This window comes from Lathyrus oleraceus, chromosome 1 (genome assembly GCF_024323335.1).
Source record: "Lathyrus oleraceus cultivar Zhongwan6 chromosome 1, CAAS_Psat_ZW6_1.0, whole genome shotgun sequence".
In the NCBI taxonomy this organism is placed as follows: domain Eukaryota; kingdom Viridiplantae; phylum Streptophyta; class Magnoliopsida; order Fabales; family Fabaceae; genus Lathyrus; species Lathyrus oleraceus.
In genome coordinates this window covers 41,736,899-41,808,987 of record NC_066579.1, presented here as the reverse complement: position 1 = coordinate 41,808,987, position 72,089 = coordinate 41,736,899, and the positions used below count along the sequence as shown (strand labels likewise).

Here is a 72,089-nt window from a genome sequence, read left to right as displayed (position 1 = left end):
TGAAGAGTAACCATGCGCAAGTCATTTAAATCTTGTCCAAATGAGGTGATTTTGGACTTTTTAGAAAGATGACATTAAGGGGAACAACTTTCATGTTGAACACGTTTCCATTTGAAGCTTGGATCATGATGAATTTTGAGGTGGAAGTTTGAGAAATCAAACATAATTGAAATTTTTCTAAGTACCAAGTCAAATATCCACTTCTTCCACCTTGAATAACTTTTGCTATGAGCTTCAAATGGAAAACTTTCCTTCATCAAAGTTGTAGCTCTTTTAATACTCTTCAATTTGGTCATAAATTTGACCTCATTTAGATTTTTCATGAAGGAGCTATGCATTTTAGAAGTTGAGTAAAATTGTTTGTTCAATGGTAATGACCCAAAATGACCTATAATGTTTCCTCTTGGCACATGCCCTTGCAAAATGACCTATAATGTTTCACCATAAAAAATGACTTTCCAAGAAAAACTAGATCTTTATGTCAACATGAAAGTTGTTTGTAGTGTCATAAATAGTAACCTTTCTCTTGGAATCATTTTCATATGACAAAAAGTGTAGGAGATGCGGTCTAGGGAACCCTAGTTTTGACCAGTTGACTTCCTCTGGTCAACCACCTTGAACCTACTTGGAAACGTGAAGTTCTCTTGATCTTTAGGACTCATGGAGGATAATATGTGTATAAGATGATGTTATATGAAGTATCCCTTGAAATATTTGATCAAATGTTGAAGAAACTTGTTGAGGAAGTCACATAAGATACCCAGATGAATTAAGGCTTCCAAGGCAAACAAGCTTAAACTCTTGATGATTTCTTGATCCAAATTATAAATGAAGAACATGGGGAGCCATATAGGATTTAGAAATTATGTTTAATCAATTGTTAGATTAGATTTAGTTTCTTAATTTTCTAAAATTAATTCATGATTGATTAACCATGCCATGATTAGGTTTTAGTCACTAGATTTTGGTTATTTCATTTTGTGGATTTTGTGTGGATTAATATGGTTGATGGTTGATTTTACCATGATTTTCCCATTCGTTTAATTTTCATTCGATTGGACTTTTGTATGTTCACATCCACTAGAATTCCAATTGTATTTTAGATTGTCAATTTCCCGTTTAGGTAGATTTTAGACTTTTAGAATTAATATTCACTTTAATTGTCCATTTAATCGATTTCATGGGTTTATGATCATATTGTAAATTGAAAATCCCATTTCAATTTAGGTGATGAATACTTTGTATGTCTAATTTTATTTGCCATGATCATAGGATAGATCCTTGATTACTTTTCATTGATTAATCCATTACCTTTTGAATCGATCCTAACCATTGTATGTACTTACATATCGTTGCATCATTTTTACTCATTCAACTTTATCTCATGCTAATTCGTTTGTTACCTTGTGTTGCCACATATGACTTGGAGATGCAAGATTACTCTTAGCTAGCCATGCTCCTAACCATTTCATTTTCGTTCAATAACTTTGTATTGTTTGAAGTACCATGTCACTTGTATGCCTTAGGCATGGTACATTAGTTTAGTAGTTTATAACTTGTATTTTCCTTTCATTCCCTTTCCATTGTATTGTGTGGATCCATCCCCCCATTGTGGGATAAATGTTCCCCCTCCCCTTAATCATGTAATAGCTTAGATTTATTGATTCCTAGTTAGTTTACTATGCATGTTAATAACCAAGATAAAATACAAAACGATAAACAAAGCATTTCGAAAGAAACAAAAGGTACTTGATTCAATGTCAAGTTGTTTTTCAAATAAATTCACACCATTGCAACGTGAATACTTGATCCAACATCAATCATTCTCCATCCACTCCATATTCTATTCATATCTCTTCTTTATTCTCTTCTGAATCTCATTCTATCTCTCACCTCCATTCTTCACTCACTATTTTCATAATAAATTCAAACGCTTGATTCAACGTCAAGTTTCTTTTTTTCAAAACCACTTTCATAACAAATTGGAATGCCAAATGGGGTTTACGTGTTTGTACACAACATTCGAGTAATTGGGTTGTCGGTCGTACCTAGCCTGAGGACCCGACACTTGACTTTCCCCCTTAAAACATTTAATGATTCAAACAAGTTAGATCTAGGTGTTATAAGGATGAAAAATAATAGTTAGGACTTCATTGTTCTCTCAATTCCCAAGTACTTTGATCGTTGACCGTACTTAGTCTAGGGTTGAATACTTGTCGCCCTCTAAGTTCCAATGATTTAGACTTACCAAACTCCTTTCATAATCAAATCTCTTTTTTGGATGAAAAAGAGTGGTTAGGACAACCTTGTCCCCTCAACTCCCGAGTTATTGGACCGTTGACTGTATCTAGCCAAGGGTCTAATGCTTGTCTCCATGCATAAAATCGACCCTAACAAATCAAATCATTTTGCCTTAGTGCGCTCTTCAAAACCTTTCAATAAGGACGTGTTACTTCTGTTCTACCGTGAACGAAACTTAAGCCTCCATGTGCGAGCAAGTAATGTTTAATTGCTAGAGTGAGAACCAAGCGTATCCACTTTACCGCAAACAAGCAAATACTTTTCGCTCCCATGGTAGAGTATACAAGCAAGTGAACAGTAGCACACGATCGTCAATATTGTTCAGTAAAAACAAACAAACAAATAATCCATTTTTGAGCCGAACTATGAAGCTCTAACTTCTCTATTGCGCGTATGGGGATACGTAGGCACGAGAGCCCAAATCCTTGGTGAGCACACTAACTTAAAACTTATTCTCTCCCCACATTATTCTTTCATCTCATTCCCGAAAGTAAGCAACTTACAGATAAATAAACATCCCTACACATTTGATACGAGCAAGTGGTTCCCATGGAGTACCATGGATGTGAGGGGTGCTAATACCTTCCCCTTGCATAACCGACTTCCGAATCCGCTCTTGGTTGCGAGACCGTTTCTCTCATTTGGGGTTTTATCTCCATTTTCCCTTTCCTTTGGAATAAATAAAATCCGGTGGCGACTCTGTATTTTTTTTGGCGCTTCACACACACTACCTACAAAAGAAACAAAGCTATACATAGACATATTTTTGGTATTTTGGTTAGTAAGCAAAGAAAAACAAAGTATCATACAATCAAATGTGTTTGGTGATCTCTCCCAATGCAAACCCAATGAATAATGGGTAAGGAGGATGCCAAGGTGTGATCCCAAAGCCAATGCATATGATGAGATAGCATGAGGGATCTTAGGGCCAAAATTGGGGTCTTACAATGTGGAAGCTAAAACGCACATTTGAGGTGTTTCATACTTGTATGGACAAAGAAACACATTTTTTCATATTTGATACACGTAAGAGAAAGTTGATATGTGTATGGGCAGACAATTCTGAATTCGCCTTTGGCGACTTTCACAAAATTTGTTGTCTTTGATGTTAGCTTTCATTTTCCATCGGTCCCACATCATTCCGAGTTACGACGCTCTAGTTATGATCAAAATACCACACATTTATCATGATGTGAAACATGCTGAAAAATAGACTTTATGAAATTTTCTGAAAATTCACCGCGTTTCTTTTCTGGCCTTTTATTTGACTTCCTCCAACCTACAAAACACATTAACCTTCCAAGAAAGATAAAAAATACCATAAATAGTTAAAAACACATAAAAATACAAAAATTAAAGAAACAAATATATAAACCACTCAATCTTTATGGAAAATGCAAATAACACACATACTTTCACATGTTAAAATGATAATAACTATAGCAAAAATGGTGACTGATTACAATCCCAAACTTATTTTGTTACTTGTCCTCAAGCAACTTTAAGACTATCTACTCATACCAACTCAGATAAAGTTAATTTTTTTTTGAAAATACCATACATCTATGATCTTTTGTGGTTCTCTTTTACCATGACCTTAAGCTTTTCATGTTTACTGTGGTCGATTGATATTCCATATTTTCACTTGATGGTATTGTTTCACCCGTCACCTCATTTCACACTCTCATCAAATCTCTCAGGTGTTTATGGGTTTTCACTCAAAATTCACAGTATGCAACATTGTACCATATGTTTGACTAAATTCTAACTAGATGGCAAGATGCACGATACACACACTTTTTGAGGTCTTGTAGGTTGTAATGAGGTTGGGGCTCCGGTAGGATATATCTGAAGAGTAAGTTAAGACTTGGAGTAAGGAGTATTATTCTCATTGACAATGTCTCATTAAAAAACTAACGGGGGATATTTCTTTCAACTGAGTTCTCTTTGGATTTTGATTTTCACTTTTCTTTGAGTACTTTGTTATTTTTTTCTCTTTTTTTTCAAGTTTGTTGATTTCCAACTCACTTCTTTTTCTTTTTTTATATAAAATTTGTACTCATTTTCATTTGATTCTCTCAATTGCTAATTGATACCCCAAACTTATTGGTTGTTATTCCAACAACAACCTCAAACTTAAATTCAACACATCTTTGAGACGTAATGCTTATACTCCAAGTAGGGTAGGGAAATGATTAGAATAAGGGTTACATGTAGGGTTAAAAACAAACAAAAGGGAAATTGGCTCAACGGGGTTATGCAAGGTATCAAATAATTAAAAAAGGGACAACTTAAAGGCTTAGGACTAAAACAAACAACGTGCCTCAGTGTGTGTCATAACGCAAATGTCATCAGAAAGGAAAGTACATAAGTTCTAATAATAGATACATACTGGAATTCTCTCTCATGATGGACCAATGTGTTTGGATTTTTCTTTCCTCGCCGTGTTGGATAAATATGACAGTCTACACAATACCTCTTGTTGGATGGGGCTTCTCAACCAGTTACGGTAAACTTGTTCAACCTTAAGTATAACTTAATTAAACCAATCAGATCATTCAGAAGTATATAAAAAATAGTTTGGTGAGTTAGCATGCATAGAGGAGACACACACACACACATTCAATCTGGGTACTTTTTCACACAACCACTAAAGTTATAATTATCATATTATTAGATAAAAGTAAACAACTGGAAAGTAAATCAACTGAGAGCAAAACGAACTGAAAAGTCAATATAAAATTAAAGACTATAAAAAAGTTATGAATACCTCCCTTGGATTATCTTCCAAGCAACGCTCGTTTACCGTCATTAGCTTGACGCCTCATTCCATATTAGGGTGACATATATGACATAAAGAAAACATCATCTTTTTTCTTTCTTTTGTTTGGTAGCAGTCCCATGAACTTCAGATATTGATGACATTGATTCCTAATCATTTTAAATTTGATTTTAGTAAACAAGGCTTAAATGACATCCAATATTTTGTTAATTTCTTGCATTTCATCTGCCTTGTTGTTAAAATAGTTTTTAGGGATACTCTTTTGTTGAATATTTTCTTTTTGGATATGAACATATTCACAAATTGTTAAATTTGGACTTTTATCAATAACTATATCATCTTCAAGTTGCCTTATTTATCATTTCCCATATTTCCTTTCTACCTCAAATTCTTTTATTTTTAATGCATCTTTTTCATCTGATGTCATACATTTTTCTTCTTCTTTCACATATTCTTCTTCCAACCTTAACTCTCGCTAAATAAACCTATCTGGATAAAAGTTAGCTTCCTTACATTCATTCATAAGAATTCTTACCTCCCTCTTATATGCTTTGAAAATTTTAGTAGCCTCTTCCAAAGTGATTCCCGAATCAGGCGACCAATATGCAGGAGATACATGTGGCAATATATCAAAATAATACATGACTACAAAACTCATACACTTTATTAGTAACAGAGTATAGAAGAATTCATGAAGGAGCGATAATCATACTTTTTTTTATAATAATAAAATTAAAACTAAAATTTTATCGCAGAGCAATAAAATTTCAACTAAAAATAAAACTGTAAACTCTCTAATCTTTGGCAGTCCCTGGCAACGGTGCTAAAAACTTGATCGATAAATTAGTAAGTGTACTAATATGTCAGTATAGTAATAATGGGAAATCCCCAAGTATCAATCTCAAGGACTGCATGATGATATAGAGTTCGAGTTTCAATTCAGTTAAACAAAAGCAATTAGGGGTTTTGTTTGGATTTTAATTCAAAAGAGAAAATAACAGCAAATTAAATAGAGTAGAAAATACTATGAGTATAGCATACTAGGAATGGGTGTTTGAGCCTGAATTATTAATAATCATAAATTGACCTTATAACGACTTATTTTTATCCCTACTGATTACCGACTCTCAAGTATGTTTGCTCATAAGTCCTTAGTGAGCAATCCTTTAATCATTCAAATTAATCCCTATGTCCATAGTAAATTACATATGAAATTAAGGAATTGAAAATGAAGAACAACACAATTTTTATAGGATATCCCTAGTCTTAGGTGATATCTACTATAAAATACTTGAATCAAGTGTTACTGTGAAAGTTCTTCCTAACATGTAACCGTAAATCAATTCTCAATTTGACCAAAAGGGAAAGCATTACAAGGTTCAATTTATAACAATCAACAAATTCAAGAACAGGGACGCCCCTAGCATTGGAGGATTTAGCTACTCATAATAATAAAAATAAAAATTAACATTTGAATCTGGCCAAACATTAGAGAAAGAGGAAGATAAAGAGTCTTCAATGGCGAAAATCCTTTGAAGATGATGCTCCACCTTGATCTACTGCATTCTTCAACTTCTAATTCCCGTTTTGCCGTCAAAATCAAGTCTCACTTTAAAAAAAATCACTTTCTGGCCTTAAATACTCGAAATTGGGCTCTCTTTTTTGCGATTCTTGACGCGCATACGCGTATGGGGGTGCCATACGAGTATGGGGCAGCTAAAACATGCATTTGAGGTTATCATATGCATATAGGGGGCAGGCCATGCGTGTTTGGGGAAGACCATACGCGTATGCGCAGAGAAACACATTTTTTTAGATCTGATACGCATATGATCGAATAGATATGCGTATGGGTAGACAATTTTGAGCTAGCATTTGATGTATGCATGAAAGTTCTAACACTTGTTATTAAGTTTCATTTTCCGCTAGTTTCACGTCATTCCGAGTTACGACACTCTAGATATGATCAAAATACCATACATCTATCATGATGTGAAATATGCTGAAAAATAAACTTTGTGAATCTTTATGAAAATTCGTCGCGTTCCTTTTCTGACCATTTATTTGACTTCCTCCAACCTACAAAACACGTCAAACTTCCCAAAAAGATCAAAAATACCAGAAATAACTAAAACACATAAAAATACAAAAATTAAAGAAACTGACATATAAACCACTCAATCTTATGAAAATGAAAATAACATGCCTACTTTCACCTGTTAAAATGATTATAACTACAACAGAAATGATGATTGATCAGAATCCCAAACTTATCTTGTTGCATGTCCTCAAGCAACTTTTAATATTATCTACTCATGCCAACTCAGATAAAATTGATTTTTTTGAAACTACCATACCTATATGATCTTGTTTGGTTCTCTTTTACCATTACCTTAAGCTTTTCATGTTTACTGTGGTCGATTGATCTTCCATATTTTCACTTAATGATATTGATTCACCTGTCACCTCATTGAACACTCTCACCAAATCTCTCAGGTGTTTATGTGTTTTCACTCAAGATTCACAGTATGCAACATTATACCATATGCTTGACTAAATTCTAACTAGATGGCAAGATGCGCGATACACACACTTTTTGAGGTCTTGTAGGTTATGATGGGGTCAGGGCTCGGGTATGATATATTTTAAGAGTATGTTAAGACTTGGAGTAAGGAGTATTATTCTCGTTGGCAATGTCTAATTAAAAAAACTAATGAGGGGTATTTCTTTCAACGAAGTTCTCTTTGCCTTTTGATTTTCACTTTTCTTTGAGTACTTTGTTATTTTTTTCTCTTTTTTTCTTCAAGTTTGTTGATTTCCAACTCACTTATTTTTTAAACGAAATTTTGTACTCATATTTATTTGATTCCCTCAATTGCTTATTGATACTCCAAATTTATTGGTTGTTATTCCAAGAACAACCCCAAACCTAAATTAAACACATCTTTTAGACATAATGTTTCTACTCAAAGTAGGATAGGGAAATGATTAGGCTAAAGGTTACATATAGGGTTAAAAATAAAAAAAATTAAAATTGGGTCAATGGGGTTATCCAAGGGGTAAAATAATAAAAAAGGGAGGTCTAAAAGGCTCAGAGCTAAAACAAACGATGTGCCTCAGTGTGTGTCATCGTGTAAATGTCATCACAAAAGAAAGTATACAAGTTCTGAATAATAGATACATACCGAAATTCTTCTCATGATGGACCAATGTGTTTGTATTTTTCTGTCCTCACCGTGTTGGATAGAGATGACAACTTACACGATACCTCTTGTTGGATGGAGTTTCTCCACCAGTTACGATAAACCTTTTCGACCTTCAGTATAACTCAATTAAACCAATCAGATCATTCAAAAGTGTATATAAAAAATATAGTTTGGTGAATTAGCATGTATAGAGGACACACACACGCACATTCAATCTGGGACACAACCACTAAAGATATAATTGTTATATTACTAGATGAAAGTAAATAACTAGAAATAAAACAACTGAAAGCAAACATAACTGAAAAAACAATATTAAATTAAAGACTATAAAAAAAACTTAAATACCTCCCTTCGGTTGCCTCCCAAGCAGCACTTGTTTACCATCATTAGCTTGACGCCTCATTCCATGTTACAGTGGCATATATGCCATAAAGAAAATGTTATCTTTTTTCTTTCTTTTGTTTGGTAGCAATCCCATGAACTCCGGATATTGATGACGATGCTTCTGAATCATTTTCAGTTTGATTTTAGTGAACAAGACATGAATGATATCCAATACTTTGTTAATTTCTTGTCTTTCATCTGCCTTGTTAAAATAGTTTTTACGGATACTCTTTTGTTGAAGATTTTCATTTTGGATATCCACATCTTCACAAATTGTTAAATTTGGACTTTCATCAAGAATTAGATCATCTTCAAGTTGCCTTCTTTATCCTTCCCCGTATTTCTTGTTTACCTCAAATTCTTCTAATCTTAATGCATCTTTTTCATCTGATGTCATACAATTTTCTTCTTCTTTCACATATTCTTCTTCCAATTTTAACTCTTGCCAAATAAACCTATTTGGATAAAAGTTAGCTTCCTTACATTCATTCGTAAGAATTCTTACCTGCCTCTTATATGCTTTGAAAATTTTAATCGCCTCTTCCAAAGTGATTCATGAATTAGGAAACCAACATGCTGAAGATACATGCGGTAATGTCTCAAAACAATCCATGACTACAAAACTCAGACATTTGATTACTAGCAAAGTAAAGAATAATTCATGAAGCAACAATAATCCAACTTTTTTTATAATAATAAAATAAAATTCAACTTAAAATTAAATTAAAACTAAAATTTTATCGTTGAGAAATAAAGTTTCAACTAAAAATAAAATTGTAAACTCTATAATCTTTGGCAGTCCCTAACAACGGTGCCCAAAACTTGATCAGCAAAATAGCAAGTATACTAATCTGTCAATATAGTAATAATTGTAAATCCCAAAGTATCTATCTCAATGACTGCGTGAAGATATAGAATTCGAGTTTTAATTCATTTAAACAAAAGCAATTAGGGATTTTGTTTGAGTTTTAATTCAAAAGAGAAAATAACATCAAATTAAATAGAGTTGAAAATACTATGAGTAGAGCATACTAGGAATGTGTGTTTTAACCTGAATTATTAGCAACAATAAATTGACCTTGTAACGACTTATTTTATTCCTACTGATTACCGGTTCTCATATATGTTTGATCCTAAGTGCTTAGTGAGCAATCATTTAATCATTCAAATTAATTCATATGTCCATAGTAAATTACATATGAAATTAAGCAATTAAAAATCAAGAAGAGTGTGATTTATATAGGTAGGGTATCCCTAGTCCTAGATGATATCTACTAGAAAATATTTGAATCAAGCATTATTGTGAAAGTTCTTCCTAACAGATAACCGTAAATCAATTCTCAATTTGACCGAAAGAGAAAGCATTAAACTCAGATAAAAGTAAATTATAATAATATGAAATATAGTTCATTACAAGGTTCAATTCATAACAATCAACAAATTCAAGAACAGTGACACCTCCTATCATTGGGGGATTTAGCTACTCATAATAATAACAACAAAAACAAAAACAAACATTTGAATCTGGTCAAACATTACAGAAAGAGGAAGATGGAGAGTCGTTAATGGCGAAAATCCCTTGAAGATGATGCTCCACCTTGATCTACCTCATTTTCAGCTTCTAATTCGTGTTTTGCTGTCAAAAATCAAGTCTCACCCTAAAAACAATCACTTTCTGGCCTTAAATACTCGAAATTGGGCTCTTTTTTTTTTTGCGATTTTGGGCGCTCATACGCATATGGGGGGTGCCATACGCGTATGTGGCAGCTAAAAAATGCATTTGAGGTATTTCAAATGCGTATAAGGGGTATAGTGGGCAGGCCATACGCGTATGCGCAAAGAAACACATTTTTCCAGATCTGACACGTGTATGAGCAAGTAGATACACATATGAGCAGAAAATCTCAAACTAACCTTTGTTGTCTTCATGAATCTTCTAGCCCTTGATTTTAGATTTCATTTTTCGACGGTCCCACGTCATTCCGAGTTACGAAGCTCTAGATATGATCAAAATACCACACATCTATCATGATGTAAAACATGATAAAAAATAGACTCTGTGAATCTTTCTGAAAATTCGTTGCATTCCTTTTCCGGTCATTTACTTGACTTCCTCCAACTTACAAAACACATTAAACTTCCCAAAAAGATCAAAAATACTATAAACAATTAAAACACATAAAAATACAAAAATTAAAGAAACTGGCATATAAACCACTCAATCTTAATGGAAAATGCAAAGAACATGCATACTTTCACCTGTTAAAATGATAATAACTATAGCAGAAATTATGACTGATCACAATCTCAAACTTATCGTGTTGCTTGTCCTCAAGCAACTTTAAGACTATCTGCTCATGCCAACTCATATAATTTTAAATTTTTTTAAAATACCATTCCTCTATGATCTTATATGGTTCTCTTTTAACATGACCTTAAGTTTTTCATATTTAGCGTCGCCGATTGATCTTCCACAGTTTCACTTGATGGTATTGTTTCACTTGTCATCTTATTTCACATTCTCACCAAATCTCTCAGATGTTTATGTCTTTTCACTCAAAGTTCACAGTATGTAATATTATACCATATGATTGACTAAATTCTAACTAGATGAGAAGATGCACAATACACACACTTTTTGAGGTCTTGTAGATTGTAATGGGGTTGGGGCTCGGGTAGGATATATTTGAAGAGTAGTTTAAGACTTTGAGTAAAGAATATTATTCTCATTGACAATGTATAATTAAAAAAACTAATTGGGGATATTTCTTTCAACTGAGTTCGCTTTGGATTTGATTTTCACTTTATTTGAGTACTTTGTTATTTTTTTTATCTCTTTTTTCAAGTTTGTTAATTTTCAACTTACTTGGTTTTCTTTTTTTTTCAAATTTGTACTCATATTCATTTGATTCCCTCAATTGCAACAACTCCTAAATTAAATTCAACACATCTATGAGACTTAATGCTTGTACTTTAAGTAGGGTAGGGAAATGATTAGGCTAAGGGTTAGACATTGGGTTTAAAACAAACAAAAGGGAAATTGGCTCAACGGGGTTACGCAAGGGATGATATCATTAAAAAGGGATGGTTGAAAAACTCAAGGCTAAAACAAACAACGTATCTCAGTGTGTGTCATCATGTAAATGTCATTAGAAAAGAACATACACAAGTTCTGAATAGTAGATACATACCAGAATTCTCTCTCATGATGAACCAATGTGTTTGACTTTTTCTGCCCTCACCATGTTGGATAGAGATGACAACCTACACAATACCTCTTGTTGGATGTGGCTTCTCAACCAATTACAGTAAACCTGCTCAACCTTCAATATAGCTCAATTAAACCAATCATATCATTTAAGATTATGTTAAAAAAGGTTCGGTGAGTTAGCATGCATAGAGGGGACAAACACACATTCAATTTGGATACTATTTCACACAACAACTAAAGTTATAATTATTATATTACTAGATGAAAGTAAACAACTAGAAAATAAACCAACTGAAAACAAATAAAACTAAAAAACCAATATAAAATTAAAGACTATATAAAAATTATGAACACCTCCCTTGGGTTACCTCCTAAGCAGCGCTCGTTTACCCTCTTTAGCTTGACGTCTCATTCCATGTTAGGGTGACATATATGACATAAAAAACACATCATATTTTTTCTTTATTTTGTTTGGTAGCAATCCCACGAACTTCAGATATTGATGATGCTGCTTCCGAATCATTTTCAATTTGATTTTAGTGAACAAGGCATAAATGACATCCAATACTTTGTCAATTTCTTGTCTTTCATTTGCCTTGTTGTTAAAATAGTTTTCAGAGATATTCTTTTGTTGAAGATTTTATTTTTGATATTGATCGGTAAATTAACAAGTGTACTAATATGCCAATATAGTAATAATTGGAAATCTTAAAGTATCAATCTCAAGGATTGTGTGATGATATAGAGTTCGAGTTTCAATTCAGTTAAACAAAAGCAATTAAGGGTTTTGTTTGGTTTTTAATTCAAAAGAGAAAATAATATCAAATTAAATAGAGTATAAAATACTATGAATAGAGCATACTAGGAATGGATGTTTGAACCTGAATTATTAGCAATTATAAATTGACCTTATAACGACTTATTTTATGCCAACTGATTACTGGTTCTCAAGTATGTTTGCTCCTAAGTCCTTAGTGAGCAATCCCTTAATCATTAAATTTAATCCCTATGTCCATAGTGAAATATATATGAAATTAAGCAATTAAATATCAAGAACAATAAGGTTTATATAGAGTATCCCTGGTCCTATGTGATATTTACTCTAAAATACTTGAATCAAGCGTTATTGTGAAAGTCCTTCTTAACAGGTAACCGTAAATCAATTCTCAATTTAACCGAAAGAGAAAGCATTAAAGCTCAGATAAAAGTAAATTAGAATAGTATTAAATTTAGTTCATTACAAGGTTCAATTCATAACAATCAACAAATTCAAGAATAGGGACACCCCCTAGCATTGGGGGATTTAGCTACTCATAATAATAAAAATAAAAATAAACATTTGAATCTGGTAAAACATTAAAGAAAGAGGAAAATGATGTTCCACCTTAATCTACTACATTTTTCACTAGGGTTACAAAACTGGCGAATCAAATCAAGGCATGTGGAAAAGTGTTGACATCAAGATCAGTTGTTGCAAAGATCTTGAGGTCATTGGCTCCAAAATTCGATCTTGTGGTATTGGCCATAGAAGAATAGAAAGACTTGTCAACATTGACAAAGTAAGAGCTTTAAGGGACGCTTGAATCTAATGAACAAAGAATATCTGAAAGAGTTGCAAGCAAGTTGAAGAGTGGTGTGGATTTGTAGGCGCAATCAACAAGAGAAAAGAAAGGAAAAGGAAAATGGTTCAACAACAAAGGTAAAGGAGGCTACAACAATTCTAGTGGTAGAGGAAACTAACAAGAAGGAAATTCTTCGAATCCAAGAAGACCCTCATACCAAAGCAACCACAGAGGTGGTGTTGCAAGTAGAGAAAGAGGTGGTGGATGAAAACCTGATAAAAGTCACATTGAATGTTTCAATTGTCAGAATTATGGTCATTACTCTAGTGATTATCCTGAAAAACAAAATAATCAAGAAAATGATGCAAAGATGGCAAAGCATGAAGGAGAAGAGATGTTGTTGATGGTTACAACAAGAGATGAAGAAATAGTCAAGGATCAATGATACTTGGACTCAGAATGCTTATCACACATGAATGGTAGGAAAAATTGGTTTGTCAACATAAAATCCTCAATGAAGAACATGGTGAAATTTTCAAATGAAAATACTCTAGCAGCTAAAGGTATTGATGATGTTCCGAAAAGAAGAAATATGGTTTTAGGATTATGAGAAATCGACATTCCAAATGAAGTGTGTGAGGAATTGGTGCGAGAAAAGAAACACAAGAACAACTTCAACAAGGATGCAGGAAGAAAGTCGAAGGAAATTCTTGAAATCATATACTTTGATGTGTGTGGTCCTATCCAGGTGGATTCGATTTGAGGTAATAAATACTTTGTCACATTCATAGATTATTTTAGTCAAAAACTATGGACTTAGCTAATCAAGAAGAAAAGTTAAGTGATTGAGATATTTGCCAAGTTTAAGTCTATGGTAGAAAGACAAAGTGGTTGAAAGCTCAAGATTCTGAGGATTGGTGGTGGTGGAGAATATGTGCCGAAACACTTCAACATAATATGTGAGAAAGAAGGGATTATGCATGAGGTGGTTCCACCCTACACTTCACAACAAAATGGGTATGGTGAGAAGTATGTTGAAAGGCAACCATTTACCCAAAGAATTATGGAGAGAAGTTGTGTCGACTGCAACATGCATTTTGAACAGATGTCTGACAAAACGTTAGAAGGAATCACACTAGAAGAATATTGGTCTGGTGTCAAGCCTAGCTTAAGTCATCGAAAAATATTTGGATCTATAACACATAGGCATGTGCTTGATCAATTGAGAAGAAAACTTGATGACAATTCGAGTCAAATGATTCTAATATGATATCATTCGACTGGTGGATACAAGTTATTCGACCCAGTGAACAAGCAAGTAGTAATCAACAGAGATGTGATCATAGACGAGCTTAAGGAACAAGATCAGAATGAAACTGTAAATAAGAATTCAGTGAGAATATTATGTGAAGAACCAACAAGTGAAGTCAAAAGATAAGTTCGACAAGAAGAAATCAGAGGTCAAGCAAGCACAAGCAGACCTCAAAGAACAAGACACATGTCTATAAGGTTGCATGAATGTGTAATTAGATTATATTATATGGTCAATGATGAAGGCGGGCTTGTACACTATGCTTTCTATGCAAATGTAAAATTGGTCAATGCAGCTGAGGCGTTGAAGGATTCGAAGTGGATGAAAGCGATGAATGAGGAACTGAAGTCCATTAAAGTCAACAACACTTGGTCACTTGTCTTATTGCCTCAAGGCGAGAAGGCAATCAATGTGAAGTAGGTATAGAAGGTGAAGTTAAATCCCAAAGGAGAAGTAACTCGGCACAAGGCAATACTTATGGTGAAAGGATTTCTTCAGAAAGAAGGAATCGACTTTGTCAAAGTTTTTGCACTTGTTGCTAGGATCAAAACAATCGAGTTGGTTCTTGGTCTTACAAACATGAACAACTGACATATGTGTCAGATGGATGTGAAATGTGCATTCTTGAATGTACCCTTAGATGAAGAAGTTTATGTTACACAACCATTTGAGTTTGTAATACAAGGCCAAGAAAGAAAAGTATACAGGCTGCATAAAACCATGTATGGACTCAAACAAGCTCCAAGAGCTTGGAATAAGAAGATAGATAGTTTCCTAAGGGGGGGAATTTGTGAAGTACACAACTAAGCATTGAGTATATGTAAGAAGATGAAAAAGTGAATTGCTTATATTGTGTCTCTATGTTAATGACTTGTTAATAATAGGTAGTTGCAAGAAAGAGATCGAAGATTTCAAAGGTGATCTTAGCAATGAGTTCGAAATATCTGATCTAGGCAACATTTCATACTTCCTTGGTATCGAATTTTACAAGAGTAGTAAAGGCCTGATGATGGCATCAAAGAAGATATGCAAATGAAATACTCAAAAAAATCTAAGATGGAAGACTACAATGCAACTTCGACACCTGCTGAACTAAGACTGCAACTGTCAAAAAACTCAGATGAAGATGATGTCGACCCAACACAGTACAAAAGACTTATTGGGTCATCAAGATACATTTGTCACACAAGGCCTGATCTAGCATACATTGTAGATATGGTGAGTAGATTCACACAGAAGTTAAAGGCATCACTTCTAGTAGCGACGGAGAGAATACTAAGGTATCTCAAAGGATCTCTCGACTATAGCATTTTGTTTCCTACATCTGATGAAGGAAAATAATACAAACTAGTGGGTTACACCGACTCAAGTTGGTGTAGTGATGTCGAGGATAGAAAATCCATAGCTGGTTATGTGTTAATGCCAGGTGGTGCACCAATTTCTTAGAGCTCAAGAAAAGAACTAGTAGTAGTATTGTCGTTGTGTGAAGCATAGTACATAGCTACTTCCCTCTGTGCATGTCAAGCAATGTGGATGGTGAATTTGATCAAGAAATTACAGGAAATAATCATGGAGCAATTACCATAAAGATCGACAACATGCCTATTATCAATTTAGAAAAGAATCTGATAACACATAGAGATATCCAGGATTCATCGATCTGTTGTTGCGATCCACATCATTTGATGAGATTGTGTGCATTGATATAAGACTACTTATTGACGCCATAGATAAAGGTTATCTTTGATAAATCTCTTCAGAGAATTGAAGCGAGAAACACGATTCCATAACCGTTCAAGAAGTTGGTTGTTGTGAAAGATAACCACGTGGATGGAGTGAGATCCACCATGGATCAAACTACCAAGCTAATACCATATTAGAATAGAAAGAATGATAATATAAAATTTGATTTACAGTTACGTTAACTGTTTTTCATTAGTTCCAAAACGGTTTCAAAAGTGCACATTGATTTACTGCCAAAACTATATAGTACAACTATATTAACTGATTTACAATTTGATTTACTGCCTCCTCCTGACCATTCTCAATCAGTGAATATCTAACTTTATAAACTAGTTATTCAGTTTATAAAATAAAGTGCAGATAATCATCTTATAGGCTAAGGTAGAAACCATACCTAACCTCACACCATACACCCAATTAAGGAACGAATCTTAAGATCCCTTTCAAAAAAAAAAAGAGAAATACAACTTTTTTTCCTACTTTCTCCGGTGAAAAGAATTTAAAAAAATAAAATAAAAAATAATTTATTTACTTCCGTGTTAAGTCACTGAAAGAAAAGGACTTGTTTTATAACATATTCTAGAATCTTCTTAAAATTCAAATCATAACAACCAAAACTCACAAAAATACTCTTCTGAGTCACAAAAATGGCGCAAAAAAACGGTTCAAATCGTAACCACCTAGTAGCAACATTCTTCATTATCTTGTTCACTGTAATCTCGAGTTCCTCTGCTTGGGTTGGTGTAAACTGGGGAACCATGACAACACACCAGCTTCCACCAACCAAAGTTGTGAAGATGCTTATGCAAAACGGGTTCCGAAAATTGAAGCTGTTTGATGCTGATGATACCATTATGGCAGCTCTTATGGGTTCCAATATCGAAGTTATGGTGGCGATTCCGAATGTTATGTTGGATAGGATTAGTAACAATCCTAAAGCTGCTGATGCTTGGGTTTATCAGAATGTTACCGTTTACTTGTTCCCCGGTGGTGTCAATATCAAGTTCGGTACTCTTTCTACTTTGCAATTTCTATTTTGATATTTAGGATATATTTGATTATGCGGGGAAAAAAATTGATTTTGAATTAATTGATCGTGTAAAATTGATTTCAGTTAAAAATAAATTGAGTGTAAAGTGGTTTATATTTAGATAAATTTATGAAAAAGTAATTTGAACATTCAATTTCAATGTAAAAATCACTTTTAAACTTAGAAGTTATAAATTTTAGCTTTAAACAAAATTAATTCTAAAGATAGAATCAATTCTACTTTAGAAAAATCAAACACCTAAAAATCACTCCAAAATCAATTTTATACCACTAGAATTGCTTTTGCCTCTTCGAAAAGTCAAACCAAACGTCCACTTATTGTATTAGCGGAGGTTTGATTATGCTGTTTGACTGAATTGATTTTATAGAATTGATTTTGTGGGTGTTGAATGTAAAGTTATTTATGTTTAGATTCATTTTTGAAGAAGTGACTTATTGATAAATTTTAGTGTAAAAATAAGTTACAAATCTTAATTTCAAGTATAATCAATTCTACTTAAGAACAACCAAACATTTCAAAACTAATTATACTCATCCAGAATCAATTTTGAGTGTTTCAAACGTGAAATCATGCATATACTTAATCAGTTGATTTGTTGTCAGGATATCCATCCTAGCGGTGATTTTATGATTTAGGGTTTAGGATTTGATTATATGTCGAGATGTGTAATTATAAAGTTATAGCCTTGATTTGTTGAATGTTTAAGGGCAAACTTTGACTGTAGTGTTCCTCACTCTGCATGTCTATCATTGCAGGTATGTTGCTGTGGGTAATGAGCCATTCCTTAAAGCATACAAAGGTGCATATCTAAATAAAACCCTTCCAGCTCTCGAGAATATACAGACTTCACTCAACAATGCAGGATTGGGATCAAAGGTAAAAGTCACTGTTCCATTCAATGCTGACATTTACTATTCACCAGACACAAATCCAGTGCCCTCAGCAGGTGATTTTAGGCCTGAAATGAGAGACATTACAATTGAAATAATCCAATTCCTCTATTCAAACAATTCAACTTTCACAGTTAATATCTACCCTTTCCTTAGCCTTTATGGAAGTGATAGTTTCCCATTTGATTTTGCATTTTTTGATGGAGAAAACAAATCTCTTAGAGATGGAAAAGCAGTTTATAACAATGTGTTTGATGCAAATCTTGATACCCTTATGTGGGCTCTAGAAAAATCAGGTTATCCTGACTTGCATGTTACGGTTGGGGAAGTTGGGTGGCCAACTGATGGTGATAAGAATGCTAATGCCACAAATGCGAAAAGGTTCAACCAAGGTTTCATTCAACATGCTCTTAGTGGAAACGGTACACCTAAAAGAAAAGGTATGATAGACTTTTATCTATTCAGTCTCATTGATGAGAATGCGAAAAGTATTGCTCCTGGTAACTTTGAGAGACATTGGGGGATTTTTGAGTTTGATGGAAAACCAAAGTATGAATTAGACATAAGAGGTAAACATAAGGAAAAGGGTCTTGTTGCTGTTGAAGGTGTTAAGTACCTTCAAAAGAGGTGGTGTGTTTTGGATCCAGAAGCTTCTGATTTGGATGATTTGGCTAAAAGTATTGACTATGCTTGTAGCCAATCTGATTGTACAGCACTTGGCTATGGCTCTAGTTGTAATGATCTAAGTCTTCAAGGGAATGCTTCTTATGCTTTCAATATGTATTATCAAGTTAATAATCAGATGGATTGGGACTGTGATTTCACTGGTTTGGCTATGGTTACGCGCGAGGATCCTTCAGAGAATGGCTGCCAATTCCCTTTGATGGTCGCTAGCAGTTCGCGGGCAGGGCTTTCGCAGATGCTGATGAGAGCAATGGAGATATGTCTTTTTGCTATGATTTTCCTATAGCTAACAGATTTAGGAAGCTATAGAATACTGAGAAGTTTATTGTGACAGATTCACTTTTTCTGTTAGGAATCCTGTGGTAACAACTAAATAGTTTTGGACATTTTTCTGTTACTTTTTTCTGTATATGTCAATTCATATGGGTAAGGATTGAAGCATCAGCTTACCAACTGCTGCATTTAATGTAACAGTTAGCTTCTATGATCAAATATACTATACTCACAGCCATCAAATTGTAGTGATCGAAAATTAGCTGTGCCTCTGTCTGTTATTCTAATCGATTAAAGCATTTGGCCAAATCTATTGTAGTAGTCTTTAAAACTCAATTCTAGCATCTGGTAAAACTTAGTAATTGATTATACGCTACTCCAATGATTTTAAATTCCAAAACGAAAAATGAACATCACAAACACAACACTCTATATTGATATAAAAACAACTAATAAGCTTTTAATGAATTTATGGCAATGACTATGTTTATCCTACCTATGTTAGCTATTTGTTTGTATTTTGTTTGGAGTTCCACATTGTTTAGGTTTTTGGATTGTTGAATAAATAAATGTGTGACAGCATTCTCACTGTTTGAGCTAATTTTTTGGGATGAGATTAGAGGCTAAATTAGATAAAAACATATTCGATCCTAGTCTCACCTTGATGTTTTCATTGCTCTAAGAAAACTATATACCGACTTTGATGTTTCCATAGCTCTAATTTTGCATTTTGTTCAAACTTTGATGTTTCCATAGCTCTAATTTAGCTCTAATTTTGCATTTTGTTCAAACTTGTCATCTTCTTTTGATGCTTTTACCTCTCATTTATGTAGTATTGAGATTCTGAAGAATGTATAGAAAGCTCTAAAAGTTTCAAAGTGGAAGGTGTAAGTGTGTGTTTACATAAAAATACAACTCTGATGGATCTATCGAAAGGTACAAAGTTCAATTGGTTGCCAAATAATTTACTCAAACTGATGGCATAGATTAGTCAGAGACTTTTACTCTTGTTGCAAAACTCAACACAGTCAGAATTCTCTTATGTATTACTACTAATTTGGATTGGGCCCTCCATCAATTAGATATAAAAAAAAATCTTTCTGAATGGTGATTTAGAGAAAGAAATGTATATGGATTGTTCTCAGGGGCTTCGAAGACAAATTTAGGTAACAAGTGTTTAAACTAAAGAAGTCTTTGTATGGAGTAAAACAGTCCTCAGGAGTTTGGTTTTAAAATTTTACTTTGTCAGTGAAGAAACATGAGTACACCCAAGAACAATAAGATCATATCTTATTCACAAAGTCATATCAAAATAGAATGTTAATCGTTCTAATTGTCTACGTTGATGATATTGTTCTTACAGGTGATGATGTGACAGAAATGGAAAGATTAAAGAAAAACTTATAAAAATAATTTGAAATCAAAGACAAGCTTCTTGGCTTGCCTTGCATCACTTTTTGTCTTGCCTCTTATCTTTGGATCCTAGAAAATGTTTCCCGAAAGGATGGCAATGCACTTTTTCCTAGAATCCTAGCACTAACATCATTAAGCTCCTTATTTAAACTTATAAGAAAAATAAAAACACGATCATTTTCCTACTTCTTGATGAACTGAACTATATCTTCAATTTATTTCTGCTCAAGCACACAAGCAAGAGACTTATATGCTCAAATACACAAGCAAAAGACTTCCACTGCTCAAGCACGCAAGTAAGAGACTTCTATGCTCAAGCACACAAGCAAGAGACTTCAAATTCTCAAACACTAAGTAAGAGACTTCTAACAATCTACCTAACAGATAAAAGATTATTTGAGGTAATACACTTGATATACAATCAGAAGTGTGGACAAAATACAATACAAGAAGACTCTTTAAGACTTACGGATTTCTAGAATATACAAAGGTAAGAAATTCTAAGTTAAACTTGTGCTTAGTTTTGACAGAGTAACAGCTCTTTGAATGTCAATTGGTTCACTGTCATTCTTCAAGTCTTCATCTTCTTAAATAGAGAAGGAAAATAGTCGTTGAAGATCTGCACAAGAGAGTCTTTGAGAAGCTTGAACAAAGATGTTGAGATGTTTCATCAAATGATTAATATCGTTGAAAGCTTGTTTGAAATTCCTTTGCTACAAGAGGAATTATCAGATACATCCCAGTCGAATCTAGAAAAAGCTTAGGTTTTCACGTGATCAAAAGAAGATAGAGTAGGCTTAGAGTCTGACAGTGGCCTATCAGAGTCACCTTGATCTTTATGCTTTGACTATTCTTTAGGGTTCTGATCAGCAGAGGCATACTTCTTCAAAGTCTGGTCTTCATAGGCTGACTTCTTTAGACTCTGATCTTCAGATGTTGATTTCTGATTCTTTAGATTGTGATCTTTAAGCTTCTATTTAGACGTTCATAGTCATAACTAATACTTAATTTGTTCCTGAAATTTTAGCATATGGTCCTACACACTTGAACAAATATTAGTATACCCAATGTTCTTTAAATATTTTGTTATCAAAATCTAAGGGATGCGGTACAAATCAATTTTGTTCCAACAACCTCTCTGATTCAAAAAAAACATTTTCGGACGCACCCTTGGAGTCTCACCAAAACCTGCCATAACTGAGTCTCACCCCATATTTTCTTTTATAAAATTTATACAGGAGATGCTCTCTGGAACTACTCCATGTACACCTTATGCATTCTTCACTAAAGCTCCCTTTTTTTGACATAAATTGATTCGAGATGCATCCTTGTATTCACATCAGATAGAATTCGGAGATGCATTTTCGTGTGCACACCAGACAGTATATATTGACTTTGTGTTAGAGATGCACTGATGAAATTGACGATGTATTATAGTTAATATATCATATTCAATTTTATATAAATTAAATCATACAACCGATATGATGAAAAGAACATATATAAATTAATAAACCTGGAGTACTCAATGAAGTCAAAATAAAATACAACCGATAATAATGCTCCTAATACAAATATTATATATTGCGTATGACGGACTCGTGCCCCCTGTTCCTACACTGTCTATCATTTTTTTGGTCTTTCACATACAATCTTCAGCTAACTTAGAGTACAGGTAGACCAAACAAACGACTTCATCCCCCCCCCCCCCCCTTCAGTCCCAATTTTACTCATGGATCCACTCCAAGTCAACGAAGCATCGTGTAACACCCCTTCTAAATACCCCAAAATATTCAATTAAAATATATAACATATCAAATCAGAGTAATTATGCCCCGAAGGGTGTCACACAATCATTTCACCACAATTATCAAAATGTCCTGTCATGCTCATTTATTAAATCAAAATAAGGTTCTTTTGCATAATTCGCAGCGGAATAAAATCTAGCATCAAGGTAAAGCATATAACACGATACATGTAAATCATTCAACAACCAATATCAATTAATTAAAACATCCCCTCCCGATGTTACATCTATCAGAGCATGACCCGCTAAAGACGACATTAGACTCCAAAGAATAGCTTCTACTCAACTCACTGCTTGTTACCTGAAAAATAGCTGTAAGGGTGAGTTCCTCAATCAATGTAATAGGCATTATACAACATTATGTAATGTTAAGTAAATAACGCAACGATTCACCCTAACCAGACTACACCCTCAATAACGGCAGTGTTAACTCCAACATCATACTCAACAATAATATATATCATATGTATAATTTTCAAACCATATTCAACATCACAACACAACACAACGATTTACTCACTAATTCCTCACAATGGGAATTAGCTACAGCCCCACAGGCTATGCCATGCATTCACTATGCAATGAGACTCCATGAAATGCGGTACCGACTCTTCTTGAACATACAGTTCAAGCTCACCGATCCCTCCGGATACGGCTACTAAGCTCACTAGTCCCACTCATTGAGATCTAATGACTCACTCACTAATTCCTCACAATGGAAATTAGCTACAGCCCCGAAGGCTAGACTATGCAAGCTAATCATCTAGCATGCAAACATCAACAACAATTACCACAACAATTCACTCACTAATTCCTCACAATGGGAATTAGCTACAGCCCCGAAGGCTATGCTATACACGCTAATCACCTAGCAATGCAGCATCAACAATAATTCACAACGGACATAAGCTTACACTCTAAGCCATACAACAGTCCATTCACAACACAGGCAATATATATACATTCACATCATTAGGCATGCCATCATACATCAATCAACACATCATTATCATGTAAGTCAATTAAACACCGTATTAGCACTCTCTACTAATACCTATACGGCTCACAACAGCAGAATACAATCCCTATTACATCACGTGCCAACATAGGCCAGCTCTCAATTATGTACACAACATTAACATATCCATCTTTCCACTCTGCAACATACGATATCCAGTTTCGATGATGACAAAACCATTATGCACGTCCATGAACAAAGAATGAAGGCTTTTGAGTCGACTATAGGGGTCAGCTCAAAGCTCGCGGTCGGCGCAAAGGCTCGGCTCAACTGGAGGGAGTCAGCGCAAACACCCCTTGCGTCGACGCATGGGGTCGACGCTTAAGTCACGGGTCGGCGAAAAATTGCCTTGCGTCGACGCATACAGTCGGCGCTTGCCCCACGGGTCAGCGCACGCCGACTCTATGGTCGACCGTTCGCGCGCAAACTCAGATTTTTCTGAGTTATTCCAAGTTCCGTCAGCTTAATGCATATCAGGTTTTCCGGCCGCTCCCGCATCTAAAACCCTTTCTACAAAAACCCAATTTGTCTCATAAATTGGTAGTACCGATTCAAGTTTTTAATTGGGATCCGTGCCATAGTCTAACATTTACGACTCGCACAACTATCGATTCAATTTACAGTTTTTAACACAGTTTATCCAACATCAATTTCAGCATATACAGTCCCAATTAGGGTTAAATCGACGGCTTATCACTACCCATTACATATTATCCCATAATTCCCATTAATCGACGATAAACCCCCCTTACCTGAGATAATCCGGCAATTCTTTGAGTTCAAGCTCTTCCTCTTCTCCAACTTTATTCCTCTTGCTCTGCCTCTTCCCTTTTCCTCTTCTCTGCAGTTTCTCTGTTTTCACGTGAAAACACTTCTTTACCAAATGGGATTCTCTTTCCTCATTTCACACTTATATATTTTCCAATAATAATTATTATTCCAAAATAATTAAAATAATCCAATAATAATAATCTAATTATTTAATTAAATTAATAATATACTATTAATTCAATTTAAATAATTATTTTATTTTATTGGGGTGTTACACATCGCAGGTAGACCACATTCACATAAGTGGCACTTTTGTCCACAAAAATGGGTGTGTCAACCAAATACAACATGTATGCTCTCAGAGCATATGATTTATATTGCACAACCTGCTCATCATCACCAGTGGCCTGCTCTCTATCATGCAGCTTTTGTGTATACAATCTCTCCAAGAATCGAAACCTAACACGAGCCCCTCGGATGGCTCCTAACTCCTTTAGGGTGTCCCCTAGGTCAGCTCCTAGATAGTCTACCATAATCTCGAGTGTATCATCTCTGTTAATTCTGATGAGGTCTAACAATCTCTCCCTGATCAGAAGATGTAATAGGCACAAGACATCGTCTAGTGTGATAGACATCTCATAATGTGTAAGATGAAAAGATGAAGTCTTTGAGTGTCACCTTTCTACAAACGCGAACGACATATCATGTTAACTGTAACATAATCGATCATACACAAGTCTCTCAGCCCAGATAACTGCATCACATTCTAAAACCAATGATCACTAGGTTGCGGCATATTAGTAATCTTTCATTTATGGTTGATTCATTTTAAAGCATCACGGTCCTGCAAACAAAATAAATCATCGTCATAAACATCGAATATTATAACAAACATAACAAACATATTTTTCAAATAGTGAATACAACTGAATTTTACCTTTCCGTCTCAGACATGTCTGGCAGTATGATCTGTGTATATAGGCAACATCGATAAGTCTGACGGGCCTCATCCAAACTCCTCGGATGCCTGCGGAGCCTCTGGTGCCTATGGTGTCTCGGGTGCCAGAGTAGGTGACACATGTCTCCTACGGGAAGACAAAGGCGGATATGCATGAGTATGTGACACATATCTCCTACGGAAATACAAAGACGGAAATGCATGAGCCCTAGAAGTCGGCGTCTCCACTTCAACTTAACTATAAACAACAATTACCTGCAATGACTGAGTTTTTTCCCTCCGAACCTATGCATGTTGCATAACTCTGTTGTGCCTAAGTCTATAATGTTTATAAGTAAACCACACAAGCATTATACAAATGAAAGACAGTGAGGTTAAACCAAACAATATAGACTAATAAATTTCCGAGATACATCTCCGGATTCTGGAAATCAAAACATTGGGAAATTTCGGAGATGCATCTCTGTAATGTTTTCCAACTCAGAAGAACGTCAATGACAGAAATGCAGTCTCTGTCAACATCCAAAATAATGCATTGATCATTTAAACTACCTTTCAACATATTTTTCATTTAAATAACATATCTAAACTACCTATTACATGACGTAATGTTCAATTTTTATAAATGTATATAGAAATAAAAAAAAGTATAGAAAAGTTAAAAATTTATCAAATGTGAATTTAGTTTGTTGTTGAGTGGGCTTTTTGATTGATTTGATGTTGATGGAAGAAACTTTGAAATGAGTTAAATGATTTGAGAAAATGTGAGTTGAAAGAGTTTGAGACTTGAGAGATTGAGAGTATTTTGAGTAGTGGGGAAAGAGAAAGAGTATGGCGTCTTTTGGTTAAAAAAAGTGTTCGGGGATGTATCTCTGTAACTTACACGAAAATGCATTTCTATAAAAAAAATTGTGCATAGGGTCTGATTCAAGAACGAATATATTTGAGGTACATCTAGAAATACATTTTTAAATTCTAAAGTTAACTTTGGCTTTTCACTAAACAATTCCCGATAAATTTCAGAGAGAAGGAAATGTAAAAACAAAATGTGGAAAGAGACAAAAGTGACTAATCTAAGTTGAATAGTTGACTCTAGAAGGGGATAAAATACTAATTGCACCTATTTTTTCTATCGACAAAACTCAACCTAAACATGTCAAACTACAAATTGTACTTCTGATAAAATGTTTTTTTAGTCCATAAAATATCTATTATTTATGTTTCGTCTATAATTCCTCCTAATAAAATTGATCATCCCATTTATTCTATATTTTCATAATTAGTCTCGTTGGGGATGGTAATAAGAAGGGTTTGGATATATATATATATATATATATATATATATATATATATATATATATATATATATATATATATATATATATATATATATATATATATATATATATATATATATATATATACTCGCATATATATCCGTTTATTTGAGCATTTAACTTAACACCTCCAAATTAAACTTGACACCCCATTTAAAACACTTTTACCATTATATCCCTTTGAAGAAACAATTTTTTTAAAAATTTATCTATTTTATCAAAAAAATTTAAAATGTACTAGAAACTCTCAAATTATCCATTTTTTTAATGAAAATTTCGATAAGAAATCAATATTTTCGAAAAAAATTATGAATAATACCGCAATTTACACTATCAAAAATTCAAAAACTTTAAAATTTCCGATAATATTAAAAAAAAAAAAGAATATAAACTATCAAAAAATTTATTTTAATTAAAATTTCTGATATAAAATAGAACATTTTGAATTTTCGATAAGAAGGGTTTGGATATATATATATATATATATATATATATATATATATATATATATATATATATATATATATATATATATATATATATATATATATATATATATATATATATATATATATATATATTATATATATATATATATATATATATATATATTCGCATATATATCTGTTTATTTGAACATTTAACTTAACACCTCCAAATTAAACTTGGCACCCCATTTAAAACACTTTTACCATTATATCCCTTTGAAAAAACAATTTTTTTAAAAATTTATCTATTTTATCAAAAAAAATTAAAATGTACTAGAAACTCTCAAATTATCCATTTTTTAAATGAAAATTTCGATAAGAAATCAATATTTTCGAAAAAAATCATGAATAATACCGCAATTTACACTATCAAAAATTCAAAAACTTTAAAATTTCCGATAATATTAAAAAAAAAAAGAATATAAACTATCAAAAAATTTATTTTAATTAAAATTTCTGATATAAAATAGAACATTTTGAATTTTCGATAATATTTTTAAGCTCATGCAAATTTCAGAAATTTCAGTACACCAAAAATTATAAATACTCTATCAAAAATTTAGTGTATCAAAATTTTTGATATGATTACCAAAATTTTCATACAAAAATATATTTCAAATTTTTTCAGGGACAGTTTTGAAATTATAAAACTATAGGAGATGTCAGGTTTAACTAGGGAGGTTGCAGGAAGGATTCTCCCCTTATTTTAGTGTACAATTATTTGTATCTGTACCCATGCTCATTTTATGGATTTTTACCCTACCCGTTGTAGGTAATTTTTACAAATACCACTGGAGGATAGGATGGGTACGATTGTCATCCCTAAACCTCAAAGATAAAAATGCAAGTCAACAGTAGCCAGGTGAACTTTATAAAGAAAAAACTCGTTAAAAGAATGCTACATAATAATTTACAGTTGATCGATCATTCAGAATATAAACAACACGGAGCCACAATCTCTGCCAACAAAGGCAATCAACAAAAGATAAACTCAACATTAAGAGGAATTTCCATGCATGTTTGCCCAGGGAGGAGGTATACCCCGCCGACTGCTTCAAGTGTACACAGCTGTTTATTTGAAGAAGAATGTGATGGAAATCAGCAAACAAATTGTTATAAAAGTTACTTAAAAGCAATTAAAATGCATGCAAAACACTTACCTCAACTGACCTTCAAGAATCAAAGAACTTCTCTCAATAAGATGGATGAATGGAGTTTATGAATTAATTTGTCCTTCCACGTGAGAAGATACTATAAAGCAAGAACACTTCCGTTTCGTGATTTTCCCCATTACCTCGGTGATGTAGAAGACACAACTGCAACTTGTATTACTGGATGTCCAGGAATGTTTGTCACTTCTGAACTTCCATGTAGAAGGGATGCCCTTTGGGGATTTGAAAGCATAACTTGTTGCATGTCCTTTGATAGTACATTAAAAACTGCCTGAAGGTCTCCCCTTAATTTCTGAATTGTAACCATGGAATCATCCCCTCCCTTTCCAGATTGCTGCGTCTGATAAATAGCATTTAACATAGATTAAAAGATTATGTTTTGGAAATTAGTTTCTATTTGAATTTTATCCATTTTAATCCATATAATTTTCTAAGAAGGTGCAAATTTATTTACTAAGAACAAACATGTGCTATTGATGACTAAAATATCTTGTTAACAAACAGGACAATTCACACAGCGCACTCTCCTAAAATAACTTATCCCTGCAAATGTGCAGGAAAATATATATGATAAAGTATACAGCTAAGCATCAGAAAACTATGATTCTATGAAACGTTTTCATATACTACCAGTACAATATAAATAAGCCAACCTGTCACATATCATATCTTCTTTATTGCCACAGCATGCAATCTCTAAATTTGTGCAATGTTTTCTAAAAGTCTAATAATTCTTTGCAACCTTCAAGATCTTCAACTCTCAATGCTACTGATCTTTCTACTCATATATCAACAACAATTCATATCATAGAAATCAGAAGACCTCCTTCTTTAAGATATTAATTAACATATATTTTGGCAATGGATTCTAGTACACGATTTTTGTGTTTCTACTGTATCACTTTCATAACTGGTAATCTCTATAAAACCTCGTCATCTTAGAATACCAAGTATACAAGTGTAAATCACACATGCATGTACATTTATACATCGAATACAAAATACAGTTGACAATCTTCCAGGGCTGATTCAAGTTTAAGCACAATTTTTTTAACGCCTAGGCCCTTGTTATGCTTTAACTGAACAAGATTGAGTATACTGACATTAAACTCAGGATGGCTCATTTTATGTCCTTACATAGTCCTGCCTAATTGGGTCAATAACATGCTGTGCCAAAATAGTCGTTTGATTTTCCGTGGAAGAAGCCAAGACAAAACCCAATACTAGTTTCTGATAGATCCTAGAGCTGAGATAAAGAAACTTATCATAAGTAGTTTTATAGAAAATAGATTCAGAGGAATAGACCTTTGTATTTATGAACACTTCCATACGAGGAGAACTGAGAACACTCCTGGTGCTGGTAGAATCAACGCCGCCTACAGGTGCGTCGGAAAGTATTCCCACCTTCAAATATTAAGCGTTTTAAACCAGAATACTGGGACATTTACCCAAAATCAAATGAAGAAGGGGAGATGAAACTAGAATCAGAGTCGTTGATAGCTAAGGGTTTGTTCAATCTGCTACAGCCAGTAAAACTGATCAGGGAAATCAAAGCCTAATTGAAGAGGAAAAAATTGAGAAGGAAACTGAAGGAGAGAAAATAGGGATTCTCGAGGATGAAGATTTGATGCTAAATAGGAAAAAGAGCATAAAGGGGAGTTTATCCACCAGCACATGATTGCCAAAGATAAAGGAGAACGATAATAGATTTGGTTTTGGAAGTCTATTTCAAAAGTTACCAAAGAAAAACAATAATGGAACGAAGACCAAAACAATGTGTGACCATAATAGCTAAGTGGGGTTAAGAATAGGCCAATTAACCAAATTGCAGGACACAAAAAGGGACTAAATTTTGAGTGGGTTCAGAATTATTAAATTTGGCTTAGACCAGGAATCGAACATATGGCCGGACTCGAGTACCTCTATGGATAAGTTTTACACTTAACTGTATGAACCGATATGACTTGACTGGTTTTTGAAAGAAAAAAAAAGGACAGACACACATCCAACAGACCAAACATAAGTATTTTTCGAAACTAATTATAAATTTTGGGAGAAGAGAGATATTGTTGGAGCCTAAAGAAGGAGGATATTCAGATCTTGAGACGTAGTAGACAAAAGCTGCCACAAAAAGATAAAAATTGCAAAACAGTAGTGCAATGGTGTGCTTTGGTCCAGTGAACATGGAATACAGAAAAAAGAAGATGCATTTTTCTGGTGAACTCGGAATGGAGAAGTGGGTTCCTTTGTAGAAAGAATATGGATGGGTAATATAAAAATAAGAGGAGGAGGTGAAGGAACAATGTGGCCTCAGTGCAAGAGTGGGTGTGGGAAAGCTACAAGGGAGGTTTGTTGAATTTAAATCTTCTATTAACATTTTCTTATTCTAAAGTAAAAGACATGCAGGAGAATGAAGCCTTCTATTGATTGATTCAACATGCTTCATGGGATGGAGTGGTTGGCCTGTGAGCACACACTGGGTAATGCTACAAGGAGGTTTGTTGAATTTAAATCTTTTATTAACATTTTCTAATTTTAAAGTAAAAGACAGGCAGGACAATGAAGTATTTTATTGATTGATTCAGCACGCTTCACTGGATAGAGTGGTTGGCCTCTGAGCACACATTGGGTGATGCAGATGTTTCAAGTCCCAAAATTTGAGGAAGTCAGACATTCTTGTTTGTTTTGGGAACACAACAGAAACTCTGACATCATGTAATTCATCACATAACCAAACAGATCCAACAAGAGTAAATGAAGTGGTAATTGTTTTGTCGCATAATGTACCAAAAGAAACAGTTTTACAACATCTCACCTCAGTTAAAACCCTGCGATAAGGACATTCTGGTTTACCCATTCTGTCAACTTGAGGACAATGTGAAATTCATGGGGTATAGATATGCCCATCAAAATTGGCAGGTCCATTAAGAGAAATGAGAGAATATTTTGGAATGAAGGAGAAAGGAGAATTATAAGTGTGGAGGAGGAGTGATCGGAGGGTATCAGAGAATTGGCATATGGTTATTATTGGGGGAAAACTGAGTTGAAGTGATTCCCCCTTCTCAGTACAAAGGTCTTCTCTTTTTTTTTTCGATTTACCTCTGAAGTGGGCGACTATTTTAAATAATACCTCAATTTCTTCTTCTATTCTGGTAAAATAATACCTCAATTTCTTAATATGGTATCGGAGCCTATTGATTTGCAAGCGGCTGCCAAACTATATGGGCACCAAGCTCAGTAGTGTTGGGCGCAGGTGTAATGGAAAAAATTCAAATCCCATATTTGAAAAGAGATAATACCTAGAAATAATTTATGAAGATGAGACACCCCTGACCTTACAAGTCAGTTTTGAATGGAAGAGTTAGACTTAGACCAATATTAAAACCAAATAAGTCTCTAAACTCCTAGCACTAGTAGATGCTAGCTTGCATGGCTAGTTAAACTCAGCCACAATCTCAGTTCACCTCTTTTGAACCTCCTCAGACTTGCATGGCTAGTTCTAGTCCTAAACAGTCTCAAAACTGGTACCATGATAGATGCTGCTCCCCATATTAAACCTAACCAGCAGAATATGATGAAAGAAGTTCCTATAAAGAGTCAAGAGCATGTCTTCCTAGGAAATCATCAAAGCTTAAAAAACAAACCTGTTGGTGTTGCAGTATTTTATACTCCCTCTAATGTCAAGTTTTACCTCTATAAATATTGTTTGTGCCTTCTATCACAAAGAATCTAGTTAGTGAGTCAGTTTGTTAAGGATAATGGTGTCTATTTTGAATTTCATTCTATTAATTGTTTTGTTAAACCGCCAGGTCCTACTTCAAGATTTCCTAGGCTTGGAATTCCCAATCTTCTTTCAAGTCCTCCCTGTATGGATTCAACTTCTTTCAATTCTTTTCTAAATACAGCTACTACTACATCTGCCCACTATCATTGTTCAGTTCTATACAAACTCCATTTGTAAATAATGTTGACTCTACCGTTAGTTCTTCCATGCTGTCTTTGTGGCACAATCGATTGTAGCCTTTCTGTTTCAAATGACAATGGAGTTGAATTTTGTGTAGGTAATATATGGGAAGTTTCATCATCTTCCCTCTCGCTCCTTTTCCCTCTGATACCACAAGACTTTGAGTCTCGGTTCTATTGAGAGACAATGCAAGAAACAGAGAGATATAAGTCTCTGAAATGTTCTAAAACTGAATTCTGAATTGATACTCTTGAGTAACAGGGCCCGGGCAAAGTACAAAGAGACAGTTACATGAACCAGTTAGAGCTGTCACAGCTGTAAATAACTCCAACATTCATAATATATTAGCTGCCTTTAGATTTGACCATTTGTATAACAGGATCATAAACCGTGAAAATAAATAGCAAACAATAAAATCCCAATAAATATTCTCTGTTATGCAGGACATACTACGATAAGGAAAGGCTCTGTCAACCAACTGCATAAAACCATTTGAGGATCTCAGTAGTGCAGATTACCTGTATTTCTTTGAGGAGTAGTCTCTCTATAAGATTGAAAGAATCCACAATTTCAACCTCGGAAAATTTAGAAATAAGCAGTTGTATGTCAGTTTTTATCCTTGCCTGCCTCCACAATCTATCTTGCTCTTGCTCAGCAACAGCACGCCTTCTTCGAAACCATGGCATAAAGTTGGGTCCATTCAGGAATCGCCTAATGAGGGCATTCAACCAAATCAAGTGTAGATTAGAAATTTAATTAGTAAAGAACTTCAAATTGAGTGCAAATGAAAGTACATGACAAAATTGGGAGGGGGCAAGATAATAACCTGTATAAGTCAAGCCAGTTAGATTTCATTCGCTTTAAAATAAACTTCCCTGGACCTCTTGCTGATAAACTAGCAAGAAATTCATTGGCATCAAATGTAGGTAGAGAAGGAGCTTCTGTGTAAGGAGAAGATCCTTCTGATGGTATTGTAGTTCTAAAATACGGGGAAAAGGGTGCCAAAAAATTAGTTGTGAGCTCCAAGAAATGTCTCCGTAATATTTCATTGTTCACAACAGACATTGACTCCTCAACTCTTGGTGACAACCCAGCATCTATAAGCCTGTTCAAGATAGAAGTATCTGGCTTAGTCGTAGCAGAGTAGGTACTCCAAATAGCTTCCTTATGTTCTGTCATTAGACAAAGAGGACCGTCTCTTCGCATCTTAACCGCATTCAATAAACTTGAAGGAGAGAACTTTTTTAGGGAGAGTTGTTGAAATCCAAGACCTTCAGGTCTACCAGAAATTCTGCCAGTAGAAGATCTACTCGATAGGGAAACCCGGTTTGAATTAAGAGGAGGGCTTCCAACCGAGACAATATGTGGAATATTACGGAGCGCTTTGAGAAAGAAAAGGTTTGTCACACCTAATATCACCGGTGGGAAAGCCTCACCTTCTTGAATCGAGTTTAATTGTGCAAACACAGGATCATGGATAGTAAAATAAGGCCTAAAGTCAACACTGCAAAGCAACGGCGCAACCAAACTCACAAGACTAGCAACAGCCTCACAACATTGTGGAGGCGTGGGGGCAATGATGAGCATTGGTTCACCAATAAGCAACAACTCCCATAACAACCAAAGCTGTAATAAAAGTCCACGAAACGAGCCAAAAAGATCCGAATCATGAAAAAGACCCTGCAGAACAGACTGACTGTTTGCAAGAAAAGGCACCGCCGGGGAAGCAGACTCCTCAAAAGATAGTCCACTTCCGACAGGCAAACTAAGAGCAGGCGGTAAGTTTACTTTAAGCGAGGCATTTCCGATAGGAAGATCCATCACCTGACCAGGAAGAGGAGGCGGCCATTTTGAAACATAAGCAGCAATATGCTGAAGTGCTTTCTTACCAATATCAAAAAACAAAGGACCTACAATTTGTAACAAAGGTCTAAAAACACTAGAATAAGGTCTATGAGATAAAATCACAACCGATTTTTGTTCCCCGCCGCGTTTAAGCCTCTCATCATGTCTCTGCCTGTTAAACACATAACCATACAAATACTCAGAAGATTTCAGAGAGGCATTACCATTACCAGTTGGAGGTTTAGCATTCCTGCAAATTCGGAAAAAGAAAATACAATCATGAATACTGGAGCGATTTTGATGCTGTGAAACGGAATCCGGGAAGGAACTATAAGCAATTTCAAGTTCCTCATCGTGGGAAAGAACACCATGTGGATAACACTCTTCTACAAGCTGACCTTGTTCGAGATCAAATCTAATAGCACAAAATGCAACAACCCATCGTTTCAGTGATTCTGAGTCAACACTCGGACTCAGTTCCGTTCTCACTTTAAACGAAGGAGACCTACTCATATCTCACCAGAAGCTACATAAACCGATAACAGAAAACGGAACGAAAGTAGGGTTGTGCAAGATCCAGGATTGTGTGAGGGACGAAAACGAAATTGAAATTGAAATTGAAATTGATGAAGATCTGGGGAATGAAAGGGAACGTGATTTTGGTGTTGTGTATGGATCGGAGGGATTGGAGGGGGGGATGATTTGGAGGAGTTGACAGCAAGAGTCGCTTGCTTCAATATTCAGAGAAAAAATTTGTGACAAGCGGAGGAATTGGAGGCGGTGGAATGGTGTGGGAGAAACGGGTCTCCTTCCGATTTCTGACAATACAATGAGTTGGATTTTTACACAATTATGAGAAATGATTTTGTTGGAAGAGAAAGAGCATGTAGCCTAAAATTTCTAAACTTTTTTAATGGCATATATATATATATATATATATATATATATATATATATATATATATATATATATATATATATATATATATATATATATATATATATATAATAGAATCAAATTGATTGGAGAACCGATGGTTGCGATGGATAACACGAATTTGGGCCTTGTAACGTTAGCACTCAAACGTTCAAGTCGGTATGTGAAAGAGAATAGGGAATGCAATTTGAATTTAAAATTGTATATTTGAGATTCTTCACGTGTGTCATTTACATAATGGAGCGGTTATTCTCTAGGCGTGGGGTGTGGAGAGTCGTTGGATGTATCATGGCCTTGGATCTCCTATACTTTTATTAAGGGTAGTTTTATTGGGCTATGAGCAATTTTGAGTGAATCATTGCTCCCTTTGGATCGTTGGTTAATGACTATTATGATCGGTCCGGAATAGTTTCCCCCTAATCCATTGCCCTTATATGATCGTGCAAGGGTTTGTTCTATTTGTCTCGTTCGTCGACCACTTTTTTAGCTTAAATGGAAAACCAAGATAAGACATTATTATTTTTTGAAATTTTTTGTCTTTAATGTTCTCATACTTCAAATGTCCTTCAGTAGGTTCCCTCGTTATGGCATTCGAGAACTAAAACATTTGAGTGTTTCACTGAGATGATCTAAAGCGCTAATAGGGGTTTATTCCCTTTTATTAAGTCATCATGTGATTTTCGAAAAGTTAGTTTCTCATTTCCTTAAGTCGTTCTTTCCACCATTGTTACTTGCATTTTCTACATAATTTTTCCTTTCTGTGCTAGAAGAAGGTATTGTTCATCATGAGTCAAAAATTAAAATAATATACTTATGCCTTCTAAGTTGATCATGTCTCTTCATCAACTGTTTATGTCCTCGTTCGAGAATGTGGTATTGACAAAATCTTTTTGGAAGTTCGTCCATTTTGGATTGGGTAGTCTTGAACCCTGGTGAAATGAGAGAATTTGTAGCGAGCATTGCAGGCGTGTCATCTCTTTATATGAATGTACATTCTCGATCTTGGGTATTATATTGCTTTTTAACAACTTTGAAATAGAAGTTATGAATCACTTTAATGGTTGTCTCCTCGCAGTTGCATCTTACGAGCTATGTGTATGTTAAAGTTTTCCAGCATTGGTGGAATATCAAAAGGGAAAACCTTATATGTCATTTTTCTTCCACCTCTCCAAAGTACAATGTAATCCTGCGTCACGGGCGAGTGGTCATGGTTTGGTTAATCTGGTGTCGGGTGTTCATTATTTCGGGATGTTTTTAGAGAGCTTGATGCATTTTGAAAATTGATTCTTCCTGGTTGTCCTTCTCTACAAGGAAGCTCGTGCGATTATGTGCACCATAGGAACTGGAGTGGGGGGCAGGTGTATTGGCGTGTTTCCTAATTACTAGAACAAAGTCCATTTCCTGGCGGGGAATGAATTGTACGTCTACAAGGAGGACGACCTATCTCAAGGAGATCTTTAGCTAAAGAGACGGTTGGTGGGCTTCATCAAAGAGTTGGGTTATCCCGGAGGGGTTACTGTTGGTGTAAGCCCTAGAGGCCAATATTTTTGGTACTTGTATCGAATTATTTATTAATAATAAAAGATTTTTTATTTATTATATTTGTTTAATAAAGTCCCTAGAATAGCTAGTTCGTTTAATGTATCAAGTGACTTAATCATGAGATCTCGTTGAACATATGGACACTATTCTTAAAGTATCAGTAGTCGAGCTTTGTTGTAAAGTGGGATAACATTAAAGCATTAAGACTATTATGTATATAGACTATTGATCACATCTCATGGATCATGGATAAGGAGTTATCAAGTCTTAAACATAGGTATGAATATTAAAAGTAATATTTATACTGGATTGATCCGCTATGAGAATACTATATAGAATGTTATGCAAAGTATCATAAGTTATTCTCATGGTGATAGTGGTGTATACCACCCTTCGACCTGAAACCACTATGGACCCTAGATGTAGAGTCGAGTGCCTTATTGCTGATCAAACGTTGTCCATAACTAGATGACCATAAAGACAGTTGATGGGTACTCCACGAAGCATGCTGAGGGACATGAGTGACCTAGATGGAATTTGCCCATCCTGCGTAACAGGATAAATGTCTAAGGATCCAATATTGAACTGGACAAGGATGACACGGTCTATGCCTTGTGTTCAATATAGACATAAGGGCAAAATGATAATTGTACACATAAGTATTATCACAAAAGGATTTGTCAGATCACATGACATTTTCGTGTCTTGGGTAGCAGTGATGTGTTGCTAGATACTGCTCACTATTTATTATGTTAAATACGTGATTTAATATAACTACTAATGTCGTGAGAACCTACAGGGTCACACACAAAAGGACGGATTAATGAGAGATAAAGTAAATAAGGAACATTGTAAGGTACGGTACACTTAAGTGAATTGTAGAACAATGTAAGGTACAACGCACTTAAGTAGAATACGGAATATGGTAAGGTACCACGTGCTTAATTGATTTTGGTATATCATAAGATATGGACCACATACACTTAAGTGGGTTTTTTAGCTTACAACCCACACAAATGGTTCTAAATAGAACCCTTGTGCAGAAGCATCTGTTCATATGAAATTTCATTTCTCTCTCTCTCTGTCTCACTCAAAGCCTTCATTCGTAGCAGCCAGCACTGAGATTGAAGGAATCCGTTCGTGTGGATTGAGTAGAGGCGTTGTCACCATTCAAAGTTCGTGATCACTCCTTAGATCTGCATCAAAGGTTTCAATCACCACAAGAGATAACGATTCTATCACTGATCATGCCCATTCGTAAGGATCACTAAAGGAGAAATTTTAAATTCTGTTGCGTTTTGGATCGCTATTCTCCTACAGTGGTATTAGAGCCACTTACGAAACCATGCATCTGATAGTTGTTTATTTTCTGTATTAATGCGATTAAAAGACATAACGAATCAAAGAATAAACGAGTAATTAAATTTGGCATCACGTGTGTATGATTTGGATGATTGATGTTGACTATGCTTCGGAATCCGATGTTAGTATGGTGGAGCAGTAATACATCGATCGTCCATAGGTTGCACAATTGAGATCGATCAAGTTATATATATGATACAAGTAATTATGATGCAAAATACGGTATATATGATATATTGTTTCTCTTTCGTTCATTCAAACACTTAATGATTATTTTCCTTTGAGCGATCAATGGTCATTTGCTTTGGAATCCAACGAAAGTATGGTGAAGCAATGACGTGTTGATCAATCATACTAAATTAACAATCGAGGTGTGTTTGACGGTATGAAATTGGTGCATTAGGGTTCATGACGGTACAAGGGTTGTGATGTCAAAGAGTTATGCGATTAGGGTTGTGATTGTGCAAGAGTTGTGCTTTAAAGTATCAAGTGTTGATGCGAAAATCGACGTCGATTTCAAATGAATTGTTCATTAAAATTTTGCGTCAGGGCGCTGCTCCTGCAACCTCGCAGGGGGCGTTGACCGGGCAGCGGAACCCCCGGCTAACTCTGCGTAGTGTGATCAGACACGCGAAATTTAATTTGGTTTATTTAATTAACATAATTTAAATTAATAATAATAATAATAATGTGTTTATTATTATTGTCTTGTGGTGATCGGTTATGGCCTTAGTTTTCCTTTATTTTGTTTTGGGATTTTAAAATACGACCTGCATGTCGTGCCTATCTTTTAATCTCTTAATGTAACTTCTTTTCTCATCTCACTCCCTCGTATGTAAAACGAGTTTCTTTTATGTAATATAATTTTATGAAGAAAGAGAAGAATACAATATCAAAGGAGGACAACCTTGAAGATCTTGCTTGGAGAAGCTTAGATCACTATTAGGTTAGCTTATATTCTCTCATTGGCTTGGGAGAACAATTACGCTAGGGGCCATAACCGTTTCATTTTGTATGTATGTTAATGCATGTGAGAGACGATTTACATGATAAATAAGCCGGTGAGATCAGAATTATTGCAAATTCCCTCAAATTAAATATTAAGTTTATGCTTTCCAAGTTTTAGCACTCATCAAGACTAGTATCGAATAATGTAGGTTTCGCTTACGCAAGGTGCATGTTATATATTAGTAAGGTGTGATGGAATAATTATAATATCCAATTGCTAAAACAATTGGTCTAACTTAACTAAATAAATTATAATAAGATTATATACGTTTAGAAGCAAGAGTTGGAAATGATCCATGTGATAGATTGGAATAAGGAGTTATTCACCCAACTAAAATATTCGAGAGTTGTATTATATACAATTGGAAGGAGTTCCTACCTAAATAACCTAGTTTTGTATAATCCTCCTACGCGGACTTAAAACAAAGTGAAATGTGGATCTCGACCCACTAGAAAGTCTTCTAACGGGATTTTCCGAATCAAATGGTGAGGGTTATTTGTTTTGAGTAAAATAATGGGAGCATATTTAATTAAAGACCTAATTAAATATGTTATTGATACTTATATTTTCATTATTTTCATGTAGATTACCATGACAACAAACACCTGTAACAACATTTTGCGATCAATCCTTGATAAGGAAAAATTATCTGGGACAAATTTTCTGGATTGACACCTAAATCTGAGGATTGTCCTCAAACATGATAGAAAGTTGTATGTCTTGGAGAAACCTGTTCCTGAAGAGGAACCTCCTAGTTCGGCACCTAAGGAAGAAAGAGATGCTTATAAGAAGCATGTCGATGATGCCAATGAAACTGATTGCCTCATGCTAACTGCCATGAACTCAGAGTTGCAAAAGCAACATGAGAACATGGCAGCGTTCGATATGATCGAACACCTGAAGATGCTTTATCAAGAGTAGGCAAGGTGTAGCGGGGTATTCATTACCTTTAGATTTATTGACTAAATCAAAAGTAAATCATACAATTCGAGTCTCCACCGCACTTCTATTTATCCAAAGGAAAGGTTAGAAAGCGAACAAAAACCGAGAAGTTTTATCAAATCAAAAACTAATAAAAATGTCGGAGATCTGGGTAAGGGGGTTGGTTATGCAATGGGAAGGTTTTAAGCACCTAAAACATCCTTAGTAATCTAAGGGAACCCTTTTTACAAATGTTGTATGGTAGGTTGGTATTTGTGAAAATATTTATGCAAACATGATTGGGGAGATGAGAAAAGAATATACAAATTATTTACAATTTTGTGTTTGAATGGATGAATCCATTGCCTACGTACCATCTTAAAAAGGTAGGATCAAAACCTCGTAGTTCGGGGAAAAAACCTCAAAAGAAGTTGGTGAATTGATTGGTCAAAAGCCTTAAGGTCTTTTGTTATCAAAGGGAGAAAACTCAACCCAAAACCACAAATCTACCATGTGAGGAGAGCTTCAACATGCTAGTGAGGGGTTAACCCTATAATAAGCATGGAAGACTTATAATCCAACACTAAGGATACAGGTGAGTATTATATCAACCTCTATGATAACTCAAACCTAATAGCTAATGTTTATGAAAAACTTTAACACAAATGGTCATTGGAACCATAATAAACAATTTGAGTGAGTTGGATTTACAAATGAAAAGTATTCACAAAATAAGGTCAAAGTTGACTTAAGATTCAATTCAAAATAAGTGTTATGAAAAGAGTTTGAAAAAATCAAAGGCATAGTGCCTAGGTTTCTAATTTTAAAAGTGATGTTAATGTTTGAACAAAAAGTTTGGCTTGGGTTAGAGTGGAGAGAAGAAGAGAAGGGCTAGATCCTAAACATGCAAAGATGAGGGAAGAGAAATAAAACCACATGGAGTTCCCTTCTTGAGATCATAAAGATGATCCAAGTTGCTCATTTCCTTTGGACTTAGCAAGCAATAAGCAATTAACTCAAGCAATTAAGCAAATATTAAATCAAGCTCCTAGGAATCTTCCAATTGGCTTTTGTCTCTCTTATCTTGGATGCTCATGACAATGGTCCTTCTAATTGGCTCAAGTTTAGGATCCCTATCACACAAGAACACACAAATAAAAAAGTTCCACAATGCAATAAAAAGAATGGACAAGAGTGAGTTTAGAATTAGGGTCCTTTCAATTCATCTTCAGGATTAAGCATTCTAAAGGCATGAGTCTTAGTTGCTCTTCAACATATTTAGCATTCTAAAGGCATGAGGCCTAGTTGCTCTTGAAAATACATTTAGCATAGGTAAGGTCCTAAATCTAATTCCTTTCTCCATTTGCATTGGGTTCACACAAACAAAACAAAACAAGCACAAGGCAATAGTATATACACAATAATATGCTCAAGTGAGCAAAAGGCAAATGGCATAAGCATAAACATGAGCTCAAGTGAGCAAAGGGCAAAGACAAATGAATTAATGAGCAACAAATTAAATTACATTAAAGTAAATTGCAAGAATTAAATGCTTGAATTAAAAGTTAGTGATTAGTAGTTAGTGTTGTGTGCCATAAGGAAATTTAGCGTTATGTTAAGCAATCGTAAGTGGACTAATATAGTAGTCACACCTATATGAGGCCGGTCAATAAAACCATAGGCAAACAAACACAAGTTAGAGACCATGACTAGTAAGCCAAGCTCCTACAACTTTCCATGCCAAAAGAAAAGAAGAATGACCTTGTATGGATTTAGGTTTTTTTCTTGACCAAGAAGCAACCTATCTTTAATGTAAAGCAATTCACTTGATCTTTGATCAAGATGAATTTGATTTGGATCAAAGAAGGTTAAGCCTCTCATATGTCAAGGTTAACCACCAATCATTAACTCATTGGTCAAAAAAGAAAAGAAGAAGAAGAAGATGGAAATGGAATGTACATAATTGAAATTCAAATGACATAAGCAAAACACATTGATCAAACATGAATGGAATCAACATCAATCAATGGTAAACAGAAGTGAGATGAAGCTTAGAAGTCAAGAAATAACAAAAATATTTTTGGTATTTTTGGAATTAAAATAATACTTGAAATAAAATGAACAAATAAAGGTCAAACTTCAAATCCAATTCAAATCAACTTGGAAAAGTCCAATTGGATCATCATAAGTCTAACATGGTCAAACAAGGTTTGACAAAAAATTTCATCATTTTTTGAAAACAGAAACTAATTTTAAACAATTAAAAATGGAGAAAAATAACATAATTGGACTAAAATCTCAAATCAATTAAGAAATTGATGAGAATATTTTTCATAGATCCATCATCATCCAAAGATGTTAAGAAAATATTTTTGGCATTTTTGAATATCAAGAAGTATTTTAAATGAATTAAAAACAATCAGAAATGAAATAATTCACTAAAAATATTAAATGGAATCACAAAAATAATTAAAAATTATTTTTAGAAACTAGAATTTAAGAGAAATTTTTTGCAATTGGTCCCATATTTTTGTGATTCCAAATAAAGAAGTTATGAATTTTTAAAATAAAATGGGATAAAAGAAATTAAAATGGAAATTCATAAATTGGAAAAATCAGGGAGCATCTGATCAAAGCTCATTAAATGATGTGGCTGATCAGAAGGCTATGGAGCGCGCGCTCATTGTGTTCCTTGGTCAACAGCGAAACACAATGCATTTAAAATAGTCAAAACAATCAAAGGACCAGATTATATCGTTCCAGTTGGATCCAAGGGCTATGAGGCCAGCCACGTGTGGACGGTGGTGGAAACCACCGTCTTCTCTGGTGAGAAGCCTTTTTCCGGCCACCAATTGCAGGTTTTCAAACCTCAACCGTAACATGCGATCCATACACCATTCGAAAGCTAGGGTGATGTACATCACCCCTGTGACCTTAGTTTTTGCTCAAGACTCTCATAGAAGGAGAAATCTGAGATGGAAAAACAAGGTACTCAATCTGAACTTGTTCAATTCACAAAATTAAGATCACAAATCAATTGCCTATCATATGAGGACTTCAGAGGTACCAACCAATACAAAAAATGCTCAATAATAAGGGAGATTCGAAGGAAAACAGTTGGAGAATCAACCTTTGAAGTGCAGCTTTTCAGTGCTTGATCCAATCCAATTCTTCAATGCAGCTTGATCTTGAAGTAACAAGGAAGCAAGACTAAGGAATTATAAGTCAAAGATCAACCAAGGAAGTTGAAATTTGAGCTTGAAAAATGAAGAGAAAAATCATAATTCCTTTAATGGAGGGTTGGGGATTCAGTTGTGCAGAGCTTCAGGCGCCTTTAGGTTGAGATTTGAAGTGAGCAAAACATCCTATTTATAGCCAAGGCTGATGTAATGCAATGAAATGCTCGTGCGTGCATGAGCTTGGATCCTCTATGCATGGGCCTATACAGGCGCATGTGAGGCCCAAAACCACTTGAAATTAAGTGTTGAACACAAATGAATGAAGTTTGGACGTGCATTTGGCAAGGCAATGTAGTATGCAAGAAGATTTCACATGTTATGCATAATTGAACCTAAAACTTCACCTCTTCGAAAATGCCATTTGAAAAATTGAAACATAAGCATGTAGGTAATGGTTGGAAAGGCCTTGACATAAGGAACAAATGTTATGTTGAACAAAAATCCATTTGGAGTTGGGAAAATATTGAAAACTGGCCATGAAGTTCAAAGTACAAAACATGTATATGGAAATTTTGCCAAAATGGACCAACTTCAAGCCCTTCTGTTTCAGTGATTCAAGCCTCAAATGACAAAACCTCCAACATCAAAGTTATAGATCTTTTCAAGACAATCAATTTGGACTTACATTTTGCATCATTTGGAATTTTTATGAGAAAGTTATGGGCACTTGAAGTTGGACTTTTTCAAGATTCAATGGCTTTGGTCCAAAGTGGCCTATAATGTTTTGTATTATCAAATGTGTTTCTTTTAGGATTATGAAATTTTGTCCAACATAACAATTTAAACAGACATCTCAAACTTTCCAATGCATTTGGTACCACCTCAAAATAATAAAAATTAGGGAGTTAGGTCTTTGGGAAGTTGACCCAAAATTAGGGTTTCAGTCAAAATGACCTATAATGTTTTGAAATTAATGATGACCTTCCAAGTTTCAAATGTATTTTGATGAACATGAAAGTTGTTCATATGGTTCTTAAGAACATTTTTTCTCTTGGGGTAATCTTCATTTTACAAACACATCAAAAGTTAGGTCTCAGTGGATTTCAAAATAGTCAGATGAATTGACTGATCAACTTCTCAAAGCCAAACTTTAAATTCTTATGAATGAATGATTGAGGACACTCACCTGGGCTCATATATGCATAAAATGATGAATGAAAGAACTTCCCTTGATTTTATTTTATCATAGGTTGAGGTTGCTTCATGAGCAAGGCACAATCAATGCACAGTTGAATTAGGGTTTCCTTGGGAAACAATCCTCAAGCCCTTTGGTTTATCTTGATCAAATTGGAAAATTGAGATACTTGGGAGGCATATATGATGATTGAGACCTTTGTGAACCATTGTCATGCTTGCTTTCAACTTCATCTGGCCACTTCATTGAACATAGGGGCCTCCTAGGAGCCTTGAATCACATGGCTGCTTGAGCTTCAAAACAAAAGATGTTAGTGACATATTTTTGTGCTTTTGGTTAGTAAACAAAATAAGAAAGCAATAATATACAATTCAAGCATGCTTGGTGGTCTCAAACCAACTCACACAAGTCCCAACCCTAGGGTAAAGGAGCCAAGATGCTATGATCCTTGAGGCAAATGCAAATGAGCAATGTTATGATACCATGAGGGATCTTAGGGTCAAAATTAGGGTCTTACAGATGGCTCTATTTAAGTTCATTCTAGTCGGAGATATGAAGGTTAAAATCTTCGTTTCGACGAGGTAGAATGGGCTTAAATAATAACAAAGAGACGAATTTTGGTCCTTAAGAGACCTCATGATGCAAATGTATGCATGAAAAAGTTAGTACTCTGTGGGGATATATGTCCACAAAGAAAAAAGAAATCGGGAGAAACTGAAAATCCATATGAGTAATACACTCATAAATGGGACGGAGACTCTGGGGATTTTACTGGGGATATAAAGGGGAACATGCGTGAGCAGGTCACGACTTGAAACTTGCTAGGAGACACGAAGGGATTCCATGAAAATAAATCAATGGAAAGACTCAAGCTGACGCAAAGGTGCATGTATTGGGGAATATGCTAATACAATAAACTATCCACAAAGGATACTTCAGATAAAAATCCGGACTCAGGCTGGGAATGTCCATAAAAGGACTCAGCCGAGGAAGAAACAATGAGATATTACCGGCTACTGGGTAATAAGCTCAAAGAGACATGTGATCAAATCACCGGTATAAGGGTGAAAGAGCAACACGCCCAGGGAGAAAGAATATCTAAGACCGGTATAAGGGTGAGAGATATCAATCATCCGAACATCTGAGGAAAACCTAAAAGGTATATTTCATCTCAGGAAAATCTGACTCCACAGGGGACAAAAAGTCATAATAGGGAGCAGAAAGGAAGGAACACTAGGGATACCGGTTACTGGGCATATAATAGGTGACCAACCAAGCGTGAATTAGGGAATATTTCCAAGACACTCATCATTCGAAAGGAGGGCTGAAAAAGCAGACTCGATTACAAGATGGACATTTGATTCCATGAGGACATACGAATCTTACTCTACTGAGGAAGAAAAAGACTTCGACAGAAGGGCACATGAGGTGTATTATCTATTACCGTCAGAACGTAGATAACATACTCGTATGGAAGATTATCCACAACCGGTTACTGGGTTAATACAGGATAAATCGACCGAAAAGAAAGGACATCGGGATACCAGGTACTAGGTATAAAATGATGACCAATCAAGGGGAGAAACAATCATTACCAAACAAGGGTAAATGAAAGATGACTTTCGGGGGGATAAATTGCTTAATTATAGCAATTATCCAAGAGATATATCACTGGTTACTGGGTAAAGATAACCAACAAGGAGGGGATTACATCTACCAGTTACTGGGTAGAAAACCACGGAAGAAAATACCTGTCATCGGTTAGGATGAACAAAATCAGGGATTAACTCTGCAAGGGGACAAAATGGGGTTTACAACTACCGGTTACTGGGTAGAAAACCATAGAAATAGGACTTACAACTACCGGTTACTGGGTAGAAGGCCACAACATCCGTTGGGGAGAGAATGAACAATTACTGTTTATTGAGTAATTGATTATCTGAACCACAGGGAAGTGCAGGGGGAAAAATAACAAGAGGAGTCAATCTAGGGACAAACTAGAGAGACGCAATGAAACAAGACTCAACCCGATGAGGATATAACTCAGGGGAGTAATTCCATCCCAATACATGTTTTGGGAGGAAACCGAAACCAAAAATCATCCACGAGGACATAACTCAGTGGGGAATATGGAAGGAAGGATAGACACTTTTTGCCTATGGGGCTGACTCTATATGGAGAGATCAGACACAAACATCTGCTTGGGGAAGAACATTTCACCACTAGCAGGAGATAACAAACAAAGATATATGGCAAAGAATGCAACATGAATATCTGAATGCTATAATTATGCATGTATATATGTGGTTTATGTATGATTAATGCTGACAAACAGACATATCTAACACAAACAGGTCCAAGAATCAATGGACTGACATCCGGTACAACATCTCAAAAGAGAAAGCCAAGCCCACAGGAGAAATCCAATCTGGTGGGGGCAACAAATACCAGGAAACCAATCGCCGCCGAGGATCGAGCGAAGTTGCTGCCATGGACAAAGACCACTTCTAGGGGAACAAGCAGGATCACCGGAGATCAGAGACCGTTGTTGGGAATAAGCAAAGGGTCACAATCACCAAAGCTGGGGATATTCCAGCAGTACACAGAGATACGGATAAGATCGATCAGAGAAGAACTCTACTAGGGGACCTTATCAGGGGATACGAAATTCTGTGGGGAACAACCACCAATCAGAAACACATCAAGCAACATTCACTTCTAACCATGGAAGGAGCATCTTTGCTACGGAGAAGGAGAACCGGTCACTCCACTGGGGAAGGAATCAACACATCTTCCTCGAAGTTCCAAAGCCAAACTAAGATCAGGTAGAGCCTTAGCTGGGGAAGCTAAACAGCCACTGCCAGGGCGCTCAACATGGATAAGGTCCACCGTAGAAGTAACTTTACTGGGGAAAAACCAAGGAAAGATATGAAACTCTGTGGGGAATAACCACCAAACAAAAGTTCCAATAACCATCACATTTCCTCATATTGTCGGAGAAACAATCTTTGCCGAGGAGAAGAGAAACACCGCTCCGCTGGGGATAGAAAAATAAACATTTTCATCACCCGCTCTGCTAGGAGGGAAACTATCCGAGAAGGAGGAAGTAACAACAATCAGGCTTCAATCAGGCAACTTTACTAGGGAAAAAATGTTGATGACTGAACCGGGGATAACCTGTACGCACTCAGCTGGGAATAACCTGCTGGTGACCAAACTAGGGAAGTCTAATGTGAGCAACCCTGTTGAGGATGAATGGTAGGCAAACCTGCTGGAGATCAATGTATGCGAATCAACTGGGGGATAAGCTACAAACCAACCTGTTGAAAATTCCTCTCATGCTGGAATTTCCTGCTCACTCTGCGGGAGATTTCCAATCTTGATGAGGGAAGACCAACTTCCTCGAAAAAGACAACATGTCAATTTATCAATCTATAAGGGATTTCAGGTCAATCCACATAAGGGATGACAACCATATAATTGATAAAACATAGATGCTAGATCCAGAATCACTGGGGGGCTAGAAGACCGAGACCAAACTCCAGACTCTCTGGGGACTTTGGTGGTGTATTACCTTCTTGCACTCATTGAGAAGACAACCTGAAAGATGATGAAGAGGATACCAATATGCTAGGAATATGAACAAATTCCTTACCCTTTTGGAAATCGTACTATCCTTGGGAGAGCACTGAAGACATCCCATTTATCCTTTGAGTCATTGTGAATGTTCACTTTGTTTAAAAACAGTTTATAAAACTTTATTTATTTAAAACAATGATATCTATCAATTAAAACATGCAAATATTTGTTGAACAGAAACAAATAAGAGTGCAAGGAATTGGATAAAGGTTCAAATTTATTTGATGGAATGGTAGTCTGCAAATGGGAAGACTCCATGGATCTTTACAAATTTGAAATTGGTGATATATATTGGAAAAGGGCTACATTGAACATAATGACCATTTCTCCACCAACTCTAAATCCAATGTATCTGAAGCTTCAATTGACGATGACTGAGCGAGAATCTTTGACAGAAGACGGCTGAAAACAAAGTCTTGTCAAGATGCAGTTACTTGCCAAATCCCTAATTTTTGCCTAGATTGCCCCAGGGTGAGGTACTCAATCTATATATATATATATATATATATATATATATATATATATATATATATATATATATATATATATATATATATATATATATATATTCATTTTTTTATATGTCTCTAACTTTTTCCTAGATCGCCCTTTCGGGTTTTCAATCCACCGAGACGCTCATTCTTGCCTAAGCCGCCCTTTCGGGTTTTCAACTTAGCGAGTTATTCTGTTTTTATTTTAGGCGAAGTATTTCTTGACTGCATCTGAATTCACAAGACGAGTGAAATCCTCCCCATCCATAGTTATAAGTATCAAAGCACCGCCTGAAAAGGCTCTCTTAACAACATATGAACCTTCATAGTTTGGAGTCCACTTGCCCCTGGAATCGGGCGTGAAAGACAAAACTTTCTTGAGCACAAGGTCACCTTATCGGAACACACGAGGCTTGACCTTCTTATCAAAAGCTTTCTTCATCCTTTGCTGATACAACTGACCATGACACATGACAGTTAATCTCTTTTCTTCAATCAAATTCAGTTGGTCATAACGACTCTAAACCCATTCAACATCAGTCAACTTGGCTTCCATCAAGACTCTCATTGATGGGATCTCAACCTCGACGGGGAGCACAACCTTCATGCCATAAACAAGAGAAAAAGGGGTCGCCCCTGTTGAAGTGCGGACAGATGTACGATAACCATGCAAAGCAAATGGCAGCATTTCATGCCAATCTTTATACGTAACAATCATCTTCTGGATAATCTTCTTGATGTTCTTGTTAGCAGCTTCAACAGCCCCATTCATCTTGGGTCTATAAGGGGAAGAATTATGATGTGCAATCTTGAACTCGCTACACAACTCTTTCATCATCTTGTTGTTCAAGTTAGATCCATTATCAATAATGATCTTATCTGGCACACCATAACGGCGTATGAGTTGATTCTTGATAAACTCCACAACCACCTGCCTGGTCACATTTGCATATGACGCTACTTCAACCCACTTGGTGAAGTAATCAATTGCTACGAGAATAAACCGATGACCGTTGGATGCTTTCGGCTCTATCATGCCAATCATGTCAATTCCCACATAGAGAGAGGCCATGGTGATGAGATCACATTCAAAAGTGTCGGAGGAATATGAATCTTATCCGCATAAATCTGACACTTATGGCATTTCTTCACATACTTGCAGCAATCAGACTCCATTGTCAGCCAATAGTAGTCTGCTCTCAACATCTTCTTTGCCATGGCATGTCCATTGGAATGTGTACCAAATGAACCCTCATGGAATTCAGTCATCAACAGGTCTGCTTCGTGTCTATCCACGCATCTGAGCAGAACCATGTCAAAATTCCTCTTATAAAGCACATCACCATTGAGGTAGAAACTGCCAGATAATCTCCTCAAAGTTTTCTTGTCTTTAACAGATGCCCCTATAGCGGTGTATTCGTCACTTTATGATTTATTGACTAAATCAAAAGCAAAGCATACAAAGAATCGAGTCGCCACCGCACTTTTATTTATCCTAAGGAATGTCTAAAAAGAGAACAAAAGCCTAAGAAGTTTTACACATAGAAAACTAATAAAAAGATCAGAGAGTCTGGGTAAGGGGTTAATTACGCAATGGGAAGGTGTTAGGCACCCAAAACGTCCTAGGTACTCCTAGGGAGCCCTTTTCACAATTGTTGTATAAAAAAGTTTATTTGTTTATGACATATTGTGCAAACATGATTGGGAAGATGAGAAAAGAATATACAATTTTTATTGTTTTTGTGTTTGAACGGATGAACCCGTTGCCTACGTACCTTCCATGAAAGGTAAGGATCAAAACGCCGTAGTTTGGCTAAAAGATTTCCAAAATATGAGTGGGTTCATTTTAAAACAAGAGCACTAAGGCTTTTCATTATCAACGGGAGAAAACTCAACCAAGACCAACAATCCACCATGCAAGGATAGCTTCAACATACTAGTGAGGGGTTAACCCGATAATAAGTATGGAAGACTTACAATCAACTCACTAAGGATGTGGTGAGATTTACATCAACCACTATGAGAATTGAAACCTATGGCTAATGTATGAAAACATATCAACAATGGACAAAGCCGCAAAACAATTGAATGAGTGAAGTTAATTGATTATGAGTATTTACAAAATATGGTCAAGGTATGATTAGGATTCAATTCAAAGAAGTGTTATGAAAATGGAATTTGAAAAGTCAAGGACTTAGGGTCCAGGTTTCTAATTTGAAAAGATATGAAGATGTTTGCACAATAGTTCAAAGTTTTGAATTAACAATGTGAAAAGGGAGTTTTTGGAAACAAAAGGGTGTGGATGAAGGAGTGTAAAACTTCTCAGAAGTTCACCTCTTGAAATCATATAGAAGATGACTCAAGTGTGTCCTTAGGAATAGGATAATGAGCAATAACAAATAAACAAAGCAAATGATATCGGATGCCAATTACTGGACTTACACCAATCTCACAAACAAAGATGGATACCGGATACCACTCAATGGATTTACACCAGTCTCCTAAAACAAACAAGGATGTCAGATGCCAATAAATGGACTTATTCCAATCTCCTAAAGCAAAACAAAACAAAAGGGTGGATACGGGATGCCAATAAATGGGCTTACTCCAAACTCCTCAAAGCAAAACAAAATATGGATATCAAATGCCAATCTATCTGGACTTACTCTAATCTCCAAAGGATGATCATAGGAATACAAATGCCAACAACATGAACTTACAATTGAATCCTCACATACAACAAGCAAACAGAAGCAATAAGCAAAGAGGACATAAGTGGCCAATGAAATGGTCTTACACTCAATCCCCTCCAAATCATAGGAACAAATGGCCAATGAATGGACTTACTGTTGATTCCTCAATGGGCAATCAAAGATGTGTCACAAGGATATGAAATGATGATCATGCAATAATGAACAATTAATGATGATAAATGCACAAAGGCAAACAAGCAAACATGTACAGATGAACCAATAGGCAATCAATGATTCAGTTAGCACACACTATATACAAGCAATTAGGCTCAAGCAAGGGTTAGACTTTAAAGTCAACTGGAATGGGGTAAGTGGTGCTCTTAACCTTAACATTGAGAGTTAAGGTGAAGCAGATGAAAAGGATATGAGGGGTGTGCCTCATTGCTCTTATCCCTGGTCAGGGAGTGCTTTGAATATCAGAAGGTGTGGGAGTTCAGAAAGTTGGAACTCTCTTCACAAGTCAATGACTCTATAGATCTTGGGTTAAGATCCACAATGCTACAACATGTAATGTGAGCAAAGGGATGACACACATAATAGTAGGAGATGGACTACACATCTCTTTTGTCTACCAATTGCCTTATCAAAGGACTTTTCCTGCTTGGGGACAAAAATAAACAATCACAAACATTGCCTCTTAAGGAGGACTTCAGACAGGTGCCTGGCCACATAACAAGCCAGGTCTTCCAGACTACATGGGGTTAGAGACATTATACCTCAATGCTCAAGCTATCAAGCAAAGCAAAAGCGAGTTCACAATGAACTATAGCAACTAAGGTACCTGAAAACAATCCAACACAATCAGTATACAACTCAAAAGAAAGTCAACAAACAACAGACAGTCAACTGTACACAAGCAATGCATCAAGCAAAGCACAAGCTCAACTCAAAGGAGCTAACCCACCTACAAAACAACTTAATGTTAATCAACATCAATCAAATATCAATCCAAATGAGCAAATGAATCAAACTCCTCAAGGCCATATGCTTCTTGTCCTGAAAACAAACTCAAACATGAGAAGCAAACCACTAGGACAAGGCCTAGGGTCAAAGAAGGAGAAAAAATTTAAAACAGAACATGAAAATTGACATGAATCAAGATTAATCAATCAAGAACAATATCCAAGTGGTCTCATATCAATAGCATCAACCAATTTCATTTCATAAACAAATCATGTCAAAGCATGCAAGTTGGAATCACATTGCAGCAACAGAATGAACACAAGCATATTAATTCCAAAATGGTTCAATAATTCTCAAGAAAAATCATGGCTAAACAGAACACATCAAATGATCAGCACACCAAAAATCATGGCATTTGAACAAGTATAAGCAAGTAAAAGAAATTCACTAAGTCAAGGTAAGCATTAACAAGCTCAAAGGAAGCACAAAATGATACATCAACTTAAGGCAATCCTAAAACAGAGATGACAAGTGATAAATGACTCAAACCAAAGCCAAGACAAACTTCAATATGCATAGAAAACATGTGTAAAATTTCAAGCTCATATGATAAGGCATAAGCATTTCACAAATCATGGAAGTTCAACACTCATCAAAAGTCCAAACATGACAAGCCAGAAGAGAAAATCTCAAACAAATGGGAAATGGATCCAAAAATTCTACAAACATTCATGATCAATCCTAACATCCAGAAGGAGCATCATGCAAAAATTCAAATCATTTGGCATTTATTTGGCATGGTAAATAAAATCAACAAGTTGGACAAGAAATGGTGTGACACACATTGTCACACCTACATTAAACAGATCATAACTCAACATCCAGAAATGCTAAAAATCCAAAATCAACACCAAAAGGTCCCTAAGGATGTCTAGTTTCAGCATGTCAATTTTCACATTCATTGGATTAACCATCATCATTTCACAAAGAAAATAGCAAGCAAGGTGCAAGGTGTGACATGCAAACATAAACCCTAGGCCAAACACATTTTCAACCGTGCACAAATTCTGTAAAAATATCCAAAAAATAGAAGACATCATGAAGATCATTATGCAAAAAATCTCATGTGATTTGGATAAGTATTTATGGAGTTATGAATTTTTGAATGAAGATAAAAATTAAAAAAACATGAAATAAGGCATATGAACATGATAAGCATAAGTGGATGAAAATGCAAAAGCCAAATATGAAAATGCCTTGGCTCAGATTCGAACCGCGTATGAATTTAAATGTGGCGCCAGGTTAAACGCTGCGTTTCATTTAATTGAAACGCTGGCCAATCAGAAGCCAACACATGGACCAATACATGAGCGAAAAACAACAAACCACATGCAAACTCGGCCAGGCAAGATCGAAACAGTTCTGGAAATGCAAAACCTAGACATTCATCACATATTCATCGTGTTCTTCATCACCAAGAACAAACATGCACAGAAATCTACAAAACACATATCAATCGATTCATCCTTCAACACACATCACATATCCAACATTGATTTCATCTAATTCAGCACACATCAAAAGAATCGAGCAAAGAAAATTTCACATGTCAAAACTAAAATCAACATAACTACTTCAATATTGCATGAAATCAATAGATCTAAAGTTCAGCATGATCAGCAATGAGAGATCTACAAGATGCATATCATAATTTCATGAATCATGGAAGTCGAAATCTAACCTTGCTGGAGAAACAGAAGTGGAATCGTGCAGTTCAGGTCCTGGAAAGGTGCAACAGATCCTCTACAATGTTTAGAGAGATGAAAGGATGATAAACAACAGCTCAATCGTGCTTGATCTTGATGGAATCTTCAAATGCCATGGAAGAGCATGAACTTCAACAGTCTCGATTCAGCTTGAATTCTTCAAGATCCTGCTTCAACAACCTTCAAAAATGCCTGTAGATGATGAACAAACCAAGAACCAAGCAAAAGAGATGAAGAAAATTGATGAAAAAGTTGAGAGAATTTTGAGAGAAAATTTTCAGATCTGAAATTATGGAGTTGTTGTTATTTTCTGTTAGGATTATGAATATATACCCTCTGTTAATCAAGCTTGCTAATCATGTTAGCCACAATGCAAGTGATTAGTGAAATTGGCATGTTTATGCAAAATGGCAAAACCACCCTTTATGTATGCATGGGAATGGAACAGTACCGAATTTCACTTGGAGCAAGCTTAAAAATCTGTTTGGAGGCAAATGTAATCGGTTGAAATTGAAAATAATGCACATTTTTTCAAATTGCTACTTTCCCTCCAAAATTCAAATAAGGTTCAAGTGAAAAGTTCAAAAATTTTGCAATGAGAATTGATGATATGTGATGCATGATTATGATAGAGCATATCAAGATGGAAATGTTCCAAAAAGAACCACTCCAATTGGCCTTTTGGTGCAAAAGTTATGCCAACTTGAAGTTCAAAATCCATTGACAATGATTGATCCATAACTCTTCAACCATAAATGAGAAATTCATGTTCTTGGACTTTTTGTAAAGGTGAGAGCAAGATCTTCAACTTTCATGTTGGACAAAATTTGATTTGAAGCTTGCTTGATGATGTAATCTTGAGGAGAAGACCTTTCCATTTTTGGCAGTTTGAAATTACAAGTCACTTACTATTTTTGGAAACTTTTCATCTGACCTCAAATTCTTCAATGTTGATGTTTGACATGTCAAATGAGACTTGTATGGACATGAATGAGGTCTCTCTAACCATCTCCCACCTTCAAATCCATGGTTGAATGCACAGTTGACTTGTGTTGACTTTTCTAGGGTTTCAGCTGACCTAGCTATGCTCAGATGAAGTTCAAGCCTCTACCACTTGAGATCTTGATTCAAAATGATATCATGACTCATATGAACTCTTGATTAATGATCATGGTGCCCAAATTCTCAAGAATGGCCACCATCTATTGGATCAATGACTTGCCTTTGACTGGCTTGACCTAATGTTGCTTCATCTGCAAGTAACAAGGTTAGATGACATATTTTTGTACTTTTGGTTAGTAAACAAATGAAAAGCAATGATATACAAATGCAAGACATGCTTGGTGATCAAGAACCACTCTCAAAATATAACCCACCCACAAGGAGGGAGGCAAGGTGCACAATGATCCTTGAGGCAATGATATGATATGATATGATATGATGAGGGATCTTAGGGACAAAATTGGGGTCTTACAGATGCCCCTATTTAAGGTCATTCTAGCCGGAGAAATGAAGTTTAGAAATCTTCATCTCGACGCGGTAGAATGGGCTTAAATAACAGTAATGAGACAAATTTTGGTCCCTAAGAGACCTCATGATGCAGATGTATGCATGCAAAAGATACAAGCTCTGTGGGGATATAGTTCACACAGAAGAAAAGACAATCCGTCGGAGTAATACACTCACCAGGCACAGAGACTCAAACGGGACTCTTATTGGGACTCTTATTGGGGATCTTATTGGGGATAAAAGAAAAAGAATGTGTGAGCAGGACACGATTCTGAATTGGGGGGAACAAAACTGACACTGCGTGAATGAGACACGACTGGACTAGAGACCTCACTGGGGAGTGAAGGACTCACACTGGGGAAAAGAAGAAAATTTCAAAGGAAAACACATCCATTGGAAAGACACAAGCTGACTCAAACTATCCACAAAGGATACTTCGGATAAAAATCCGGACTCGGACCAGGAAAAGATTCACAAAGAACCTCCCTGCCGGGAAAAATTGCATATATTGGGGAAAACGCCAATACAGCAAAGGGTAAAATCACAACAGGAATTCCACCGGGAAATGTCTAACAAAGAGACTCTCCTGGGGAAAAGCAACAAGAAATGAGGTGTTACCGGTATAAGGGTAACAAACTCAGGAAGAAAGAATATCCCAGACCGGTATAAGGGTGAGAGATATCAATCAACCAACATCTGAGAAAGACCTGAAAAAGGTACATTTCACTCAGGGAAATCTGACTCCACAAGGGACCAAGGTCATAATAGGGAGCAGACAGGAAGGAACACCAGGGATACCAGAGTATATAATAGGTGACCGACCGAAACGTGAATTAGTATATATACCAAAACACTCATCATCCAAAACACAAACTGGTTAAAGGATGGAATATTCGATTCTACAAAGAATACGAATCTTACTCTGCAGAGAAAACAATCAAAAGATTGACCCAAGAGTGCATGAGACATATTATTCATTACCGTCAGAACGTGAATAACATACTCGAAAAGGAAGAGACACCAGAGATACCGGTTACTGGGTATATAATAGGTGGCCAACCAAAGCGTGAATCGGTATATATGCCAAAACACTCATCATCCGAAAGGAGGGCTTGAAAAAGCAAATCGACTTACAGGATGGACATTCGAATCCACAACGGGAAAACGAATCTTACTCAGCTGGGGACACAAACCCAAAGAGCGCATGAGATATAATATCCATTACCGTCAGAACGTGGATAGAATACTCGCATGAAATATATTATCTATTACCGTCAGAACGTAGATAATACACTCGCATGGAAGGAAACACCAGAGATACCAAGGTATATAATAGGTGTCCTACCGAAAACGTGAATTGGTATATATGCCAAGACACTCATCATCCAAAACACAAAATGGTTAAAGGATGGATATTCGATTCTACAAAGAATACGAATCTTACTCAAGTGGGGGAAAATCAACAAAGGACTCCAACCAAAGAGTGAAAGAGATATATTATTCATTACCGTCAGAACGTGAATAATATACTCGAAAGGAAGAGACACCAGAGATACCGATTAGGGCATATAATAGGTGACCAACCAAAAAGAGAGACAATCGATACCAAGCAAACGGGTAAACGAAAGACAACTCACAGAGGATAAATTGCAAGCATCCGGCAATTATCCGAAACAAACAAATATCCGATTCCACAAAGGGACACGAATCTTGCTCGACTGGGGAAACACAAAATGCTTAGACTGAAGAGTGCATGAGATATATTATCCATTACCGTCAGAACGTGGATAACATACTCGCATGGAAGATTATCCACAACCGGCTATTGGGTTAATAAAGGATAAATCGATCGAAAAGAAAGGCATCGGGATACCAAAACTAGGTATATAAAGATGACCAATCAAAGGGAGCAACAATCATTACCAAGCAAACGGGTAAATGAAAGGCGATCTGCTGAGGATGAATTGCATAAACAGCAATTATCCACAAAGACTAGCTGGGGATATATTGATAAACAATCAATAATCCGGGGAACAAATCACTAGCAAACGGTGAAAGGACCCACTGGCGACCTCAAAAGGGATAAAATTGCAAGCATACGGCAATTATCCAGAAGACTTGCTGGGGATACAATTGCGAGCATACGACAATTATCCACAACCAAAGAAGAATATCAACATCGAATACCGAATGAAGATAACTGCAAAGAGTAACCATCATCAAAAAGGATGAACAACAAGGTTAACTCTGCAAAGGGGAGAAACTAGGGTTTACAACTACCGAATACGGGGTAGAATACCAAAACTCTGGCTGGGGATAAAATTGCTAGCAACCGGCAATTATCCACAAAAAACACAGACTCCGTTGGGGAATAAAGCCACAACAACACAAAATCCACCATCAACCAGAACGAACCACAAAGGTTACCTCTGCTAGGGGAAAAGAGATAGGACTTACAACTAGCGAATACGGGGTAGTGGCCAATAACTCTGATGAGGATAAAAGATAGGGTTTACATCTACCGAATACTGGGTAGAAAACCAACAACTCCACGTGGGGAATGAAAGAAATCACAAATCCGCACGGGAACAAAAATAGGATTTATAACAAACCACCCACTCTTGCTGAGGAATAAAAGGTATATAACCACAAATTCCACCAAGAAGAGGGAACGTAGGACTTACAACTACCGGTATGAGGGTAGAGGCCCAAAAAGATTCCGCTGGGGATAAAAGAATTAATGCCGGTTACTGGGCAATTCATTCATTTATTCCACAGGGAAGCACAAGAAACAGTTGACAAATAGCCAATTCGGGATCAATCCGAAAAGACAGACTGAATCAAGACACGTCCTAATGAGGATATAACTCAATAGGAAAATCCATCCCCATATATATGTTGGGAGGAAACGGAAGAAACCGTCATCCACAAGAATAATCTCAGTGGGGAACTGCAGAAGGAAAGACATACACTTTCTGCTTATGGGCTGACTCTATATGAAGAGATTTGACCACCCGACATCTGCTTGGGAAGATCTATTGAGATCTATATTACCCATAGCAAGAGACAACAAACAAGAGATATATGGCAAAAAATGCAACATGAATATCTGAATGTTTATGATTATGCATGAATATGCGTGATTTATGTTTGACGGATGCTGACAAAACAGACATATCTAACACAACCAGGGTCCAGGAACCACACGCCCGGTACTACACTTCCAGGGGAATAACCAACTGGAACAGCCAATCTGCAGGAGATCCACATGCTGAAAAGCAAAGATCTGCGGGGAGGCAAAAGAGGTCAGAGATATCACAAAACCTCTGAGTGATGGATCAATAATCAACCCAACTGAGGAACAGAAAGTCACAACAGGCAACAACGGCCACAAAGACAAATCTGTTGGGGAAGCAGGAGAAATCACGAAATATCTGCAGGGGATTCTCAGTATCAACTGAGGAGCAAAAGTTTACTGCACAAGCGAGAACTGCTATGAAAGCAAACTCCACACAACTCCACTGGGGAACAACCCACTGAGGGAGAACAGATCATCCACGTAGAATCGAACTGCACAAGCAACTCTACCTGGGGAGAACACAAGTAACCACTCCATTGGGGATACACCCACTGAAGGAAGAATAGATCACACAAGTAGATCCTGCAACAAGCCACTCTACTGAGGATCGAAAGTAATCAGGGAATCAACCCAATCTCTGGATGCTAGACCACCAACCAACCCTACTGGGGAAACAAAGATTTCAATAGGCAGAAACTGCCAGAAAAGCAACTCTGTCGAGGATACCAGTCCTGGCGGAGACTCTGAGGGGATACCACAGATACAATCCTGACTCTGTTGGGGAATACCAACTCTATTGGGGATTTTGCAGGAATGCAATCCACCAAACCACAAATCTACTGACGGCTCCACTGGGGAATTCATTGAAGAATCCACTGGGAATATGGAAGAGAGCTGGGGATCAACCACTAAATGCTAACTCTTCTGAGGAGAACACCCACAACTGCTGAGGAGGAATACAATCACTTCCCTACTGAAGGGGATAAGCGCACTGATGGGGAGATATAACAACTCCACTGGCGACTTGGCGGGGGAAGAGGGTACTGTTGGAGAAAAACGACGTTTTCCACAAGCGCACATAATCACTACTCTGCTGAAGGCATAAGCGCACTGATGGGGAGATATAGCAACTCCGCTGGCGACTTGGCCGGGGAAGAGGGTACTGTTGGAGAAAAATGACGTCTTCCACAAGCGTTCTACTCTGGAGGTATATCACAGATTCCACTAGCGACTGTGTTGAGGAAAGAAGCAACAACTCCTCTGGCGACTGCACTGGGGAGAGTGATGGGGTACCGGAATGTCAATCCACCAACCACCGAGTCTTCCAAATGGAAAACACCCATGCTGGGGAGAGGAAACTGCTGGAGAAGAAAACGAAGTCTTCAACAACACTCTGCTTAGGGGAACAACCCACAACACACAACTCTGCTTGGGGAACAACCCCAATCAACAAAGCAGGATAAAGAGGATACAACCAATGCCAGGAATATGAACAAATGTCTTACCTGTTGGATGTCATGCCACCCTTGGGAGAGCACTGAGAGATTCTTGGGTATCCTTCCATCATTGTGAATGTTCACTTTGTTTAAAACAACAAATTGAAAAATTCTATTTGTTTAAAACAATGACATTTTATCAATTAAAACATGCAAAACATTTGTTGAATTGAAACAAATAAGAGTGCAAATAATTGGATAAAAGCTCAAATTGATTTGATGGAATGGTAGCCTGCAAATGGCATGACTCCATAGATCTGTACAAATTTGAAGTCAGTGATATATATTGGAAGAGGGCTACATTGAACATAATGATCCTTTCTCTACCAATTTGAATCTCGATGTATTCGAAGCTTCAGTTGACGACGAATCGAGAACCTCTGACGAAAAGACGGTTGTGGAACAGAAAGTCTTGTCAGGATGCAGTTACTTGCCAAATCCCTAATTTTTGCCTAGATTGCCCCAGGGTGAGGTACTCAATCTAGCGGGATGCAAATATCCTCTTTTTTTCAAGTCTCTAACTTTTGCCTGGATCACCCTTTCGGGTCCTCCACCGAGACGCTCATTTTTACCTAAGTCGCCCTTTCGGGTTTTCAACTTAGCGAGCTATTCTGTTTTTCATTTGCATATACTTTTTTTTTAGGCAAAGTATTTCTTGACTGCATCTGAATTCACAGGACGAGTGAAATCCTCCCCATCCATTGTTGTAAGCATCAAAGCTCCGCCTGAAAAGGCTCTCTTAACAACATATGGACCCTCGTAGTTTGGAGTCCATTTGCCCCTGGAATCGGGCGCGAAAGACAAAACTTTCTTGAGCACGAGGTCACCTTCTCGGAACACACGAGGCTTGACCTTCTTATCGAATGCTTTCTTCATTCTCTGCTGATATAACTGACCATGGCACATGGCAGTTAATCGCTTCTCTTCGATCAAATTCAGTTGGTCATAACGACTCTGAATCCATTCAGCATCAGTCAACTTGGCTTCCATCAAGACTCTCATTGATGGGATCTCCACCTCTACTGGGAGAACAACCTCCATGCCATAAACAAAAGAGAAAGGGGTTGCCCCTGTTGAAGTGCGGACAGATGTACGATATCCATGCAAGGCAAATGGCAGCATATCATGCCAATCTTTGTACGTAACTGTCATCTTCTGGATAATCTTCTTGATATTCTTGTTAGCAGCTTCAATAGCCCCATTCATCTTAGGTCTGTAAGGAGAAGAATTATGGTGTGCAATCTTGAATTCAGCGCACAACTCATCCATCATCTTATTATTCAAATTAGATCTATTATCAGTAATGATCTTATCTGGCACACCGTAACGGCAAATCAGCTGGTTCTTGATAAACTTCACAACCACCTGTCTGGTCACATTCGCATACGAAGCGGCTTCAACCCATTTGGTGAAGTAATCAATTGCTACGAGAATAAACCTGTGCCCATTGGACGCCTTCGGTTCAATCATGTCGATCATGTCGATTCCCCACATAGAGAAAGGCCATGGTGATGAAATCACATTCAGAAGTGTCAGAGGGATATGAATCTTGTCCGCGTAAATCTGACACTTGTGGCATTTCTTCACATATTTGCAGCAGTCAGACTCCATTGTCAGCCAATAGTAGCCTGCTCTCAGCATCTTTCTTGCCATGGCATGTCCATTGGAATGAGTACCAAATGAACCCTCATGGACCTCAGTCATAAACAGGTTTGCTTCGTGTCTATCCACGCATCTGAGCAAAACCATGTCAAAATTTCTTTTGTACAGCACTTCACCGCTGAGGTAGAAACTACCTGACAACCTTCTCACAGTTTTCCTATCTTTCACAGATGCCCCAGGCGGGTAGACCTAGTTCTGGAGGAAATTCTTGATATCAAAATACCAAGGCTTGTCATCATTGACTTCTTCCACTACAAACACGTGAGCTGGTCTATCCAAGCGCATCACGACAATGTTGGGAACTTCATTCCAATACTTGACCACAATCATGGAAGCAAGCGTAGCAAGAGCATCTGCCATCCGATTATCCTCTCGAGGAATATGATGAAAGTCAACTTCTGTAAAGAACGTTGAAATCCTCCTCGCATAATCTCTATACGGAATGAGACTTGGCTGATTCGTCTCCCATTCACCCTTGATCTGATTGACAACTAGGGCCGAATCACCATACACATCAAGATGCTTGATTCTCAAATTAATACATTCTTCCAGTCCCATAATACAGGCCTCATACTCAGCCATATTATTCGTGCATTTGAAAGTTAGACTTGCTGTAAGTGGAATATGTGTGCCATGAGGAGTAATGATTACCGCCCCAATTCCATTTCCATACTGATTTACCGCGCCATCAAACACCATCGTCCATCTGGAACCAGGTTCCGGACCTTCATCAAGTGTAGGCTCATCACAATCTTTCATTTTCAAATACAGAATCTCCTCATCTGGGAAGTCGTACTGAACAGACTGATGATCTTCAATTGGCTGGTGCGCTAAATGGTCAGCCAAGATACTACCTTTGATAGCTTTCTGAGCTCGATACTCGATATCATACTCAGACAACAACATCTGCCAACGGGCAATCCTCCCGGTTAAAGCAGGCTTCTCGAAGATGTACTTAATTGGATCCATTCTGGATATCAACCAAGTTGTATGATTTATCATGTACTGGCGCAAACGCTTAGCAGCCCAAGCCAAAGCACAACACGTCTTCTCAAGCATAGAGTACCGAGACTCACAATCAGTAAACTTCTTACTGAGGTAGTATATAGCAGATTCTTTCTTCCCTGATTCATCTTGTTGACCGAGTACACAACCCATCGAGTCTTCAAGAACAGTCAAATACATGATCAGAGGTCTTCCTTCCACAGGCGGAGACAAGATCGGAGGTTCAGACAGATATTCTTTGATACTGTCGAAAGCTTTTTGGTAATCCTCGGTCCAATCATGAGACTGATCTTTCCGAAGGAACTTGAATATCGGCGCACATGTGGCAGTCATGTGGGATATAAATCTGGAGATATAGTTCAAGCGGCCAAGAAAACCTCGGACTTGCTTGTCAGTTTTGGGTGCAGGCATCTCTTGTATTGCTTTGACCTTAGCAGGATCAACCTCAATACCTCTTTCGCTGACAACGGAACCCAATAACTTGCCGGAACGGACTCCAAATGTACATTTGTTCGGATTCAGACGAAGCCTGAACTTCCTCAAACGCTGAAAAAGCTTTAACAAATGCTCAACATGTTCAACTTCCGTTCGGGACTTAGCAATCATATCATCAACATAGACCTCTATCTCCTTGTGCATCATGTCATGAAACAAGGTAGTCATAGCTCGTTGATACGTGGCTCCGGCGTTCTTCAAACCGAAGGGCATCACTCGATAACAGAATGTTCCCCAAGGTGTGATGAATGTTGTCTTCTCCATATCCTCGGGTGCCATCTTGATTTGATTATATCCGGAAAATCCGTCCATAAAGGAAAAGACTTTGAATTTAGCTGTATTGTCTACCAACATGTCAATGTGTGGTAGAGGAAAATCATCTTTTGGACTAGCTTTATTCAAATCTCTGTAATCAACACACATACGGACTTTTCCGTCCTTCTTAGGCACATGCACAATGTTGGCCACCCATTGAGGATATGTAGAAGTCACCAGAAACCCCGCATCAATTTGTTTCTGAACTTCCTCTTTGATCTTCACTGCCATATCTGGATGAGTTCTTCTGAGCTTCTGCTTCACAGGCACGCACTCAGGCTTCAAAGGCAGGAAATGTTGCATAATATCTGTATCTAGACCCGGCATGTCTTCATATGACCAAGCGAAGATATCGGAATATTCTCGTAGCAAACTGATCAATCTCTTCTTGACGGACTCTTCAAGAAGTGCCCCAATCTTCACCATACGAACACAATCCTCAGACCCCAAGTTGACTGTTTCCAAATCTTCAAGGTGCGGCTGAATGATCTTCTTCTCGTGCTCAAGGAGACGGGTAATCTCATGAGGAATCCCTTCAACATCATCTTCCTCTGCCTCGAATACAGGGAATTCAAAATTGGGAGATGGCGTTGGATCATTATGTTCAATGGGTTTTAGAATCCACCTGCATAATGATTTTGGTTAATGAAAAACTTTAGAATTTAAACAAACAAATCATTATGCAGATGAAAAAGATTGCTTTTATTCTTGCTTTTATGGTTTTTTGTGATCACTGATTTCATGCAAAAAGCAAAAAGTGAAAACAAATGGAAAATAAATGTTTAACAATGCATTAATTGAATGAAAATATCATTGTATTAAATGCTGCCAACAATGTCATCACTTCTCCTTTTGGCATGGGAGAAGGGTTTTGAACAAAGTGAACCATTACTCTGATCTATGGATGACCGTAGGAACATCGACAGCGACCCAATTGTGGCAGACTCCACCAGGTATGACGAAGTTGCTCAAATCTACTGCATCCTCTTCCAAGATAGCAGCGGCTTCTTCAGGTTGATCAGCATGGATGAAACCCCCACTCTTGAACAGCCCAAGCTCGTTGAATGCCCCAGAACAGTAGCCAATGCCAGCCCGGGATTTGTTGTCTTCAAGCTCAATCATCTTCCCCAAACCAGCAACTGCACCACATTCAATGGCCAGTTTCGCATCACGATAGGAAGCAAATGAAGGAGACTTCTTCTCAATTGGTTCATCAATAGATAAAGCTTGGAAAGGAGTTCCAACTTCATCCTCGACATCAATATATGAGAAAGAAGTCAAGTGGCTAACCAGGAGAGCCTTTTCTCCCCCTACCACAACCAGTTTTTTGTTCTTAACAAATTTCAGCTCCTGGTGTAAGGTGGATGTCACGGCGCCAGCCTCATGAATCCATGGTCTACCAAGGAGACAGTTATATGATGGGTGGATATCCATAACCTGGAAGGTAACTTGGAAATCGCTTGGTCCAATCTTGATTGGGAGATCAACTTCCCCAATCACAGTCTTACACGACCCATCAAAAGCCTTCACAACAACACCACTCTGCCTCATGGGAGGCCCCTGATACGACAATCGAGCGAGTGTGGTCTTTGGCAATACATTAAGAGATGATCCAGTGTCCACCAGCACGTTGGACATGGCATCAGTCTTGCAATTCATAGAAATATGTAGAGCCATGTTGTGGTCTCTTCCTTCCTCAGAGAGATCAGCGTCACAGAAACTCAACGTGTTGCAAGCAGTAATGTTTGCAACTATACTGTCAAACTGTTCAATTGTGACATCGTGATCGACATAAGCCAGATCCAATACTTTCTGCAGAGCCTCCCTATGGGGTTTTGAATTCAGAAGCAAAGATAATACGGAGATTTTGGATGGCGTTTGTAGAAGCTGGTCTACAACATTGTACTCACTCTTTTTGATGAGCCTCAGCATCTCATCACATTCTTCATTCACAATGCCACTCGGGCCAACAGAAGAAGTAGGAGTCTTTTGTGCAGAGGAGGGTTTGGCAACAACAAGTGCCGGGTTCTGAACATTCACAGCCGTCCCAACTGGACGCTCAACAGTATCAGAAGCAACATGAGGCTTCGGGGGTGCAGAGAACACACGACCACTACGGGTCAACCCGCTCACATCAGCAATATTGGTCACAGAAGTCGATGGCAACGACACTTCTCTCCCATCTTCCACAGCAACAACACTGTAACGAAAGGGAATAGCTTTCTCAGAAGAATAAGGCACAGGGCCTGCAGGCTTGATTATCAGTGAAGGAGAGACCTTCGGCTTGCTACCATCATAACGGATGACAACAGGCTCAGGCAATTTGAACACAGGAGAAATAACATTGACTTCTGGTTCATCTTCATCAACATTACGGTTCTGAAGAATCTCTATGGTACCTTCATCCAATAGCTCTTGAAGCTCTCTTCGCACTTGGCGACAACCCAAACGATTAACGGAACAGATGCGGCATCTAACATGGTCATGCTCCATATGGCTGTACTCACACAGGAGACGATGCAACTCGACCAATGACTGTCTAATATGACTCACATATTTGACTTTATATTTCCCAGGGCACCCCTGGACCATGTTCACTGATTTCCCATGCTCGGGCAATGGGTTCTTTGTAACATTGGGGCCTGAGTCCTCGAAGCTCAGGATACCGCGCCGCATAAGGTCTTGCATCTTAGTCTTCAGTGGATAGCAATTTTCAATATTATGACCCGGAGCACCGGAATGATACACACAGTGTTGATCTGGCTTATACCATCATTGCGGGTTCGCAGGCACAACTGGAGGATCCCTGGGAGTAACCAACTTCCTTTCCAATAAGGAAGGATACAATTCAGCGTATGACATAGGAATGGGATCGAAGCTGATCTTCTTCCTATCATAATTCAGATTAGCCTGGTTACTAGTACTGCCACGAGGCTGGTAAGCCTGTTGCTGTGGACGGTGCTGTTGCTGATACTGAGGTTGTTGCTGATGCTGATGCTGATTGGGCTGCTGATACTGAGCATTATCCTTGAAGACAGGTGCTATATGAGCCACCTGGTGCTGATTGTTGGTACGACGTACTGGCTTCCTCTGAACAGAGGGTCTTCTTGGTTTAGTATGGGACTGCATAACATGTGCCTCCCCATCTTTCTTCTTAAACGCCCCATACCGTTTAGAAGAGCTCTCATCTTTACTCAAACGTCCTTCACGGACTCCTTCCTCCAGACGCATCCCCATGTTCACCATTTCGGTGAAATCAGAGGGAGCGCTCGCAACCATCCGCTCATAATAGAATGAGCTAAGAGTCTTCAAAAAGATCTTAGTCATTTCTTTCTCTTCTAGCGGAGGAGTGATCTGAGCTACCAGCTCTCGCCACCTCTGGGCGTACTCCTTAAATGTCTCCTTATCCTTCTGGGACATGGCCCTGAGTTGATCATGGTCAGGCGCCATATCAACGTTGTATTTATACTGCTTGACGAAGGCTTCGCCAAGATCATTGAAGGATCGGATGTTTGCACTATCAAGGCTCATATACCAGCGAAGAGCCGCACCGGACAAACTATCCTGGAAATAATGGATCAGAAGCTGATCATTATCTGTTTGCGTAGACATTTTCCTGGCGTACATAACCAGGTGAGCAAGAGGGCAGGTGTTCCCCTTATATTTTTCAAAGTCAGGCACTTTGAACTTGATTGGAATTTTAACACCAGGAACAAGGCAAAGTTCAGCAGCAGACTTGCAAAACAGATCTTTCCCTCTGAGAGTCTTTAATTCCTTTCGCAGCTCAAGGAATTGGTCGTTCATCGCTTCCATCTTTTCATTAACATCCGGGCCCTCAGACGGCTCAGAATGATAGATGGTGTCGTCTACCCTGGGAATGGTATGCACGATAGGAGGAGCAGCAGCAAGGACCGGGCTAGATGCCGGCATAGAAGCAAAAGTTGGAGCAGGAATATCTGGCATGAAACCCGGAGGCATACCCCAAGGAAACCCGGCTGGCATGGCATGTGGCACGAAGTGGGCACTAGCAGCTGGCACAGTCGGAGCAACGACTTCTGATATAACCGTCCTCTAGGGAGGAGTTGCAGGAGGTGGAGAAGGTTGATTCTGAGCAGACAGAAACTGCTCCATCAGAGCACTCAGACGAGCGACCTCTTCCTTCAATTCTCTGTTCTCTTGTTCCAATTGATCCATCACTCTGGCAGAATTGGCTCTGGTATAGTACCGGTGAGTCAGCTTGTCTTCAAAATAAATGAAGAGCACAGAGTTAGGCCACAGACAAGAAGACCAGGAACAAGATATCTGCTTATGCAAAATGATGCATGTAATGTTTATGCATATGCTTTGTTTTTATTTTCAAGGAACTTTTAGGGTATTATTTGCAATTCTTTGAAATTTAAAGCATTTGATTGCATATGGAAATTATCTCATCAAATATATTTGAAACAAAGAAGTACAACATTTTTTGATCATTACAAAGAGAAAAGGAAAATAAACATCCTATGGATCCCTAGAAGCTCGGGATGCTGGAAGACGAGATGCACACAGCTTCTTGATCTCTCTCTCATAGGCTGCTTCCATATCATCTTTCTCCTTTACAAGTCGATCATACTTCCTCTTCCAGAATTTGGAAGACTGAGGAAGTAGAGAAGTCCAAGTATCATTCGGATCGTCGATCACCTGATGCTCGAGAAACTCAATCAGAGCGTCCTTCTCTTTGATTTGCTGAAGCAACTCTTCTCTTTCACGGATCCAAGCACGTGAAAGGTCTTCTTCTCTCGACTCCTCTACATCTTGGTTGGGGAGGGTTGAAGGCCCAGCCACATCCAACGGTGTAGGTCTCGGATGATCATACGGCATAAGGTACACAGCAACTCTCTGTCTGACCCAAGAGGTATACGGCTCCAAAGCAATGCAATTCTTTGGACCCAATTCATTTCTGGTCTTCTTGCAGATCTTGCGCCAAGCGCGGACAAATCTGGCTTTCAGGCCTTGGGGATCTTTACCCTCCTGAAAGAATACACCTTCTAACAGAATGTTATGAGGTTTATCCTTTAGGGGGAACCCAAGCTGACGACGTGCTAAGATAGGATTGTAGCTGATCCCACCACGTGTACCAAGAAAAGGCACATTAGGGAATTCACCACAATAATCAATGATCTACACAGTATCATACACGCGATCATACCAAGAGATATCGTCATTAGTGAGAGACATGAGTCTCTCAGACCACCGTAGACATCCCTTGTTCTCCTTGAAAGCAACCGTCTGCGGCAAGTGAGAAATAAACCACTTGTACAGCAGAGGCAAACAGCACACAATAACTCCTCCACCCTTTGCATTCCTCAGATGCAAAGAGAAATAGGCATCACCCAACAGAGTCGGAACGGGATTAAGAACTGAAAAGATCCTAATGGCGTTCACATCCACGAATTTGTCGATGTTGGGAAATAATACCAATCCATAGATGAGCAGCACAAATAAAGCCTCAAAGGCATCCTCACTCATGGCCTTTCCATACACGGTAGCTTGAGCAATGAGGAAATCGGAAGGAAGACCCTGAATTCCACCTTTGGTGGTCATATTAGCTTTAATCAAAGATTCATCTATGTGCAACAAGTCTGCAATCTCTCGAGCAGTAGGAATACTCTCCAAGCCACTGAACGACACTTGATCCAGAATCGGGATCCCAATAAGATGAGAATACTCTTCCAAGGTAGGCAACAACTGGAAGTCCGGGAAAGAGAAACAGTGATACAGAGGATCATAGAATTGAGCCAAAGTACTCATCAGTCCCTCATCAACCTGAGTAGTCAACAGAGGCAGAAGCTTCCCATAGTGAGCTTTGAAACCCAAGGGATCTAATACATAAGATGTCAGATTCCTTAACTCTTTCACATCAGGCTGTCTAAAGCCGTACTTCTTTGTATGCCTTTTCGGTCTTTCCATGTCTGAAAATTTTGCAAATAAACCCTTTAAGTTCCTTGAAAATTTTCTCATTTTTTTTCGATGACATGAAGTGTAGATGAATGCATGAATGCATGAATGCAATAATCACACTCAAGGATCAAGCAAGTCACACCAGACAAAGGTCATGGGAAAGCTTATTGTATCCCTAATATCAATCATCCATTTTGGTGGATTATGGTTTTCACCTTATCAACACCCAAGTTCCATTGATATTAACGGTACATGAACCGGCTCAATCATCCTTAATATCAACCATCCATTTTGGTGGATTTAGGATTACACCTTATCAACACCCAAGTTCCATTGATATTAAGGTTGTCTGAACGACTCAACCATGAATCACAGGTTTGCTGAGAGTCACGAGCATGGAGTCTCGGTTAAGAACCACCCAAAGGGAGTGTACTAGGGTTTAAACCTGCCGAACATGTTCTACCAGAGGTTCCCATAGTCATCGTCCCATCTTTCGGATATTATCGGAGGAACGAATACTCGTATTCCAAAGATATTCTCAAGAGAGACTCTTATGAGTGTAGTATCGCGTAACAATCGCATCAGAACTGACATCTGAACGACCTCCGCACTACGTCCTAAAAATAGGCCAAGATGGGCTTGGTAGACTAAGGTCCTTGGCTTCTAAGGCACATGATTGAAAGAATAATGCCTAACCACAAATAACTTGTATGACATTATTAATCCAACATGACCTCCACCAAGTGAATGGACTCGCAAGTCAACTGGCTAAGGAATACTCCACACCAGTCAACAAGACTACGCCATTCTCCTATCCTAAGGTGCACTCGAGTTCGGGTATAGAACTCATCTCACAGAGATCACCAAAGCAAACAGCAATTGTATATCAAGCAATTCAAACATTACAATCAATACAGTTATCCCAAATTATACAAAAATATGTCAAATAACAGATAAACAATATCATACAACAAGGGTGAAAAGTAGGCAATACCACCGAGGAAGAGCAATGTTGCATCCCCAGCAGAGTCGCCACTTTTCTGTAGCGGTGTATTCGTCACTTTATGATTTATTGACTAAATCAAAAGCAAAGCATTCAAAGAATCGAGTCGCCACCGCACTTTTATTTATCCTAAGGAATGGCTAAAAAGCGAACAAAAGCCTAAGAAGTTTTACACATAGAAAACTAATAAAAAGATCAGAGAGTCTAGGTAAGGGGTTAATTACGCAATGGGAAGGTGTTAGACACCCAAAACGTCCTAGGTACTCCTAGGGAGCCCTTTTCACAATTGTTGTATAAAAAAGTTTATTTGTTTATGACATATTGTGCAAACATGATTGGGAAGATGAGAAAAGAATATACAATTTTTATTGTTTTTGTGTTTGAACGGATGAACCCGTTGCCTACGTACCTTCCATGAAAGGTAAGGATCAAAACGCCGTAGTTCGGCTAAAAGATTTCCAAAATATGAGTGGGTTCAATTTAAAACAAGAGCACTAAGGCTTTTCATTATCAACGAGAGAAAACTCAACCAAGACCAATAATCCACAATGCAAGGATAGCTTCAACATACTAGTGAGGGGTTAACCCTATAATAAGTATGGAAGACTTACAATCAACTCACTAAGGATGTGGTGAGATTTACATCAACCACTATGAGAATTGAAACCTATGGCTAATGTATGAAAACATATCAACAATGGACAAAGCCGCAAAACAATTGAATGAGTGAAGTTAATTGATTATGAGTATTTACAAAATATGGTCAAGGTATGATTAGGATTCAATTCAAAGAAGTGTTATGAAAATGGAATTTGAAAAGTCAAGGACTTAGGGTCCAGGTTTCTAATTTGAAAAGATATGAAGATGTTTGCACAATAGTTCAAAGTTTTGAATTAACAATGTGAAAAGGGAGTTTTTGGAAACAAAAGGGTGTGGATGAAGGAGTGTAAAACTTCTCAGAAGTTCACCTCTTGAAATCATATAGAAGATGACTCAAGTGTGTCCTTAGGAATAGGCAAATGAGCAATAACAAATAAACAAAGCAAATGATACCGGATGCCAATTGCTGGACTTACACCAATCTCACAAACAAAGATGGATACCGAATACCACTCAATGGATTTACACCAGTCTCCTAAAACAAACAAGGATGTCAGATGCCAATAAATGGACTTATTCCAATCTCCTAAAGCAAAACAAAACAAAAGGGTGGATACCGGATGCCAATAAATGGGCTTACTCCAATCTCCTCAAAGCAAAACAAAATATGGATATCAGATGCCAATCTATCTGGACTTACTCTAATCTCCAAAGGATGATCATAGGAATACAAATGCCAACAACATGGACTTACAATTGAATCCTCACATACAACAAGCAAACAGAAGCAATAAGCAAAGAGGACATAAGTGGCCAATGAAATGGTCTTACACTCAATCCCTTCCAAATCATAGGAACAAATGGCCAATGAATGGACTTACTGTTGATTCCTCAATGGGAAATCAAAGATGTGTCACAAGGATATGAAATGATGATCATGCAATAATGAACAATTAATGATGATAAATGCACAAAGGCAAACAAGCAAACATGTACAGATGAACCAATAAGCAATCAATGATTCAGTTAGCACACACTATATACAAGCAATTAGGCTCAAGCAAGGGTTAGACTTTAAAGTCAACTGGAATGGGGTAAGTGGTGCTCTTAACCT

The 72,089-nt window shown here is 37.0% G+C and overlaps 2 protein-coding genes across 3 annotated transcripts; one reads left to right on the top strand and one right to left on the bottom strand.

The window, feature by feature from the left end:
* The first annotated feature begins 17,101 nt into the window (after positions 1-17,101).
* On the top strand, positions 17,102-19,672 carry LOC127093729 (glucan endo-1,3-beta-glucosidase 8). Its single transcript, XM_051032654.1, has 2 exons — positions 17,102-17,507; positions 18,311-19,672. Exons 1-2 carry the CDS (start codon positions 17,152-17,154, stop codon positions 19,413-19,415), a joined length of 1,461 nt encoding a protein of 486 aa, XP_050888611.1. The 5' UTR covers positions 17,102-17,151; the 3' UTR covers positions 19,416-19,672.
* Positions 19,673-28,036: 8,364 nt separating this feature from the next.
* Positions 28,037-35,075, bottom strand: LOC127093583 (uncharacterized). 2 transcript variants are annotated; one of them, XM_051032556.1, is made up of 4 exons: positions 33,157-35,075; positions 32,849-33,041; positions 28,355-28,706; positions 28,037-28,262 (listed from the first exon to the last, which is right to left on the bottom strand). In XM_051032556.1, the coding sequence occupies exons 1-3, from the start codon at positions 34,686-34,688 to the stop codon at positions 28,485-28,487; spliced, it is 1,947 nt and encodes a 648-aa protein (XP_050888513.1). In that variant the 5' UTR covers positions 34,689-35,075; the 3' UTR covers positions 28,037-28,262; positions 28,355-28,484. The 2 variants fall into 2 exon arrangements, with proteins under 2 accessions (XP_050888513.1, XP_050888557.1); XM_051032600.1 differs by having other exon boundaries at positions 28,365-28,706.
* Between the last annotated feature and the right edge of the window lie 37,014 nt (positions 35,076-72,089).

Bases quoted from the DNA above. Each gene is read 5' to 3' on its own strand.
- LOC127093583 (XM_051032556.1), bottom strand. From the start codon at position 34,688: ATGAGTAGGTCTCCTTCGTTTAAAGTGAGAACGGAACTGAGTCCGAGT. The intron at 33,042-33,156 runs GTTATTATCTTG...TGCCCTCATTAG, and splicing joins AACTGGCTTGACTTATACAG to GCGATTCCTGAATGGACCCA. The intron at 28,707-32,848 runs GTAATCTGCACT...GCTATTTATCAG, and splicing joins TACTCCTCAAAGAAATACAG to ACGCAGCAATCTGGAAAGGG.
- LOC127093729 (XM_051032654.1), top strand. From the start codon at position 17,152: ATGGCGCAAAAAAACGGTTCAAATCGTAACCACCTAGTAGCAACATTC. The intron at 17,508-18,310 runs GTTCGGTACTCT...CTATCATTGCAG, and splicing joins CCCGGTGGTGTCAATATCAA to GTATGTTGCTGTGGGTAATG.